The sequence below is a fragment of the Dasypus novemcinctus genome, chromosome 6, assembly GCF_030445035.2.
Source record: "Dasypus novemcinctus isolate mDasNov1 chromosome 6, mDasNov1.1.hap2, whole genome shotgun sequence".
NCBI lineage: Eukaryota > Metazoa > Chordata > Mammalia > Cingulata > Dasypodidae > Dasypus > Dasypus novemcinctus.
The window spans coordinates 95,251,654-95,323,742 of NC_080678.1; the positions used below are offsets into that span (position 1 = coordinate 95,251,654).

General features: G+C 39.9%; 1 pseudogene; it reads left to right on the forward strand.

Moving 5' to 3' along the window:
• Positions 1 to 940: 940 nt before the first annotated feature.
• LOC101418288 (serine/threonine-protein kinase STK11 pseudogene) lies at positions 941 to 20,150 on the forward strand (annotated as a pseudogene).
• Positions 20,151 to 72,089: the final 51,939 nt, after the last annotated feature.

The window sequence follows — 72,089 nt, forward strand, 5'->3', positions numbered from 1 at the left end:
GAATCCACCTTGGTCTTGGTGTATAATTTGTTTAATGTGTTGTTGAATATGATTAGCAAGTATTTTGTTAAGTATTTTTGCATCTAGGTTCATTAGAGAAATTGGTCTGTAATTTTCCTTTCTTGTGGTGTCTTTGTTTGGCTTTGGTACTAGGGTAATGTTGGCGTCATAGAAGGAGTTCAGCAATGTTCCATCTGTTTTGATTTTTTGGAATAGTTTCAGCAGGATTGGTGTTAGTTCTTTCCGGAATGTTTTGTAGAATTCACCTGTGAAGCCGTCTGGCCCTGGGCTCTTCTTAGTTGGGAGATTTTTAATGACTGATTCTATCTCTTTGCTTGTGATTGGTTTGTTAAGATCATCAATTTCTTCTTTCATCTGTTGGGAGCAGTCAAAATAAAGTACACGCCAAACTCAGCAGAGCCAGCAGCATGGCTGCCAGAGAGGAGCCAACTTTCTCGTTTGAGTAAACTATAATTAGTTCACCACAACATGGTGGTTCCCACATCATGGCAGAACTCAAATCTGCCCTGTCACTTCCTTGTTCTTCTCCTTCCCTGCTCCTTTGTTCTCCAGTTTCCTGCCACTACCCAGACTGATAAGATAGTGCACAGGTGCAAGACGGTGAAACTGAAGTCCGCCTTCTACCTCAGCAACAGAAGTAGCCAATCCCTAGCTTCCACCTCCACCCACCACCCTTCCCCTTCCCAAGAGTATATATGCTTTGTTCCCTCAATAAAATTCGCAGCTTGATCAGAACCCTGTCTTGCTGTCATCCTTCGTGTCTCTTGTCCCACCATTCTTTCTCGGCAGGTTTCGAGCCCTCGTTGCCGTCTCGTGGTCTGGGGCAGACTGGCGCCCAACGTGGGGCTCGATGATTCCCTTTAATCGAGAAAAGAACGCTGCTTCACCAAGGAGGGGAGCGCTCCCTGCATATCGGCCGATGAAAGGCCACATCTCAGCGGCGGAAAGGACGACCTCAGCATCAACCCGTGAATTCTTCAGTCATTGGCAGTGGCCAAACGGGTAAGTGAAATACTTCATTTCACTTCATTTCTTTATAATCATGGGACAAGCAGAATCTTCACATTGTTTATTTGCCAGGTAAAAGAGGCACTCAAGACACGAGGAGTTAAGGTTAAAAAGAAAAGTTTAACTGAGTTTTTCAAGTTTATTATCAAAACCTGTCCATGGTTTCCCGAGGAGGGCACAATAAATGCAAAGTGTTGGAGTATAGTAGGTGACTGTTTAACTGACTATTATAAAACTTTTGAACCTGAAAGGGTCCCCGTCACCGCCTTTAGCTACTGGCGGCTAGTACAAGATGTACTAGGAATCACCTCCAACCTCCTGATAAAAAGAATTTAGTTACAGAAGGGGAGACTGCTTTAAAATTAAGTTCTCGACCCCCTTTGGGTTGCAGTAAAAGATCCAAGCATCACTCGCAACCCCATCCTTCACACCCGGGCTCACCCCTCAGCTTAATTTCCCTTGATGATGTTGATATTGAGGGCCCCCACCCTGCCACACCTTCCGCCCCCTCTCCTGAGGATGGAAATGGTGAACACAACCCAAAGACTCTTGATAAGAACATGGAATGCAACCTTGAGCCGCTCCCACTCCCGCCCTTTATACCCCCCCAAATGGAATCTCTTCCAATCTAAATCCTCCGTTTTTATATCCTTTGGCTTTAATGCCTTCTCTTACAAACCTCAAGCAACCTCCCGCTCTTTCAGGTTCTTCTGAAATTAGCGAGCTTCGCGCTGATATGCGCAGTATTCAGGAACTCACTCAAACTCTTATAAGCATCTCACTTCCCGACACCAAAGGCAAAAACCCTCAGCTCACCTTCCCCATTCTGGCCAGAATAACCCTTTTCAAAGTTTGTAGGCAAATTGTGCATGGCTGCAGAAAAACTGGTGATACCAACACAGAAACAGACTTTGTAAAGCAAATTGCCTTTGTAAATGCAAATGTGGCTTATCAGGGCACAGTTAGATCTTATAGAAAGTAGGAGAACTTGTCTGGTTACTTCAGGCTTTGTTCTGAAATTGGCCCCACCTATCAACAAGGCCAGCCACAAGCCCCAAAATCCAAACAAGCTTATAAGGCAATCAACTCTGTTCCAGCAAACGCCCACCCCTTTCACAATTCCTGGGGCTCTCTACTATCTACATGACAATGTAGCTCTGGGCTAGAGAAGACTAATATAGTTAATCCACTGGTATGAGAGAAAAACGTGGCAACATTTGTGTTTTGTTTTATTTCCATGCTAATTCTGATTGGGCTTATTTAACCAAGATAATAAAATGAGTACAAAATTTTTATCAAGGTCTAAAAGGAATTTTCAGTTTTAAATCAATAATTATCTCCAGAACTTAAAGTCTCAGTATAGTCTTACAGTAATTGTCCAAAAATGTGTGCTAATGGTCTGCCTAACTGCTGCTCAAGTTATTTTAACTGATTGCTGATAACTAATAAAAATGTTTCCAAGCACAAGCTTTCATATTACAGGCAACATGAATTCCAGAAGAAATCTTGAAAGGTACAATCTAAGATGTGCTATATAACAGAGGATTTAAAAGCAGCTATACCAAGAAAGTAAAGAATTATGAGTCGATTGTAAATAAATTGTATGTTTCTGTTAATGTGTTGTAATTGTTTTGTGTTTGTCTGTCTGTTCATTCAATGTCAATGTATATTGTGATACCTCCGGATGGTAAATATAAATTACTAGAAATTTTTAAAAGAGCTCTATTCAAATGGCCAAAAATTAAATAAGTGCTTATATTAATACTTAAGTTTATTATATTAATACATAAGTTTAAATGTTAATAAGATATCTACAATAATAAAAATTGGAAGTCTTGATTAACAAAATGAACTGTACGTCTTCATAAAAGGCTGTTCTTGCCTAGATTAAAATGAATAACTTATTTTTCTTCACAGGATAATATAAAGAATGTAAACCTTAAATGAATATTAAAAAGGTTAAAAGTTTGTGAAAATGCTAACTGAAATGTAATAAGTTTTGCAAAAAGGCATATTTTGTCCTAAAGTAGGATGGCTAATTTTTCATAAACTCTTGGAACTTAATTTGCATGTGGCGAGTTGTAGAAGGTATTGTGGTAACTTTAAGTAAGGGAATGTGTTCTGTGAAGGTAAAAGATGTCTTAAAATAATATGGTCTACTTATACGGAAGGTTCAATGCGGATCAGCAGAATATCCATGTCTACATAAAATACCATGACTTTAAAATGCTGTTTGACCTAAAGTAAGGGGGAAATGGAAAGGAGAAATGAGTTTATATGGCTACGAGTTTCTAAAAAAGAGTCTGGAGGCTGGCAGAAGGTTTGCCCTCATGCACAACTGAGCAGAGTCAGAGAGACAGATAAAGCAGATACAACCCCCAGATATTGGTTCCTTTGAGGGCTAAAGAGACCCATGGGAGTTATGGTCATGGCTGATGGGGTTAACTACCAGGGCAGATGGCCCCTCTTTGGAAATGGTGTTTATGAGTGATGAATCTGGACTCAGATGGGATCTCCCTTTATAAGACTTTCATGCTAATGTGCTGGAGGTGCAGTTAATGTTGGGGTTTAAGATATATTTAGGGGATTTGAATCTCTGGACTGACAATGTGATAGCCAGATCCTGAGCCTCAACAGACTCCAGCACCTACAATCTGATTTATTGGACTTACCACACTCAGCTAAGATGGAGGTGAAGAAGGACAACCACCACACCATGGAGCCTAGAGTGATTACAACTGAAAATGGGAGGATTGCATCCAGCATCCAGGTGGAATCTGAGCCTCCTCTTGACATAAAGGTGCAATGGACACAACCAATCCAGTGTCCACATAGAAGAGGTGGCATTGGATTGGGAAAAGTGGACATAATGGACAAAGGGTATGGGGAAAGGCAGGAAGAGATGAGAGGTGGAGGCATCTTCGGGACATGGAGCTGCCCTGGATGGTGCTTCAGAGGTAATCACCGGACATTGTAAATCCTCACAGGGCCTACATGATGGAATAGAGGAGAGTATGGGCCATGATGTGAACCAATGTATATGAGGTGCAGAGGTGCCCAAAGATGTACTTACCAAATCCAATGGATGTGTCATGATGATGGGAACGAGTGTTGTTGGGGGGGGGGGAGAGGGGGGGTGGGGGGGTGGGGTTGAATGGGACCTCACATATATATTTTTAATGTAATATTATTACAAAGTCAATAAAAAATAAAAAAATTAAAAAAAAAATAATATGGTCTATATGGTTATGGATAATTATAAGAAGTTTAATGAAGCATTGTTTAAATTAAGGTATTTAAATGGCTAATGCCAAAAAGTCATTATTAAATATATATAAAACTGAAATGATGATGATAAATAATAAAAGGTAATTTTATAACAGGAAAACTTGTTGGTGGCTAGTCTTCCCTGCAAACGGGCTTCTAGGGGACTGTTTCTGGTATTACATGCTACTAAGTATTTAAAGTGAAGAAAAGTTCATTATTTTAACAAGCTCATTTAGTGTTGATGGCAGTGATATGTTGTAAGACGTTTGCCTGGTAACTTAGTATGTGGGATATATGGAATGTGTTTTTATTACTAAGGAAACAGGAGATGATTTCATCCTGAAATAAAATGATTGATTATTGAGAAAGAGTAAAATGTGGGACAAATGAATACTGAAAGTGTAGAAGGTTTGTGGAAAGAAAATATTATTGTTAAAGTTAAGTAAGATTTGATGGGTCTGTCTATAAAGTTTGAAAAAGCCTTAGTATCAAGTAGTATGTATCAAAGTTAAAAATATTGTTCTTTTTCAAAGTCTCTGAAATCATTAGTCTGTTTTTGTGAAAGTTTATGGAAAGTTTATATCCTGAATAATTAGTATACAAAGAGTCTGTTTTATCAAAACAGCTTCTTATGCTTTAACCGCATCATTTCCTCAGTGTTCAAGGAAGAAAGGGTCTTATCTCTTTTAAAGGAAATAATGTTTAAACCTGCTTTCTAAAAATCAGATCCTGAAAAGCAGCCTTTTATTTCAAACTAATTATAAGAGATTTGTTCTTTTACCTTGAAAGAAAAATTAAAGTAATAATTAAGTTCATTTGATATGTTATAAGTTAAATAAAAGGTGTTTTAAAGTGTTATAAAATTAACAAGTTTTTTCTTTCCTTTAACCCTCTGTTAATTAAAGTTGTCTGAGTAAAAGTTTTCTATAAATGCTTAAGAGTGTATAAAGTTACCAATATTTCAGCATAATATTAAAGAAAAGTACAATGTGGTTGATTATGGTTTTAATTATTATAAAAGAGTATATGTCACAAAAACAACCTCTTATCATAGATTAAAGTAACAACACTAGTATGCAGCAATCCCAAATACTTCTAGTTTGTTGCAAAAAGTTAAAGTCCAGCTGTATTGCTATCACTTTGTTTTAAAACTTGCTAAGACTTTCTTTAGTGTCTTCTTAGACAAATAAAGCCAGCTGCATTCCTCTATCTGTAAAAAACCCAACAGTAAACTCTTGCAGTGCTTTTCAAGGCTGTGTGCATAGCCCAACCATCCTGTACAGTATTTACTGATAGTAATAGTAATGGAAAAGCAGCATACGTTACTTTTCAAAAAGAACAGGTTTAGCCAACTCCTTATTCATCTGCTCAATGCACAGAGCTTTAAGCCATCATTAAAGTTTTACAAATGTTTTAAGAGCCCTTGAACATTGTCTCTGACTCTAAATATGTAAGTCTTACTTACTGTCAAGCATATTAAAACAGCTCATATCTTTGCTACTGATGAGTTATCTCAACTTTGCGCTGACTTGCAACATCTCATTAGGTTAAAACCTATTTACATTATTCATATATCTCTCATGCCTCTTTGCCTAGTCCTATGACATCAAATAATGCTTGAGCTGATTTATTAGTAAGGTGTTTACAAAGTGCTTGCAATTGCCATGCTTTAACTCATATTAATGCTAAAGGCCTGTGAAATAAATATCAAAAGTTAACAAGACTACAGGCACAAGGAATTATCTGTACCTGTCCCACCTGTGGACCCTTAACTACAGTGTCTTTTCAGGCTGGGACTAATCCCAGAGGCCTGAGTCCTAATCAATTATGGCAAATGGATGTTACTCACATACCATCCCTTAGTAAACTACAATCTGTTCACATTTATATTGACACTTATTCTCATTTTACGTGGGCTACTCCTCAAAGTGGGGAACAGTTTCATCATGTTCACTCACACCTCTGGTCTGCTTTTGCTGTAATGGGATGCCCTCTGAAAATTAAAACTGATAATGGACCTTCTTACATTAGTAAATCCTTTGAATCTTTCTGTTTAAAATATGGTATTGAACATGATACCAGCATTCCTTATAATCCTACAGGTCAAGCCATAATTGAATGCAGCCATCATACCCTAAAAACTATGCTTTTAAAACAAAAAGGGGGAGATGATGGTATTATAACACCGAAAGATCAATTAGCTAAAGCTTTATTTACTTTACATTTTCTTAATGTTTATAATTCATTAACACCTGTGGAATGTCACTTTGGAAAATGTCAAACATCTACAGTAGACACAGGAAATGAAGATCAACCAATATTCTGGAAAGATATTTTAAGCAATGTATGGAAAAAAGGCAGGATTATAGTAAGGGGGTGAGGCTATGCTCTTATCATTTCAGAAAATGGAGAACAAATTTAGTTATCTGCAAAAAGGATTAAACTCCAGAATGAAGAGATGGAGTCTTCTACAACTTCTGATGATGGTGATCGTAAGTAATAAGGAAGCTGCCAGTAATTACACTTATTAGGCCTATGTACCTAACCCCCCATTACTTAGTGTTAACCTGGAAAAGTCCATTCTTTCATATATATCTGAATAAAACCCATATATTCCCTATACCAATTGATAATCGATTGCCAATTAAACCCTATTAAGAAAAAGAATCGATAATCTCATATTACCATTTGATTATCAATGCTTATGCATTGGTAATCATCTTTCCTGTATGTATGTTAAAAATCAGGCCATAGCTATCTTCAAAAATAATAATACTCAGTTCATTGTGACTTTATTTCCCTCTTACGATTTAATCATGACTAAAAATCCTACTTATGGTTGTCCGCAAAAAGACAGTAGGGATAAAGAAGGATGGCAAGAATGCCATATAAGAAGAGAATCTGTCATTTTTAATGATTCCTATGGAATAGTGTGGGAAAGTGCTCCTATGGGGAGTCCCATTGAATATAATAACAGATTTATTTGGCATAGTCTAAATAGTAAAGGACAACAAAAAATAATTTTTACTAAAAATAATAGTGTTTGGAGACAGAAAGGGAAATGGATCCCTTCTCCATGGTGTAATATTACATCTATACATAAACAAAAGAATTTGTGGAAAGTTTTTCTAGGAATAGCTTCTACTATAGAATGGATTGGGAATAATAGTAAGAATAGTCAATATCTGCATTTAAATCAAATTCATCCTCAGGCATATGTAAGAGATCCTTATATCAAATAGACTCTCTAGCTGAGGTAGTGTTACAGAAGAGGGTTAAAGCTGCTTACAGCAGAACGTGGAGGAATGTCTAGCTCTGCAGGAACAGTGCTGCTTTTATGCCAACAAATCTGGCATTGCTCAAAATAAAGGTAAAAGGCTTCAAGTGCAACATTCTTAATACCCCATAATAATACAAAATGGCTGTGTTCCTCCACTGGCCTGACCCCATGTCTTAGCATCCAAGCCCTCAACACCGCCCGTGAAACCTGCATGCTTGCTATTATACTCCCCTGCATTTATTTTCATAATGATAACCAATTCTTTGACTCCTGGCAGCACCACCTTCTACCAGCCTATGTACAAAAAAGAGAAATCATTACCGCCATCACAATCGCTTCACTTTTAGGTCTCGCTGGAGCTGGTACTGGAGTAGCAGCCCTAACTACACAACAAATTTCTTTCTCCTCTATCAGGCGAACCGTCGATGAAGATATAGCCCGCATCGAAACCTCCATTTCCCATCTAGAAAAGTCCCTAAATTCATTATCTGAGGTTGTCCTCCAAAACCGCAGAGGGCTAGAAGCTTAAGGAGGGAGGGATTTGTGCAGCATTAGAAGAGGAATGCTGCTTTTATGCTAATCATTCCAGCCTTATTAGAGATAACATGGCTCAGCTCAGAAATGGACTAGCAAAGTGTAAAAGAGAAAGGGAAGCCCAGGGAAATTTCTCCTGGGGATTCAATGGAATCCTTCCTTACATCCTCCCTATACTAGGACCATTAATAACTATACTTCTCATACTGTCTTTCGGACCTTGGGCCATAAAAAGAATTATCAAGTTAGTCAAGGACCAAATTGACTCCGCTCTTGGCAGGCCTATCCAGGTGCATTACCACTGGCTCCACCTCGCTGACCAGGTTGTGTCTATGGACCATCCAGACTGCCTCCCCTCCTGGATGAACTCTCACTGCCAATAAGCTGCTGAGTGCAAGGCACAGCACTGCAGGAGACAGTTAGAGGTAAGCACAACCTAACTGATCTCTGAGAAGTATGCCTCATTGTTACAGGGGTGTGCTCTGTTTGCTAAGGCCACTAGGCAGGGTGCTTCGACTGCACTCGGCCTGCATAGATGAGCGGGATGCATCGATAGCATTCTGACTGCTCAGGGAGCTGGGCTGGCTAGCCAATGATGGGCAAGTGAACCGACCTAACAGTCAACCTAAGACAGGGACATGGCCTTTTGCTGCCATGCCTCCCCATGTTGGCATGACTGGTCACGCGCGTGAGTGAGCTGAAATGGCTCACCGGGTGTGGTTCTGACCTAAGACAGGCACAGCCCCCCCTCATTCCATTTGCCTTTGCTGCACACTCAATAAAACCCCTTCCCGAAAAATCAGAGCCATCTACATCAGGGAAATGAGGCCTCTACTTCCCTCAGCTAGGCTACAAGAAATACTCTGCTAATAAAAGAAAAAGGGAGGAGATGTTGGGAGCAGTCAAAATAAAGTACACGCTGAACTCAGCAGAGCCAGCAGCATAGCTGCCAGAGAGGAGCCAACTTTCTCATTTGAGTAAACTATAATTAGTTCACCACAACATGGCGGGTCCCACATCATGGCAGAACTCAAATCTGCCCTGTCACTTCCTTGTTCTTCTCCCTCCCTGCTCCTTTGTTCTCCAGTTTCCCACCACTACCCAGACTGATAAGATAGTGCGCAGGCGCAAGACGGTGAAACTGAAGTCCGCCTTCTACCTCAGCAACAGAAGTAGCCAATCCCTAGCTTCCACCTCCACCCACCGCCCTTCCCCTTCCCAAAAGTATATATGTTTTGTTCCCTCAATAAAATTTGCAGCTTGATCAGAACCCTGTCTTGCTGTCATCCTTCGTGTCTCTTGTCCCACCATTCTTTCTCGGCAGGTTTCGAGCCCTCGTTGCCGTCCCACGGGCCGGGGCATTCATCAGTATGGGTTGCTTATGTGTTTCTAGGAATTTGTCCATTTCCTCTGAATTGTCATTTTTGTTGGAATATAGTTTTTCAAAGTATCCTCTTATGATAGTCTTTATTTCTTGGGGTCAGTGGTGATATCGCCTTTCTCATTTCTTATTTTGTGTATTTGCATCTTCTCTCTTTTTTTCTTTGTTGGTCTCGCTAAAGGTTTATCAATTTTGTTGATCTTCTCAAAAAACCAGCTCTTGGTCTTGTTTATCTTTTCAAGTGCTTTCTTATTTTCTATTTCATTTAGTTCTGCTCTTATCTTTGTTATTTCCTTCCTTCTTCTTCCTGTTGGGTCACTTTGTTGTTGTTTTTCTAATTCCTTCAAATGTGCAGTTAATTCTTCAATTTTTGCTCTTTCTTCTTTTTTGATATATGAATTTATGGCTATAAATTTCCCTCTCAGTACTGCTTTTGCTGCATCCCATAAATTTTGGTATGTTGTGTTATCGTTATCATTTGTTTCAAGGCAGTCATTGATTTCTTTTGAGATTTCCTCTTTGACCCACTGTTTTTCTAAGAGTGTGCTGTTTAATTTCCAAATCGTGATGTGAAACCTGGGCCTCTGTCCCTTGCAAATTTCCAGCTTGACTCCACTGTGGTCAGAGATATTGTTTTGTATGATTTCAATCTTTCTGAATTCATTCAGCCTTTCTTTGTGGCCTAGCATATGGTCTATCTTGGAGAATGATCCATGTGCGCTTGAGAAGAATGTATATCCTGCTGTGTTTGGGTGTAATGATCTATATATGTCTATTAGTTCCAGCTCCTCTAATATATTGTTCAAATGTTTTGTTTCTTTAGTGATTCTCTTTTGAGATGTTCTGTCCAAGGTAGATAGTGGTGTATTAAAATCCCCCACTATGATTGTAGATGCATCTATTGTTTCACTTAGTTTTTCCAGCATTTGTCTCACGTACTTAGAGGCACCCTTATTAGGAGCATAAATATTTATGATTGTTCGATCTTCTTGACAGATTATCCCTTTCACTAAAATGTAGTATCCTTCTTTGTCTCTCACAATTGTTTCACATTTAAAGTCTATTTTGTCTGATATTAATATAGCTACTTCTGCCTTTTTTTGGTTATTGTTTGCTTGTATGATTGTTTTCCAGCCATTCACTTTCAATCTCCATGCATCTCTGGGTCTAAGATGTGTCTCTTGTAGACAGCATACAGATGGGTTATATTTCCTTATCCAATGTCCCAGTCTGAATCTTTTGATAGGTGAGTTTAATCCATTGACATTCAGTGTTATTACTTTCAAGGAATTATTTGTGTTAGCCATATTTTTATTGGATTTGTGTTTGTCATATTTTGTTTGTATTTTTTTCCCCGTCTAGTTTGTCTTTTTTTTGTTGCTCTTATACTCTTCTCCAACTCTGCCTGTCCTGTTTTTTCCTTTCTTCCTGCAGAACTCCCTTTAGAACTTCTTGAAGGGGAGGTTTCTTGTTGGTATACTCTTTCAGTTTCTGTTTATCTGCAAATATTTTGAACTCTCCATCATGTTTGAATGTTAGTTTAGCTGGATATAGTATTCTTGGTTGGAAATTTTTTTCTTTTAGTACCTTGACTATATCATACCACTGCCTTCTTGCCTCCATGATTTCAGATGAGAAATCAGCACTTAATCTTATGGAGCTTCCCTTGTATGTGATGGTTTTCTTTTCTCTTGCTGCTTTTAGGATTTTCTCTTTGTGTTGAGCATTGGATAATTTGATGAGTATATGTCTTGGGGTGGTCCTGTTGGGGTTTATGACCAGTGGAGTGCGCTGTGCTTCTTGGATATGTACGTCTGTCTCTTTCAGTAGATTTGGGAAGTTTTCAGCCATTATTTCCTGCAACACTCCTTCTGACCCCTTTTCCTTCTCTTCTCCTTCTGGAATACCTATAATACGTATATTTGAGCATTTTGCATTGTCATTCAGGTCCCTAAATCCTAGCTGGATTTTTTCTATCTTTTTATCGACCCCTTCTACTATCTGTTTGATTTCTGATGTACTGTCTTCCACATCACTAATTCTCTGCTCTGCCTCTTCTAGTCTGTTGATATTTGCTGCAAGTGTATTTTTGATTTCTTGAACTGTGGTGTTCATTCCCATCATGTCTGTTATGTTTTTGCATATATCTGCAATTTCCCCTCCCAGTGTTGTCTTCATGTTGTTAACCTCTTTCATTACTTCATCAAATTTGTTGGTGATAAATGTTCTGAGATCTTTCATTGCTTGTGCGAAGTTCTGCTCCCCTTCCTGATTTTTAGTTTGTTGATTGGATTCAGCCATGTTTTCCTGATTACTGATTTGGTTTGTCAATTTTTGTTGCTTTCTGGTCATCCTTTTATCTTGACGGGTTTAATCAGTTCCTTAGCTTCTTTGTCTAGTCTTGGAGATTAATTAGCTGTTATTTTTGTGTAAGTGTTATATCTTCTTTTTGTCACTTTGTTCTTCTTATTCTAATTTCTTGTTGCTGGTTAAGCTCACTTTAAAGGAAAGTATTAGTTCCAGGGAAAGGCAATTGTGTAAGCAAGGAAAAAGTGTAGAGTAGTGTTGGTGATATATATTAACAAAGCAAGAATATGAGATCTGGGAGGATGGAGGTTAGATTCATGTAGATTGTGTAGAGTTATAGCTGTAGGTAGAGTACCTATTATGAGGTAGATGACTGAATATGGGAGGAATATGGTATGAACTACAAAGCTATTGTTTTCGTGAGAGAGGGAAAAAGAAAAGAAAGGTAATAGTTTCAAGAGTGGATACCAGACAGAAAACAAAACAAAGGTATTAGAAATTAAGAGTTAGACACTTTGTGGATCAAAGAATGGGAGGTGGGAGCTGGAATATAGGAGAGACAGTGGATGATAGTGGATATCAAGATGCAGGGGAAGGGGGATAGTGTAGGTAGCCTAAATCAGGTCACACAGAAATGAGGCAGTGGAGGATGGGAAAACCTAGCAAATGTGAGGTGTTCCCTGTAGCACCTATTGTATACTTGAATTAAAATAAAATAAGTGGAAAATGAGGGACAAGAGGGAGAGAGAAAACCAAAAAAGAAAAACTAATAATAATAAAGAAAAAAAGAAAGACGAGAAGAAAGGAAGAAAGAAAAAGAGGGTGGGTAAATGGTGGGGAACAGGTAGGGGGAAGAGAAATACAGGTATACACGAGCCACAATTGCAACACTATCTAAAACAACAACGAAGAAACCCCTAAATAACGGTGTAAAAAAAGGACTTTGGGGGACACGCTAGGAGAAAAGACTAGGGGATAATGCAATATTAGCAATCAGGACATCAAAAAGAGTAAAAAATAAGATAAAATGAAAATAAAAACAAAACAATATGAACCAATAAAGATAAAACGCAAATGTTAAGGTCCAGGGCACTCAAGGACCCCAGGTAGACCCCAGGGCATGATGGATTCAGGGATGGCAAGTCTGAGACACTGAAGACTCAAGAGGTGTGAGTCTGGGGTGTGGGCCACCAGAGTCCAGGGGACCCAGACCTGGCAACCTCAAATCTGGTCAACAGGAAGCTTAGGAGCCCTGCAGTGCAACACAGCCCTCAGGGATCCCCGTAGCTGGGTGCCAGCCCCATGGGGTCAGCCAGATCTGCAAACTCTATATTTAATGTCTGAACCCTGCAATTCACCTACTCCTCAGGGTTTCAGCCTTTGGACAGCTCCCTCCCTATGCTCCCATGCAACAGTCACTTGAGGGCGCCTCCACACCACAGCCAGTTCAATGACCCAGATCCCAAGCCCCGCCGGGTGGGCTGGGCTTCAGCTGGAAATGCCGAAAACAGACTCCAAAACCAGAAGTCCCAAACTTCGCAAAATATTCCCCAATCGGCTTCCAGACGTGTCCCCCTCCCTCACTGGACCCTGCAACAATCTCCCAATTGTGTCCCCTTATTGCCAAAAATCCAATTCCGTTGCAGATCGGCAGCCGGACCTGTGGGGATGGGGCTCCAGGCGGAAGCGCTACCACCCCTGTCCACAACCAAAACGTCCCCTGCTTCACAACAAAACACCATCTGTCTCCCCAAATCGATCTGCAAAGGAGTCCTGTCCCATCAACCCCTCACCAGTCCTCCCAGTACCCGCAAATTCCTCAGCACCGCAGAGCCTCCAAAAACAAGGAAAAAAAACCCTGGCCACCGCAGCTCCCTGAGCTGCAGCAGCGCCCAATACCGCGGGTCCGCCCACCCAAGGAGGGAACTTTCTGGGCCCAGCTGGGACCTCCGTTTATATATTATAGATGTATCCTCTCTGTTACCTTCCCACCAAATCGACATCCAGACACCTTCCAACCAGCAAAAATCCCCGAAACAACACGGTCCCAAAGAGCCTTCAACACTGCCCAGCTGCCCCCTGCAGAGACATTACCAGGCAAGCTCACTCAGCCACCATCTTGCCCCAACTCCTCTCAACTTTTTATTGTATGTTTTTATATACAACTCAAGTTAACCACTTTCAAGTTACAATTCAGTAGAATTAATTACATTTATAATATTGTGCTACAATCATCAATATTCACTATCCCAACTTTTTCATCACCTTAAAAAGAAACTGGGGAAATGGACTTGGCCCAGTGGTTAGGGCATCCGTCTACCACATGGGAGATCAGCGGTTCAAACCCCGGGCCTCCTTGACCCATGTGGAGCTGGCCCATGCGCAGTGCTGATGCGCGCAAGGAGTGCCGTGCCACGCAGGGGTGACCCCCATGTAGGGGAGCCCCACTGCACAAGGAGTGTGCCCCATAAGGAGAGCCGCCCAGCATGAAAGAAAGTGCAGCCTGCCCAGGAATGGTGCCACCCACACTTCCTGTGCCGCTGATGACAACAGAAGTGGACAAAGAAACAAGATGCAGCAAATAGACACAGAGAATAGATAACCAGGGGATGGGGGAAATTAAAAATAAATAAATAAATCTTTAAAAAAAAAGAAAGGAAAAGAAACTGCCCTCATTAAGCAATAATTCCTTCCCTCTCTCCTTGTCTATCCCTGCTCCCTTGTAATCTATAATATATTATTGGTATCTATGAAATTTGTTTATTCTATATATTTCATGTGAACAAGATCACACTATATCTTTTTGTGACTGGCTTAATTCACTTAACATGATTCCTCAAGATTCATTCATGTTGTAGCAACATGTATCATAACTTCAATCCTTCTTACAGCTGAATAATATTCAGTTGTGTGTATATATCACATTTTGTTTTTATGTTCATTTGTTAATGAACACTTGTGTTGCTTACTACCTTTGGGTTACTATGAATAATGCTGCTATGAACATTAGGGTACAAATATCTGAGTGCCTGCTTTCAATTCTTTTGAGTATACACCAAGAAGTGAGATTGCTGGGTCATATGGTAGTTCTATTTTCAATTTTCTAGCCTACCACCAAATGATTTCCACAGTGGCTACACCATTTTACCATGCCACCAGCCATGTATAAGTGTGAGTATTTCTCTGCATCCTTGCCAAAACTTATATTCTGATTAAAAGAAAATAATAGCCACCCTCTTGGGTGTGAAGTAATATCTCATTGTGATTTTGATTTGTATTTACCTGATGACAAATGATGTTAAATACTTTTTCATGTGCTTATTGGCTATATGCACATATTCTTTGGAGAAATGTCTTTTCAAGTTCTTTGCCTATTGTTTTGACTTTATTTTTAGAGAAGATTTAGATTTACATTTGCAGAAAAAATTACACCATGTAACCCAACACCACCACCACAACACACACACACACACACACAGGCAGTTACCCCTATTATTGACATCTTAGATTAGTGTGGTACATTTGCATATTTTTTGAGTTTTTTATCTTTTTGCTGTTGTATTTATATTCTTTGTGTATTCTGAATTATGAGATATATAGTTACTAATTATTTTCTCCAATTGTGTAGGTTATCTTTTCACTGTTTTGAAAGTTTCCTTTTATGTGCAAAAGTTTTTAATTTTGATGAAGTCCATTGTATTTATTTCTCCTTTTGTTGCTTGTACTTTTGGTGTCATACATAAGAAATCACTATCAAATTTAAGGGTATGAAGATTCCCTGCTAAGTTTTCTTCTAAAAGTTTTATATTTTTAGCTTTTATGTTGAGGACCTAATCAAGTTAGTTTTTATATATAGTGGGAAATAGGTTCCACCTTCATTCTTTTGCAAGTTTCCCCTACACCATTTGTTGAAGAAATTGTTCTTAATCTAATTAACGTAGTTGGCACCCTTTTCAAAAATCAATTGGCCATAAATAAACACATTTATTTTTGAATTTTCAATTGTATTTCAATGGTCTATATGTCTATCTTTATGCCAATACCACATGTTTTGAATACTGAGACTTTATGGTAAGTTTTGAGATCAGGAGGTATGAGAACTCCAATATTTTTCTTCTTTTGAAATATTGATTTGATTATTTGGAACCCTTCATGATTCCATATGAATTTGAAGATCAGCTTTTCCATTTCTACAAAAGAGGCTGCTGGGATTTTGAAGGGTATTTAATTAAATCTGTAGGATGCTTCGGGTAGAGTGTTGACATCTTAATAATATTAAGCCTTCCAATCCATGAACACAGGTTGCCTTGCTATTTACTTAGGTCTTCTTTCATTTTCTTACATCAGAGTTTTGTCATTACAGTGTACAAGTCCTTCACTTCCTTGGTTCAATTTACTTCTAGGTATGCTATCATTTTAGGAGCTATTGTAAATAGAACTGTTTTTTAAATTTCCTTTTCAGAATATTCTTTGCTGTTGTATAGAAAAACAGGTAATTTTTACATGTTAGTCATGTAGCCTACGACATTTCTGAACTTGTTTTTTAATTCAAGCAGTTTTCCTGTAGATTCTTTGGGATTTTCTTTATAAAGGATCACATCATCATGAATAGAGATTTTCCTTCTTTCTTTATAAAGGATCACATCATCATGAATAGAGATTTTCCTTCTTTCTTTCCAGTTTGGATGTCTTTTTTTTATTTTCTTGCCTAATTATTCTGGCAAGGACTCCCAGTACAATGTCAAATAGCAGAAATGAAAGTACACATCCTTGCACTTGACCTCAGGAGGAAGGCTTTCAATCTTTCACCATTGAGTATGTTAGCTGTGTGTTTTCCATATATTCCTTTTATCATGTTGAGGAAGTTACCTTCTATTTCTGTTTGTCTGAGTGTTTTTATCATGAAATGGTGTTGGATTTTGTCAAATGCCTTTCTTTATCAATTGAGAAGATCATGATCTTTTCCTCATTCCCATGCTAATGTAATCTATTACATCGATTGATTTTTATGTATTGAAATACATTTGCGTTCCTGGGATAAATCCTAGTTGGTCATAGTGTTTAATCCTTTTATATGATTCTTGATTAGGTTCTGGATTAAATCCTGAAAGCTGAAGAGCATATTAATGGATCTGCAGACTCAAGAAATGCAAGTCAAGCTAACAGTGGAGAAAGGTGAGGATCAGTTCCCCCTAGAATCACCCAAAGGCTCATGAACTGACAGATCCAGTATCTCAGGATTGGGCGTGAAAGAAGGTGGTTAAAATGAGAACCTAGCAAAAACTATTTTGAGAGTTAAATCCCTGATACCCTTTCCTCAACTCACCTCATTGTCTTCCCCTTCCCTACACCAGCAAAATTCCAGAGATCTATTAAGTGTGGCTCAAAGAGGAACTTGTGTATTGTTCAGTATTAAGTGCTGTACCTATATACCTGAAGAATACATCTCTTCTATTCTAGATCATATGCAGAGGGATATTGAACATGTTAAAAGTCCTAGTAAACTTAATTCATTTTCTAAGTGGTTAGTGAATGTGCCTAAAATATAAACGAGTGGCTCCCTTAAGTACTATCTTTATTTTGCTTAGCATATGCTTGTCTTGTTGCCTTTGTTGTCTTTGAGAGTTTATGTCTAGGGCAGTGCCTTTTGGCTGTCCTATGCATAACCACAGCCATGGGATCTGGGGTTAGCAGTTTATAGCAAACCCAGCAGGCCTACCACAATCTTTCCTTAGTGTTAACCAACAGAGTAGAGAAACTAGCTGTGACTTAGAAGTCCATAGACAGCAAATACACTCTCATGCCACTGTGAGGCTGTAAAATTGCAGAACCCTAAACATGCTAACAGTGGTACATGGAGAAACCTCCCTATTACTCAGGGAGGAATGCTGTTTCTATGTAACAGTCCTAGACAGCATTTGAAAATTACAAGATCATGTCCATTGACTTCAGGAGGATGTAGCCTCTGGAGGTGCCTGGTCTGTCTCATTCTCATGGTCCAGTATGTCATGGCTGCCCCCCACTTTTGGGTCACAATCCACCATCTTCTTTATCCTTTTAGTAGAACCATGTATCTTCAAATTTCTGTTTATTTCTTCTAGAATCAATGCCTTCCAGAACAAGGTATTAGTCACACAGAGATTTCATCCAGTTCCAACCATGGAGCCAGACCTGCCTTCCCTCAACCTTAATAGAATAGAGAGTTTCACACCCTGTCAGACAGGGACTAATCCCCTAACCAGCAGGAAGCAGCTACAGAAGAATGACCATTGCCCTTCAGCTCCCCATTAAGAATAAAGGTGTAAACTCTCTGAGGGGGCAGTTAAGGCAGCTTAGTATAGGGAAAAGGGAAGATGAGTCACAGCTGGAGCTGGCAGAGAACATGGTTGTGAAACCCCACCCAGAAACCTCCTGGGAGCAGGCTGCTATACTAAGAATAAAGCTGGGAAGACCCCACTGATATCCTGGCCGTGAAGTCCCATTTGGAACACTTTCTGGTGTAAAGGATATCCCCAAATAACTACAAACAGGCATCCTCATTTGTCCCAGAGGTCTCCAAGCAAAAGCCCTCACCATGGGTCCCCTGAGAGGTAACAGGTTGGGATCATAAGGCAATAAGAACAGCAAACAGCTGGGGCCTCATTATGGAAGGGGAGGAGAAAATGCCTTAAAAAGGCTTATCTTGGGGGCCCATGTGCACATCTTACCCTGTAGCATGCCCATACCTGTGTATTGGTTTTCTTTTTTGTTTCTTAATAAACTCTTTATTCCCTTGCCTACCTTATGGTATGTCCTTAAATTCTTTTATGTGAAATAGCCAAGAACCTAGAAGCCCAGAACCCAGAGCATTCCTCTAATGTTAGAGGATGAGCCCACACAGCTGGCAACCCCTCAGCTTCCCAAAGGTCCGTGGACATGGATGTAGTTGCCCAGGCAGTGGGGCCAGGTGGTAGAAGACATGCATGCTGCTGTGTGCCCCCAGACTGGTCCTCAGGACAGTTGTCTCTTCTCTGAGAAGGGCTCTCTCTCTGGCTCTGTGCTGACCCTCTGGACACAGGGAGTGGGTGTCATCAGGTCTCCCCTCCAGGTCATTTTTGCCATGGATTATCTGGTTTCTATGGCCATGGGTAACTTTGTTCACATTGGCTCAGCTTAGGTCATCTACCATCTGTACTGCTAGAATGCCAAGTTCATCAGTAAATGCCTCATGGGGGATCTGCTCTGCTTGGTGAGGGCTCATAAGACAAGGTGAAGGAGGTGATGGACTTTGAGACACTGTGCCAGAGGCAGTCAAGATCCTCAAGAAAAATAAACTGCACAGGATCTCCAAAGGTGAGGCCAACATGTGGAAGAAAATTAAACTCCTGAGGAGGTTACAGCACAAGTACTAGATCCAGCTGGTGGGCATGCTGTACAATGAAGAGAAGCAGTTGTTGTATGTGATGATTGATTATTGTGTCTGTGGCTTGCAGAAAATTCTGGTCAGTGTGTCTGAGGAAAGGTCCCCTGTATGCCAGGCCCATGGGTACTTCTGCCAGCTTATTGACAGTGCTTGAGTACCTGCACAGCCAGGACATCATGCACAATGATATCAAGCCTGGGAACCTACAGCTCATCACCAGCATGATGCTCAAGATTATCAGACCTGTGTGTGACCAGGCCCTGCCCTGGTTCACTGAGGATGCCACATGCCACATGAGCCAGAGCTCTCTGGCATTCCAGCTGCCTGAGATTACCAATAGTCTAGACACCTTCTCTGGCCTCAAAGTTAACATCTGATCAGCAGGGGTCATGCTCTACATCATGACAGGCCTGTACCCCTTCAAAGAGAACATCTACAAGCTGTTTGAGAACATCAGGAAGGGAGACTATATGCTTCTGGCCAAGTGTGGCCTACCTCTCCCTGACCTGCTCAAAAGGATGCCTGAGTATGAACCTGCCAACATATCTGGCAGCACATCAGTTTCCAGAAGAAGCACGTGCCATTCAGGGCAGTTGTGCTTATTCTGGTGAGCAGGGATTCTGAGGCCCCTAGCACAGCATGATAGTGGTACCATACCTGGAGGACCTGCATAGCTGAGCTGCTGAGGGAAATGATGATGACATCTTTGACATTGAGGATGACATCATCTACACAGGACTTCACAGTGCCTGAAGGTGTGGCTGGCCAGATCAGACAGAACTGGTGCCTACCCAAGGCCCTTAAATTCCTGCATGAACAACATGGAGTTGACACAGCTAAGCACCAAATCTAGGGCAGAGCACTAGGCCAGCACCACCACCCACCCTGCCAGCAATGCCTGCTCTGATGACAGCAAGATCTGCCAGCTGTTGGCCTGCAAACAGCAGTGAAGACACCCACCTGTAGCCTTCCTCTAGGGCCCCCTGTCTGGGGCCACACCCAAGGCCCTCCTCAGTCTTCCCACCCACTGCTGGCCCAGTGCATGCCTGGGATGGATACCACAACACCCTCTATGTTGACTGATCTACAGCAATCAGGTGCCTCCTGGAGGGTCAGGGCAGGGTAGCAGTGGGGACCAGGGCCCTGCCCTCTCCTCAGACACCTGCATATGCAGCACCTCTTGCCAATGGACATGAGTTCCTGTTGTTGACTTTGACAATCCTGTGCTAAGCCTCCAGTCTCAGGTGAGGGGAGGAGAGGGAGGGCCCAGACCTGAGAACATGCACAGCCTGAGCTCTGTGTGCAGGTCTGTCCAGGGTGCTGGCTTGGTGTGAAGTCATTGTGAAGCACTTTACATTTAGAATACTGGTGTCTCTGCTCTGCCCTCTTAGTGTTTTCCTGTTTTGTTTTGTTTACTCTGCTATATATTGGAGCTCCCCATGTCTAGTGATGTGTTCAACTGAATCACAGTCACAGACAAAACAGACCTCCCAAAGGCCAAGTGTTTGATTTGTTCCTTTACTGTTTTCTTTTCTTTTCTTTTTTCTTTTAATTTTCTTTTTTTTATCTAAAAAAACAAAACAGGTGGATTTGAAAAAAAAAGGATGTGTATTATGCTGTTGTTGAGTAGAGTGTTATGTTTATATTTGTTAGGTCTAATTTATTAGGTCTAGCTGACTAGTGTTCTATTTCCACATATGCTGCTGAACTGTTCTAGTGAATTTTTTATATCAATGTGTGCACTTTTTAGCTGAACAATTTCAATTTGATTCCTTCTTGAAAAATTTGTATATCTTTAATCATATTATTTTACTTGTCCATAATTTCCACTAGCTCTCTGAGCATATTTAGCACAGTAGATATAGTCCTTTGTCTAGTAAGTCCAGTATTTGGGCTTCCTCAGCACTGCTTTCTGTCAGTTTCCTTGTATCCTATGTATGGGGCATACTTTTCTGGCTCTCTATATAAATTGTGATGTCGTTAAAAATTGAGCAATATGAATATTTTAATGTGATAACTCTCAAAATAAGGTTCTTCTTCCTCCCAGGGATTTGCTGTTAATTATTGAGACCTGTAGTTATCAATTTGTTTGGTGACTTTTCCAAATTAGTCTTGCAAAGATTTTATTCCTTGTTATGTGTAGTCACTGGATGTCTGTTTCATTATCTCTTCTGTTGGCCAGTGGCATGGCAGAGATCTCCTTAAATACTAGGATTTAAAAAGAAAAAACAGGAACACTACTCTTCTAGTTTTTTCAGCTTATCTTTGAACTGGAGCACTCCTTCAACACTGGGCCATTCTGAATAGAACTCTGCGTTAGCCTTGGAATCCTGCTTGGATGAAGCCCACAGATTCTCTAGAAGTGCATGTACATAATTCTGGGCATTGATGTTGCATTCTATTTGCTGTCCATTGCCTCAGGTGGACATGTGCAGAATATATATGTATATGAATCTTTCAACTGAAACTGCTGATGCCTGGAAGGCTGTTCAAACCATAGTGGGTAGAAGCAAATTGAGGTCAGTTTTTGTGTTAGTCTCTAGGAGAATCATCAGATAGGTCAAAAGCACAAAAACAGTATTTTAATAATATGGTCTATACAAGATCATTTTACCAAGAAGCACTGGTTCCTTTTATTGGAGAATGACATTAAAACATTGATTGAGAAAAACAGACTAAGCATCACCATCCCAAAATCCTCAAGATTGGGGAATGAACAATGAATTAAAGTAGGCTTATTATTCTATTATAGACTTATTATTCTAGCTGTGGAAGAGTTTGTATCATTCATGTAAAGGCAGTGGCTGCCAGAGGTTTTGAGGGAAGAATAGGTGTAACATGGAGGCATTGTTGGGACATTGGAATTGTTCTGCATAATATTGCAATGATAGATACAGGCCATTATATATTTTGTCAAAACCTATAAAAATGTGCAGTGCAAAGTGTAAACTATAATGTAAACTATTTTCCATGGTTAGTAGCAATGCTTCAATATGTGATCATCAATTATATCAAATGTACCGTGCTAATGAAAGATGTTAATGTGGGAGAGTGTGGGAGGAGGAGGGCTATATGGGAATCACCTATATCTTTGATATAGCATTTATGTAATCTAAAGCTTTTTAAAAATTAAAAAAAAAACATTGAGGGATAAGTGTGCTTGTTTCTACTTTTAAACCCTTTCTTCTCAGTCCTCTCAGTTGATGATGCAAGGAAATGTATATGTGTATACTAACATGTACTTATATACAGTAATTAATATAAATATATATTTTTTATTTCAAAATTTCCAAAATTTCCAAATGCTCTATACATACCAAACAACATCTTCCCCTTTCTGACTTCCCTCTTTCACCTCATAAACTCTAATTAAATTTCTGCCTCTAATAATGTGTCATTTCTGGATATTTCATATAAGTGAAATCATACAGTATTTGTACTTATGAGTCTTGGTTTTTTCAATCACTGTAATGTTTTCAAGGTTCACCCATTGATGCAGCATGTCTAAGACTGCATTTTGTGAATCCAGTCATCTGTCAATGGTCAGTTGTTCTGATTCTACATTTTGGCTATTGTGAATAATGCTGCAATGATGCTGTGAATAATGCATTTGTGTATAAGTATCTGTTTGAGATCCTGTTTTCAATTTTGGCAGGCATGTACCCAGGAGAGGACTTGCTGAGTCATATAGTAATTGTATATTTCATTCTTTCTCTTTATTAGAAAAGTAGTGGGCTAACAAGACAGACATGCATAAAATACGGGATTCCAATCTACTACCCTATTATTAACACCTTGCACTGGTGTGGAACATTCATTAGAATTAATGATAGGACATTTTAAAATTGTACTATTAATTGTAGTCCACAGTTTAACATATGGTTCACTCTTTGTGTAGTGCAGTTTCATGGATCAAAAAAATTTATTCTGTTCCCAGACATATAATCTAATATTTCCTCTTTTAGTCATGGTCAGATATATATTTCAGAGCTCTTAGTTGAGTTCACAATGTTCATTACCAAAGCATTTCCATCATTCCAAATAAGAATACTGTACATTTTAAGCCTTGACTTACTATTCCCTATCTATATACCATTCCCTAGTAATCAAGGTTCTGGTTCTATAAGTTTGCTTATTCTAATTATTCCAAATCAGTGATATCACAAATTTTCCTTATATGTCTGGCTTATTTCATGCAACATGATTGTGATAGGCTAATGTGTCAACTTGGCAAGTTAACTGTGCCCAGTTCTTTGGTCAAGCAAGCACTGGGTTAATTATAATATAGGCATTTCATGGACTTCATTCATCAGTGAGTGGATTGTGTATATGGCTGATTACATCTACAATAGACTGTGAAGATTGCTATGAGTGAAGAGTGACATCTCATCTAGTCAGTTGAAGGCCTTAAAAGGAGAAGTGATTTCAGCATACAGGAGGAGTGAATTTCTACCTCTACTTCAGACAACTAGTGTCTCTTGGGGAACACATTGAGGTCCTACATTAGAACCCCTGGCTTGCAGCCTGCCCTATAAAATTTGGACTTGTGCATCCTCATATTTGTGTGAGACAATTTTATAAAATCTCATACTATTTACAGATATTTCCTGTCAGGTCGGTTTCCATAAAGAATCCTGACTAATATAACTTGGTGCTAGGAATGGTTCTGGAGAAACAGAATCTTAAAAATGGGATTTCTGAATTGGTACTGGGATTTTTGCAACTGGCTGTCTGCTCTTGTTAGATTCAAGGACAATAATGACTCTGTTTTCAATAATCAAGAGGCTACCAACAGTCCATAGTGTGAGTTTGCAATAGAGATATGCAAAATAGTACAACTGGTTATGACTACTTCTATGCGTATGAGAGGCAAGATTCTGGGTTAGAGTGTTTTTAACATATTAACAGAGTTTTGTGGAATTAAAAAGTATAATAATGCTTGCTGCTGGTTCCTGAACATGCTGGCTACAGTTATGAAAGAAAGGGATGTACTTAAGTCTTCAAATTTGGAGCTTAAGTATCATATCAATGATGTGGAATTTCCTATTTGTGCCCTTACCTGAGATGTCTGAAAGCCAGATGTAGAATCTCATTGTGCAAGTAGAAGAGTTACAATGGAAATTAAAATCTCAACCGTGCATGATGTCTGTTTTTGAAGTAAGGATATTGATTGGAAAGGAGTGGAATCCTGAGGGTTTGGGTGGGAACATATGGGTGGGTGATTATGACAGTGCAAACACTGCAACCCTAAATCCTGCTGAGACTTGGCCAGATAAACCTGTAATGGTTTGAGCTGAGGAGACAGACATCTGACATTCTCCCCGCTCTGAGGAGATGGTCACCCAACCTCAAATCAGCACTGAGGAGACAACCATCCAAATTCCAGCTTGCTACAGTCAGCTACCTGACTTTCTGTCTTTCACCAAGGAGTCCAGACCTCCTCCCTGATCTGAGGAGATATTTACCCAACTTCCATCTGACCCAAGGAGTCTGCCATCCAACCCTCACCTGAAGAGATTAATCCTGCCTTACCAGATGAAATTGCAATAGAATGCTCTGAGGTAATTGGCTTCCAAGAAACTTCTACTCCTTATTACCCACACCCTCAACTACTCTTTTCTTTCAGACCTGTAACTAAAGTCAGAATAAGCCCCAAAAAGGGGAGTACAAATCCTGACTCTTAAGGAAATATATTATACTCCAAAAGAACTGCATGTTTTCCAATTTATATAGACAGAAATCAGGTGAATATATGAATTTATTCATATGGGCCCAGTATGCAGAGATTCTAGATTCAATGTTGTGCAGACTAATACACTCTGTAGCTTGAGGGGTTAGAAAGGGCTCTAGGAGTTTGTTCAGAGGGCTGGCTGAAACATAGACCAAAAGATGGCCAACATTGCCTTTGGTTGAGATGGCAGAATTGTCCTGGCATACTGTAGATGAGGGGATCCAAAGTCTCAGAGTGACTGGAATGCTAGAATAAATTCACCATCTAAGACCTACCCACACACTGCAGGAATGTCAAGAGGATACACCTATCAGCAGGACTGTGAAGAATAAATTTGTGAGACTAAGTTCATTTTCCCTGAAGAGCTCAGGCATTGCTCTTCTCTGTAGGTCAGATATTACTATGAGAACGTCTATCACTTAACTTGAATCCTTAAACACAATGGGGATGATCAGATCCTGGGGTGGCAGTAGCCAATTGGCAACAATTAATTACCAAAAAAAAAGGTGGAATGGCTACCATTATGGACTTCAAAGTCAAAGCAGTAATTGAAATAGTCTGACAGAGACCTATGACATTGGCTAATAGATCATGGGGTTCTTAGAATGAAACAGATGGGGAGTCTACTAAATTCTTACTTCAATTGTATAGACAGATTTCAAGGTCAAATTAACAAATGTCTAACTTTAATTACCAAAAACCATAGCCATGGTCCCCCAATGAATTACCATACTTGAGACAGTTTACAGACCCAGGAACTCTTGAATAAGGAGAAGTCTGCATCCTCTTAGTGAAGGGCCCTCTTAAATTGTCAAAAATTTATACTGTTAATCTTCCTCCTAGCCTTCACCAAAGAGACCTACTGCCTTTTACCAGGGTAACTATGCACTGGAAAAAAATGAAATGATCAGACATTTTGGAGATTATTAGATACTGGCTCAGATTTGCCATTAGTTCCAGGAGATCCAAATATCACTGTGGTCCACCAGTCAGAGTAGGGGCTTATGAAGGTCAGGGGACTGATGGAATTTTAGCTCTTGGCCATCTCACAGTGGGTTGAGTAGATCCCTGATCCTATTCTGTGGTTATTGCCCCAGTTCTGGAAGGCATAATTTGTGCAAGCATACTCAGCATATGGCAGAATCTCCACATTGGTTCTGTGACTTGTAGTGTGAGGGCTACTATGGAGGAAAGGCCAAACTGAAGACACGGCAACTATCTCTACCTACAAAATAGTAATTAAAAGGGCATAACAGATTCTTAAAGAAATTTCAGAGGTTAGTGCCATCATCAAGGACATGGAGGGTGGTAAGTGTGGTGATTTTCACCACCTCCCTATTCAACTGCACAATTTTTTCCTACACAGAGAACAGACAGATCTTGGAAAATTACAGTGGATCATGGGAAAGTTAACCAGGTGGTGACTCCAATTGCATCTGTTGCAAGTGAGGTATCATAGTTTGAGAAAATCAACACCTCCCACTTGTGCCTGGTATGCAGCTATTGATCTGGCAAATGTTTTTTTCTTAATTGTTGTTAGCAAATACCAGCAGAAAGTTTGTTTTCAGGTGGCAAGACCAGAAATACACATTCACTATCCTACCTCAGGAGTATATCAACTCTTCTGCCCTATGTCATAATCTTGTCTGCAGGGAATTTGATCATCTCTCTTTCCCAAAAGACATCATGCTGGTGCATTATATTGATAATATCATGTTGACTGGATCTAGTGAGCAAGAAGTAGCAATTACTCCAAACTTATTGGTATGACATTTTTGTGAGAGAGGATGGGAGATAAATCCAACAAAAATACAGAGGCCTTCCACCTTGGGTGAAATTTCTATGTGTCCAATGGTGTAAGACATGCTGAGATATCCTTTCTAAAGTGAAGGATAGGATGTTGCATCTGCCCTCCCATTACTAAAAAGAGGCACAATGCTTAGTTGGCCTCTTTGGATATTGGAGGAAACATAGTTTTCATTTGAGTGGGCTACTTCAGCCCCATTTATCTAGTGACTAGAAAAGTTGCTAGTTTTGAGTAAGGACTGGAACAAGAGGAGACTGTGTGGCAATTTCATATTATTTATGTATTCCAGGAAGAGATATAGTTTGTAAACTGATTTATTCCTCTAGGTATGATACACTTTGATATATTAAATTCAAAGCCTTTATGTTTACTTGATTAAATCAAGACCAAGGGTTTGATTTAACAATGTCATTAGGGTGACTCAGGGTTGAGCCCCCACCACCTTGGTGGGCTATATAAATGGATACTCACTTGAGGAGAACACAAGTAGAAGAAACAGCAAAGGAGAGAAATAAGTTTTGATGCAGGAGCCCCAGGGAGAGCTGAACCATTCACCTGATAGTTTCCAACTGCAGAGACCACAGCCCTGAGCAGCCGAGAAGGTCCAGAAAAAGTGAGCCCTCCAGTTTGCAACTGAGTACAAAAGAAGCTGTGACTATGGAGCCTTAAGAGGAAAGAGGAAGGCTGAACCCTCACAGACATCACCCACCATTTTGCTTCAACATGTGGCAAATGACTTTGGGTGAGAAACCAGCCTTGAGTTGGACTCTTTAGGGCCTTGTAACTAGGATTTTATCCCAAATAAATACCTTTTATAAAAGCCTAAAATTTCTAGTACATTGCATCAGCGCCCCTTTGGATGACTAATACACTGTTTGTTTTTGTTTTTTTTAAATTCATTGTAAAAAAATATTACATTAAAAAAATACGAGGTCCCATTCAACCCCACTGCCCCCATCCCCCACTCTCCCCACAGCAACACTCTCTCCCATCATCATGACACATCCATTGCATTTGGTAAGTACATCTCTGGGCATCACTGCATCTCATGGTCAATGGTCCACATCATAGCCCATACTCTCCCACGTTCCATCCAGTGGGCCCTGGGGGGATCTACAATGTCCCGTAATTGTCCATGAAGCACCACCCAGGACAACTCCAAGTCCCGAAAACGCCTCCACATCTCATCTCTTCCTCCCATTCCCCACACCCAGCACCCACCATGGCCACCATTCCCACACCAATGCCACATTTTCTCTGTGGACCTTCGATTGGTTGTGTCCATTGCACATCTATGTCAAGAGGGGGCTTAGATTCCACCTGGATATTGGATGCAATCCTCCTGCTTTCAGTTGTAGACACTCTAGGCTCCATGGTGTGGTGGTTGACATTCTTCAACTCCATGTTAGCTGAGTGGGGTAAGTCCAATAAATCAGAGTGTAGGAATTGAAGTCTGTTGAGGCTCAGGGCATGGCTATCATATTGTCAGTCCAGAGATTCAAATCCCCTACATATATCTTAAACCCCAGCACCAACTACAATTCCAGTAAAGTATCATGAAAGTCTTGTGAAAAGAGAACCCATCTGAGTCCAGTTCCATCACGCAGAAACACCAGCTCCAAAGAAGGGCCATCTGATATGGCAGTGAACCCCATCTGCCATGACCATAGAACCCGTGGGTCTCTTTATCCCTCAAAAGAACCAATACCTGGGGTTGTATCTACTTTATCTGTCTCTTAGACTCTGCTCAGTTGTGCATAAGGGCAATCTATCTGACAACCTCCAGACTCTTTTTTAGAGACTTCTAGCCATATAAACTCATTTCTCCTTTCCATTTCCCCCTTACATTAGGGCAAACAGCATTTTGAAGTCATGTTATTATATGTAGACAGGGATATTCTGCTGATCCACATTGAACCTTTAATTCAAGGTCATTTTGTAGTTGCATCTTCGGCTGGTATTTGGTAGTGATCCCTCGGTGCCAGGGAGGCTCATCCCTGGGTGTCATGTCCCACGCTGGGGGGAATGCACTGCATCTACATGCTGAGTTAGGCTTCGAGACTGGCCACATTTGAGTAACATGAAGGCTGTCAGGAGGAAACTCCCAGGCACAATGCTTTCTAGGCCTTGTTCTTATTGCAGGCGTATAGGCTCACAAGCATAGTCATTAGTATCAGGGGCTCACTGTTGGACCCTCATTCCTTCCTGGTCCTTACCATTGCACCTGGGGGACTGCTGCTGCTCCCCTAGGGACCACGACAGAGCACCCCTGGCCAGAAACCCAGTACCCCCCCAGGTTTGTTTTTAATTGTTTCCACTATGAGTATATCCAAACATTACCATGCACCCTCGACATATGCCCTGTATAACTCCGTGTCCACCCTATATCACCTGTCAATAACATCCCATACCAGTATTCCTCCACTGCCATTGTTGAACCACTCTGTGATCCAAAACTTCCTGAAAAGTGAAGCCCAATATAATGTCAGGTTCCCTTACTAGTAAAACGGAATATAGTGATGAGTTTAAAGGTTAGATCTAGAATACGTATTGATTTGGAAAAATTCTACATCCTATCTTTTTCTTTTCTTTTTTCCTAATTATTGAGCTTCACAGTAATCATATATACATATAAGATCACATATCTTATCTTAAGATCACATATACATATAAGATCACATACATATAAGATCACAGTAATTCATATATACAATATACAGTACTCCCACACATCCACCTTAAAACCTTTTCCCTTCCACAGCGATTATCTTATAACTTATTCATATCATATTTACTGAAACTGATGTACAGACTCTGAGACAATAGCTTTCAAACAAGGTGACATCTGTGCTTACATTGTGGTCCATACTTTAAGATATACAGTTTTCTAAATTTTTAGTTATCCTATGTTTTACATTATGGTTTACATTATTAGTCTCTCATCCCCTATGTGGTTTTGGTGTAATATTACATGTTTTATATCCATCCTTGTGTACTCTCGTGAAACTCCTCTCTTACCCCCACATTTACCTTGGTTCCATCCATTCAACATCCATTTTCCCCTCCCCTTGGGGCCCACAGCGACAGCCAATCTCCATTTCCCAAGGAGCCATGTCCAGAGATACTTGCAAGAGTTTTCAGGGCCTGACTTGCTCAACTGCCCTAATGTCCTGGGAGCCACCCTTTCTCTCGAGAGATACAGTTCTCTCTATTTGATGGCATTAGTCTCCCCAGGATGTGGATCCACCCCCACTCTCACTACTTGGGTGTCTACCCAATGGTACAACCCACCCTGGCAAAATGAGCATTCAGACAATCCCCAGGAGTCTGTCCCGCATCAGACCATCCCCTCCGAGCATCCTAAACAGGTAACCCTCCTAATTATGTATATATATTTTTTATTATTCATTTTTTGGAAAATATTACATAAAAAAATATGAAGTCCCATTCAACCCCACCGCCCCCACCCCACACTCCCCCTACGGCAATACTCTCTCCCATCATCATGACACATCCATTGCATTTGGTAAGTACATCTTTGGGCATCGCTGCACCTCTTTGTTAATGGTCCACATCATAGCCCACACTCTCCCATGTTCCATCCAGTGGGCCCTGGGGGGATCTACAATGTCCTGTAATTGTCCATGAAGCACCACCCAGGACAACTCCAAGTCCCGAAAACGCCTCCACATCTCATCTCTTCCTCCCATTCCCCACACCCAGCACCCACCATGGCCACCATTCCCACACCAATGCCACATTTTCTCTGTGGACATTGGATTGGTTGTGTCCATTGCACATCTATGTCAAGAGGGGGCTTAGATTCCACCTGGATATTGGATGCAATCCTCCTACTGTCAGTTGTAGGCACTCTAGACTCCATGGTGTGGTGGTTGACATTCTTCAACTCCATGTTAACTGAGTGGAGTAAGTCCAATAAATCAGAGTGTAGGAATTGAAGTCTGTTGAGGCTCAGGGCGTGGCTATCATATTGTCAGTCCAGAGATTCAAATCCCCTACATATATCTTAAACCCCAGCACCAACTACAATTCCAGTAAAGTATCATGAAAGTCTTGTGAAAAGAGAACCCATCTGAGTCCAGTTCCATCACGCAGAAACACTGGCTTCAAAGAAGGGCCAACTGACATGGGAGTGAACCCCATCTGCCATGACCTAGAACCAGTGGGTCTCTTTAGCCCTCAAATGAACCAATACCTGGGGTTGTATCTACTTTACCTGTCTCGGAGTCACTGCTCAGGTGTGCTAAGGGCAATCCTTCTGACAACCTCTAGACTCTTTTTTAGAGACTCATAGCCATAAAAACTCATTTCTCCTTTCCATTTCCCCCTTACATTAGGTCAAACAGCATTTTAAAGTCATGTTATATGTAGACAGGAATATTCTGCTGATCCACGTTGAACCTTTAATTCAAGGTCATTTTCTAGTTGCATCTTCAGCTGGTATTTGGTAGTGATCCCTCGGTGCCAGGGAGGCTCATCCCGGGTGTCATGTCCCACGCTGGGGGGAATGCACTGCATCTACATGCTGAGTTAGGCTTCGAGACTGGCCACATTTGAGTAACATGAAGGCTGTCAGGAAGAAGCTCCCAGGCACAATGCTGCTCTAGGCCTTGTTCTTATTGCAGGCGTATAGGCTCACAAGCATAGTCATTAGTATCAGGAGCCCACTGTTGGACCCTCATTCCTTCCTGGTTCTTACCGTTGCACCTGGGGGACTGCCGCTGCTCCCCTAGGGACCACGACAGAGCACCCCTGGCCAGGAACCCAGTACCCCCCCAGCTGTTGTTTTTAATTGTTTCCACTATGAGTATATCCAAACATTACCATGTACCCTGGACATATGCCCTGTATAACTCCGTGTCAACCATATATAGCCTGTCAGTAACATCCTATACCAGTATTCCTCTGCCACCATTGTTGAACCACTCTGTGATCCAAAACTTCCTGTAAAGCGAAGCCCAATATAATGTCAGGTTCCCTTACTAGTAAAATGGAATATAGCGATGAGTTTAAAGGTTAGATCTAGAGTACGTATTGATTTGGAAAAATTCTACATCCTATCTTTTTCTTTTCTTTTTTCCTAATTATTGAGCTTCTCTTCACAAGAGCCCTAGATCACAGTAATTCATATATACAATATACAGTACTCCCACACATCCACCATAAAACCCTTTCCCTTCCACAGTGATAATCTTTTAACTTATTCATATCATATTTACTGAAACTGATGTACAGACTCCGAAACAATAGCTTTCAAACAAGGTGACATCTGTGCTTACAATGTGGTCCATACTTTAGGATATACAGTTATCTAAATTTTTTAGTTATCCTATGTTTTACATTATAGTTTACATTATTAGTCTGTCATCCCTTATATGATTTTGGTGTAATATTACGTTTTATATTCATCCTCGTGTACTCTGGCGAAACTCCTCTCTTGCCCCCACATTTACCTTGGTTCCATCCATTCAACATCCATTTTCCCCTGCCTTTGGGGCCCACAGTGACAGCCAATCTTCATTTCCTGAGGAGCCACATCCAGAGATACTAGCAACAGTGTTCAGGGCCCGACTTGCTCAACTGCCCTAATGTCCTGGGAGCTACCCTTTCTCTCAAGAGATAGAGTTCCCTCTATTTGATAGCATTAGTCCTCCCCAGGATGTGGGTCCACCCCAACACTCACTTCTTGGGTCTCTACCCAATGGTACAACCCACCCTGGCAAAATGAGCATTCAGACATTCCCAGGAGTCCGTCCCGCATCAGACCATCCCCTCTGAGCATCCTAAACAGGTAAGTCTCCTAATTATATTTTGATACGATTTTCTCAGCATTTTATTCTCAACCAACACCTCACACTCTCCTATGTTCATATGTTGCCCCTCCCTCCCCCCAATTTTTTGGGCACTATTACCCATCTGCCCATCCATAGCCCCCCTCAAACCCGCAAATCCCCACCCAAAGGCAACCCCTTGCCCCCATTTTATCTCTTCTTTGTGCTCATACTTACCTCCAGCTCATCATAGATTCCACCCCTGCAGACGTTGACTCACATCCTTCTTCCACCCCCCAATTTCCTGTAAGCCTATCTTCCAGTCTCAAGCTCTCTGAGGCAGGTTGCTTATTTCATATCATTGAGGTCATGTAGTATTTGTCCTTCAATACCTGGGTTGCTTCACTCAACAGAAGGTTCTCAAGATTCATCCATGTTATCACATGTGTTTGTAGTTTATTTGTTCTTAAAGCTGAGTAGTATTCCATTGTATGTATATACCACATTTTATTGATCCTCTCATCTGTTGATGGACATTTGGGTTGATTTCAACTTTTGGCGATAGTGAACAATGCTGCTATGAACATTGGTGTACATATATCGGTTTGTGTCCCTGCCTTCTGTTCTGCTGGGTATATACCCAGCACTGGTATTGCTGGGTCATATGGCAAATCTATGGTTAGTTTTTTGAGAAACCGCCAAACTGTCCTCCAGAATGGTTGGATCCTTCTACATTCCCACCAGCAGTGGATGACTGTTCCCATTTCTTCACATCATCTCCAGCATTTGTATTCTTCTGCTTTTTTCATAGCTGCCAATCTTATGAGAGTAAGATGGTATCTCACTGTAGTTTTGATTTGCATTTCCCTGATAGCTAGAGATTTGGAGCATTTTTTCACATGCTTTTTAGTCATTTGTATTTCTTCTTTGGAGAAGTGTCTGTTTAAATCTTTTCCCCATTTTTTAAATGGGTTTTTTAATCTTTTTATTTTCAAGATATAGGAGTTCTTTATATATGCAAGTTATAAGTCTCTTATCAGATATATGGTTGCCAAATATTTTCTCCCATTGTGTGGGTTCCCTTTTTACTTTCTTAACAAACTCCTTTGAGGTGCAGAAGGCTTTAATTTTGAGAAAGTCCCATTTATCTATTAGTTCTTTTGCTGCTTGTGCTTTTGGTGTGATATTCATGAAGCCATTTCCTATTACAAGGTCCTGTAGATGTTTCCCTACACTGCTTTCCAAGGTTTTTATGGTCTTGGCTCTTATATTTAGGTCTTTGATCCATCTTGAGTTGATCTTTGTATAAGGTGTGAGATGGTAATCCTCTTTCATTCTTCTACATATGGATATCCAGTTCTCCAGACACCATTTGTTGAACAGGTCATTCTCTCCCAGTTGAGAGGGTTTGGTGGCTTTCTTGAATATTATATGGCTATGTACATGAGGGTCTATATCAGAACTTTCAATTTGATTCCATTGGTGTGTGTCTCTCCTTATGCCAATACCATGCTGTTTTCACTACTGTAGCTTTGTAGTATGTTCTGAAGTCAGAAGTGTGATTCCCCCAATTTTGTTTTTCTTTTTCAATATGTCTTTGGCTATTCGGGACCTCTTTCCTTTCCAAATAAATTTCATAGTTAGTTTTTCTAGTTCCTTAAAGAAGGCTGTGCTGATTTTTATTGGGATTGCATTGAATATGTAGATCAGTTTTGGTAGGATAGACATCTTAATAATATTTAGTCTTCCTATCCATGAACAAGGAATATTCTTCCATTTATTTAGGTCTTCTTTGATTTTCTTGAACAGTCTTTTATAGTTCTCAGTGTATAAATTTTTTACATCTTTAGTTAAATTTATTCCTAAATATTTGATTTTTTATTTACTATTGTGAATGGTATTTGTTTCTTGATTTCCTCCTGATCTTGCTCTTATTGGTGTACAGAAATGCTACTGATTTTTGCACATTGATCTTATAACCTGCGATTTTACTAAACTCATTTATGAGTTCTACAAGCTCTGTTGTAGACCTCTCAGGGTTTTCTATGTATAGGATCATGACATCTGTAAATAATGATATTTTGACTTCTTCCTTTCCAATTTGAATGCCTTTTATATCTGGTTCTTGCCTCAGTGCTCAAGCAAGTACTTCTAAGACAATGTTAAATAGAAGGGGAGCAGTGGGCATCCTTGTCTTGTTCCTGAGTTTAGAGGGAAGGATTTTAGGATTTCTCCATTGTAAACAATGTTGGCTGTAGGTTTTTCATATATACTCTTTATCATGTTCAAAAAATTTCCCTGTATTCTGATCTTTCAGAGTGTTTTCATCAAGAAAGGGTGCTGTATTTTGTCAAATGCTTTTTCTGTATCTATAGATATAATCATGTGATTTTTTTCCTTCAATCTGTTTATATGGTGTATTACATTGATTGATTTTCTTATGTTGAACCATCCTTGCATACCTGGAATAAATCCCACTTGGTCGTGGTGTATAATTCATTTAATGTGTTGTTGAATATGATTAGCAAGTATTTTGTTAAGTATTTTTGCATCTAGGTTCATTAGAGAAATTGGTCTGTAATTTTCCTTTCTTGTGGTGTCTTTGGTTTTGGTACTAGGGTAATGTTGGCATCATAGAATGAGTTAGGCAATGTTCCTTCTCCTTCGATTTTTTGGAATAGTTTCAGCAGGATTCGTGTTAGTTCTTTCTGGAATGTTTTGTAGAATTCACCTGTGAAGCCATCTGGCTCTGGGCTCTTCTTTGTTGGGAGGTTTTTAATGACTGATTGTATCTCTTTACTTGTGATTGTTTGTTAAGACCATCAATGTCTTCTTTCGTCAATATGGGCTGCTTATGTGTTTCTAAGAATTTGTCCATTTCCTCTGAATTGTCATTTTTGTTGGATTATAGTTTTTCAACGTATCCTCTTATGATAGTCTTTATTTCTCTGGGGTCAGTGGTGTTATCGCCTTTCTCATTTCTTATTTTGTGTATTTGCATCTTCTCTCTTTTTTTCTTTGTTAGTCTCACTAAAGGTTTGTCAATTTTGTTGATCTTCTCAAAAAACCAGCTCTTGTTCTTATCTTTTCAAATGCTTTCTTATTTTCTATTTCATTTAGTTTTGCTTTTATCTTTGTCGTTTCTTTCCTTCTTCTTCCTGCTGGGTTACTTTGTTGTTGTTTTTTCTATTTCCTCCAAATGTGCAGTTAGTTCTACAATTTTTGCTCTTTCTTCTTTTTTGATGTATGAATTTATGGCTATAAATTTCCCTCTCAGTTCTGTTTTTGTTGCATCCCATAAATTTTGGTATGATGTGTTATTATCATTTGTTTCAAGGTAGTCATTGATTTCTTTTGAGATTTCCTCTTTGACCCACTGTTTTTTCTAAGAGTGTGCTGTTTAATTTCCAAATCGTGGTGTGAAATCTGGGCCTCTGTCCCTTGCAAATTTTCAGCGTCACTCCACTGTGGTCAGAGATATTATTTTGTATGATTTTGATCTTTCTGAATTCATTAATCCTTTCTTTGTGGCCTAGCATATGGTCTATCTTGGAGAATGATCCATGTGCGCTTGAGAAAAATGTATATCCTGCTGTGTTTGGGTGTAATGATGTATATATGTCTATTAGATCTAGCTCCTCTAATATACTGTTCAAATGTTTTGTTTCTTTAGTGATTCTCCTTTGAGATGTTTTGTCCAGAGTTGATAGTGGTGTATTAAAATCCCCCACTATGATTGTAGATGCATCTATTGTTTCACTTAGTTTTTCCAGCATTTGCCTCACGTATTTAGAGGCACCCTTGTTAGGAGCATAAATATTTATAATTTTTCAATCTTCTTGACAGATTGTCCCTTTCACTAATAGGTAGTGTCCTTCTTTGTCTCTCACAATTGTTTTGCATTTAAAGTCTATTTTGTCTGATATTAATATAGCTACTCCTGCCTTTTTTTTGGGTTATTGTTTGCTTGTATGATTGTTTTCCAGCCATTGACTTTCAACCTCCATGACTCTCTGGGTCTAAGATGTTTCTCTTGTAGACAACATATAGATGGGTCATATTTCCTTATCCAGTTTCCCAGTCTGAATCTTTTGATAGGTGAGTTTAATCCTTTGACATTCAGTGTTATGATTTTCAAGGAATTATTCCTGCTAGCCTATTTTGATTGGACTTGTGTTTTTCATATTTTGTTTGCTTTTTTTTTCCCTTCTCTTTTTGTCTTTTTTGTTGCTCTTACACTCTCCTCCAACTCTGCCTGTCCTGTTTTTTCCTTTCTTCCTGCAGAACTCCCTTTAGAATTTCTTGAAGGGGAGGTTTCTTGTTGGCATACTCTTTCAGTTTCTGTTTATCTGTGAATATTTTGAATTCTCCATCATTTTTGAATGCTAGTTTAGCTGGAGAGAGTATTCTTGGTTGGAAATTTTTTTCCTTTAGTACCTTGACTATATCATACCACTGCCTTCTTGCCTCCATCGTTTCAGATGAGAAATCAGCACTTAATCTTATGGAGCTTCCCTTGTATGTGATGGTTTTCTTTTCTCTTGCTGCTTTTGGAATTTTCTCTTTGTCTTGAGCATTGGATAATTTGACAAGTATATGTCTTGGGGTGGGCCTGTTGGGGTTTATGATGAGTGGGGTGCGCTGTGCTTCTTGGATATGTCCATCTGTCTCTTTCAGTAGATTTGGGAAATTTTCAGCCATTATTTCCTGCAACACTCCTTCTGAACCCTTTCTCTTCTCTTCTCCTTCTGGAAAGCCTATAATACATATGTTTGAGCATTTTGCATTATCATTCAGGTTCCTAAGTCCTATCTGGATTTTTTTCTATCTTTTTATCGACCAATTCTACTATCTGTTTGATTTCCGATGTACTGTCTTACAGATCACTAATTCTCTGCTCTGCCTCTTCTAGTTTGCTGATATTTGCTGCAAGTGTATTTTTGATTTCTTGAACTGTGGTGTTCATTCCCATCATATCTGTTATCTTTTTGCGTATGTCTGCAATTTCCCCTCCAGTGTTGTCTTCATGTTGTTAACCTCTTCCTTTACTTCATTAAATTTGTTGGTGATAAATGTTCTGAGATCTTTCATTACTTGTGGGAAGTTCTGCTTCCCTTCCTGATTTTTAGTTTCTTGATTGGATTCAGCCATGTTTTCCTGATTACTGGTTTGGTTTGTAGATTTTTGTTGCTGTCTTGTCATCATTTTATCTTGATGGGTTTAATCAGTTCCTTAGCTTCTTTGTCTAGTCTTGGAGATTAATTAGCTGCTGTGTTTGCATAAGTGTTATCTCTTCTCTTTGTCACTTTGTTCTTCTTCTTCTAATTTCTTATTGTTGGTTGAGTTCACTTTAAAGGAAATCATTAGGGCCTGGGAAAGGCAATTGTATGAGCAAGGAAAAAGTGTAAAGTAGTACTGGTGATAAATGTTAACAGAGCAATAATATGAGATCTTGGAGGATGGATATTAGATTCATGTAAGTTGTGTAGAGTTATAGCAGTAGGTAGAGTACCTATAATGAAGTAGTCGACTGAATATGGGAGGAATATGGTATGAATTAAAAAGCTATTGTTTTTGTGAGAGAGTGAAAGAGGAAAGAAAGGCAATAGTTTCAAGAGTGGATAACAGACAGAAAACAAAATGAAGGTATTAGAAATTAAGAGTTAGACACTTTGTGGATCAAAGAAATGGAGGTGGAATATAGGAGAGACAGTAGATGATGGAGGATATCAAGATGTATGGGAAAGGGGATAGTGTAGGTAGCCAAAATCTATTCACACAGAAATGAGGCAGTGGAGTATGAGGAAACTCAGCAAATGTGAGGTGTTCCCTGCAGCACCTTCCCACCAAATTGATGTCCAGACACCTCCTGTCCTGCAAAAATCCTGAAACAGCCTGGTCCTGAAGAACCTCCAATCTTGCCCAGCCACTTCTTTGCAGGAGATATTATCAGGTAAGCTCACTCAGCCACCATCTTGCCCCGCCTCCTAATACACTCTGTAACAGGTCCAGGCTGCTGTGGAAGATGCTCTGCACAATGCAGACTGTTAGGATTTTGGAAAAAAGCCCTGCCATTCTCTGAACATAAATATTCTCCTTTTGAGAAATAAAATTTGGCCTGCTACTGGGCCTATAGAAACAGTTCATAGTTACATGCATTGATATATGCTTAATATACAGGTAAGCTTTCTTTTATGAGGCACTGCCTATGTACTCAAGAGATTCTTGGTCTTCTATTTAAGAAAGTAGCAGAACTTCCCAGAAAGGGGGGGTTAATATTTTCTTATTTATTATGTGGGTCTCCATCCACTGGGATAGCATCCTGTTAGTGAGGGTTCTCTAGGGAAACAGAATCAACAAGAGCTATCTGTCAATTTGTGTATGTGATTTTATGAGTCTCTCACATGAATGTGGGGATGCACAAGTCCAGGTTCCATAGGCAGGTTGCAACCAGGGACTCCAATGAAAGTCCAATGAAGGTTCTTGAGTTCTGGGAGATGTTGGCTGTCCACAGACGAACTGCGAAATTCTCACTCAATGCTGGAATCACTTCTCCTTTTAAGGCACTCAACTGATTGGATAAAGCAGCACTCATCGCTGTTGGCAATCTCCCTGATTGATGTAATTGTAATCAGCTATCTATGATTTACCACTGGAGTAAAGTCAATGGTGACTAAAGTCCATAAATGCCCTTGTATTACAGCTAGCCCAGTGCTTGCTTGACCAAACAGCTGGGCACAATTATGTGGCCAAGTTGACACATTAGTCTAACCATCACAGTTCACCCCTTGTCAACTTGGCAACCATACACATTACCTTAAACCACACTTAGTCTCTAGGTAAAAATAATAACAAACATGCATATATATATATATATACACATATACATATATATTTCCACTTAAAAATGGTCAATTTCCTGCATACAACCAGAAATGCATTAATTCCATACAGAGTAGGATGCAAGTTCTTGGGTAATATTCACTCTTAAACGTGACATCCTCAAATATTATGACATGAAACTGATACAACTTGTTATATAAGGGAAAAGTTTGGGGAAGAAGACAAAGAAACTCGTTTTGTGTACCTATTCAATCATCACCATAATAAAAGAAGGAAGAAAGATTCTTGACCATTACAGTCTTTATTTCTATAATTGGTCACATGGTTGAAATTCATATTTATCACTACTACCTTCTTCCACTACACATTCCATGTTTCCATTTCCCTCAGCAAGCACTTCAGCTGGCTGTGGTTCTTTGCCTGATGGAGTGACCCAAACTTTCATTCTTGAACTTTCTGGGCCATTATTAGTCCTGCTTGGATTGGGTTGTTTCATTTTCCCATTGACTTTAATCATAGGACATGGTATTACTAGGAGATGCCCTAGAGGATCTCCTGTATTCCAGGCAAACACTATTTTACCCCCATTATGTAGATGCAATCCTTTCCCCCTTTATCAAGGGGGATCACCTTTATCAAGGTCAATCACCCCAGGCAGTAGAGTAATTCCCTTCTTTGTTGATTCAGAAGTAAGAGGAGCCCAAAGTGGCCAGGTGGCAGTTTTCACTTCCAGTTCAATGGAATCATTGTTGTGTTCCCTGGTGACAGCACTCCTCCTTTGGGGACTAAAACCTGTAGACCAGCAGAATTTGAGGTTGCAGGGACAGAGAACAAAAATTTCCCTAATGTCACTAGGGGAGCGGTGCCACTCCCATTCCCACCACTTGATTCATGGACCCAAGGATCCTGGTTATGGGAGAAATAGCACCATAGAGTGGATGCTGATTTGGAGCATGCACAGCCTCCTGGAAAACATTGCCCCAGCCCTTCAAAGTATTGCCTTCTAGTTGGCAACGTAGTTGAGACTTCAAAAGGGCATTCCACCATTCTATCAATCCAGCTGCTTCAGGGTGAGGGGAAACATGGTAAGACCAGTGAATTCCACGGACATTTGCCCATTCCTGCACAACATTTGCTGTGAAATGTGTGGAGTGCCATGGCAGAAGATAAGTCATTCAGTAAGTCCATGGATGGTAGTTTTGGAAGAAGCATTGTGTGCAGGAAATGCAAACCCATATCCAGAGTATGTGTGTATTCCAGTTAAAACAAATTGCTGCCCCTTCCATGGTGGAAGTGGTCCAATGTAGTCAACTTGCCACCAGGTAGTAAGCTGGTAACCTTGAGGAATGTTGCCATAGCAGGGACTGAGGGTAGGTCTCTGCTGCTGGCAGATTGTGCACTCAGCAAGGGCTGTAACCAAGTCAGCCCTGGTAAGGGAAAGTCTGTATTGCTGAACCATGGATAACCTCCATTCCTACCCCCATGGCCACTTTGTTCATGAGCCCATTGGGCAATGACAGGAATGGCTGGGGAAAGAGGCTGAGCATTAGCCACAGAGTGGGTCATCTTTTCCACTTGATTATTAAAATCTTCCTCTACTGAAGTCACCCTCTGGTGAGTATTCATGTGGGAAACAAACATTTTCATGTTTTTTGTCCACTCAAAATGTTCAATCCATATACCTCTTTCCCAGACCTCTTTGTCACCAATTTTCCAATCACATTGCTTCCAAGTCCCTAACCATCCAGCCAAACCATTGGCAACAGCTCATGAATAGTGTACAAATGCACCTCTAGCCATTTCTTCTTTCAAGCAGAATGAACAACCAGGTGCACTGCTCAAAGTTCTGTCCACTGGGAGGATTTGTCCTCACCACTGTCCTTCAGGGATGTCCCAGCAAGGGGTTGCAGTGCTGTGGCTGTCCACTTGTGGGTGATACCTGCATATCATGCAGAACCATCTGTAAACCATGCCCAAGTTTTCTCTTCCTCAGTCAATTGATTGTAAGGGACTCCCCAAAACGCCAAAACTGTGGGCTGGGAAAGAGAAGGTAACATGGCAGGAGTGGTGACCATGGTCATTTGGGCAACTTCCTCATGTAATTTAATTGTGCCTTCAGGAATCTCTTGAGCCCTATCTCATATACACCACTTTCACTTTATTATGGAGTGCCGTTGTGCATGTCCAACTTTATGGTTTGGTGGGTCAGATAATACCTAGCTCATGATAGACAACTCAGGTCTCATGGGACTTGATGGTCCATGGATCATATGGCCCAAGTGGTAGTGCAGCTTGCACAGCAGCATGGACCTGATGCAGAACCTCTTCTTATTCCAGTTCCCAATCAAATCTAGCAGCTTTTCTGGTCACCCAGTAAATGGGCCTGAGTAGCACACCCAAATGAGGAATGTGTTGTCTCCAAAATCCAAAGAGACAAGCTATGCATTGTGCCTCTTTTTCGGTCATCGGAAGGGCCAGATGCAATAGCTTATCCTTCACTTTAAAAGGGATATCTCAACATGTCCCACACCACTGGACACCTAGCAATTTCACTGAGTTGGAAGGACCTTGTATTTTAGTTGGATTATCTCCCATCCTCTCTCATGCAAATGTCTTACTAATAAGTCTAGAGTCTTTGCTACTTCTTGCTCACTAGGTCCTATCAACATGATATCATCAATATAATGGACCAGTGTGATGTCTTGTGGGAAGGAGAGACAAAGAAGATCCTTGCAAACAATATTATGACATAGGGCTGGAGAGTTGATATACCCATGAGGCAGGACTGTAAAAGTATACTGCTGGCCATGTCAGCTGAAAGCAAACTGTTTCTGGTGGTCCTTACTAATAGCAGTTGAGAAAAAAGCTTTCATCAAACCAACAGCTGCATACCAGGTACCAGGGGATGTGTTGATTTGCTCAAGCAATGATACAACATCTGGGACAGCAGCTGTAATTGGAGTCACCACTTGGTTAAGTGTATGATGATCTCCTGTATTCCTCCAAAATTTGTCTGTTTTCTGTACAGGCCAAATTGAGAGTTGATTGGGGGATATCCTGCAAATCCTTGTTGGTGGGACTAATTTCTGCAGTCCCTCCAGGAATCTGGCATTGCTTTTGGTTTAGTATTTTGCTAGGCAGGGGCTGTTCTAGTGGCTTCCACTTGGCCTTTCCAACCATAGTAACCCTTACTCCACAAGACAGGGATCCAATGTGGGGATTCTGCCAGTTGCTCAGTATGTCTGTTCCAATTATGCATTCTGGAACTGGGGAAATAACCACAGAATGGGTCCAGGGACATGCTGGACCAACTGTGAGATGGACCTGTGCTAAAACTCCATGAATCATTTGACCTCTATAATCCCCTACTCTGATAGGTGCACCACAGTGATTATTTGGATCTCCTGGAATTAATGTCACTTCTGAGCCAGTGTCTAATAATCCCTAAAATGTATAATCATTTTCTTTTCCCCAGTGCACAGTTACTCTGGTAAAAGATCTCCTTAGGGAAAGGTGGGAGGAAGCTTAACATTATAAACTTTGAGTAGTTTAACAGGATCTTTCCACAAGGAGACCTGGCCTCTCCTTCATTCAAAGGGCTCTGGGTCTGTAAGCTTTCTTAAGTGTGGGATTTGATTAAGGGCCTGTGATTTTCTGCATCTGTAATTTGAGTTAGGGTTTTGTTCACTCAACCTAGAACTCTTCTGTTTATACAGATACAGAAGAAATTTAGTAGGCTGACCATCTATTTCACTGCTAGGTACCCCAAGATGGATTAACCAATGCCACAACTCTATGAAACTCAGTCTATTTTGAGTGCTTTTATGAATCTGTCTTTCCTTGTGGTAGCCACACCCACCTTGACTTTGGCAATTAACTGCTGATACTTGACTTTTACCAGACTGACACTGATCATTTCCATGATGTTTAAGTATTCTAATTCCATCACAGCCCTCCCTACAGTAATATCTGGACTACAGAGAAGAGCAAACACAGAGTTCTTCAGGGTAGATGGGGTTAGCCTTATCAATTTATTCCTCACAGTCCTGGTTAAAGGTGTATCCTTTGAACATTCCTGGGGTGGGTGGGCAGCTCTCAAATGTAAATCCATTCTACCATTCCAATCTCTCTACGCCTTTGAATTCCCTCTTCTGTATACGAGGGCAAGATGGGCATCTCAACCTCAGACATGCTAGGCCATCTTTTGGTCCATGCTTCAGTCAGCCACCTCAACAAACTGTTAGAGCCCTTTCTAACCCTTGAGCTACAGTATTTAACCCAGAATTTCTGTTAGTGGGCCCATATCAAAAAATTGAGCCTGATCCAACTTTATATTCCTTCCACCATTATCCCATACCCTTAGTATCCATTCCCACACATATTCCCCTGGTTTATGTCTATTTAAGTTGGAAAACTCATGCAGTTCTTTCTGAGTATACCTAACTTCCTCATGGGTCACACTTTGTATTTCCCTTTGGGTGCTTGTTGTGATTTTAGTCTAGTAATAGGTCTCAAAGACAAGAGAGGTGGTGGGGGTGGGTAAGGAGAAGAATTAGAAATGCCTTGCAAACTACTTGCCTCAGGGCATTCTCTTGAATTTTCTTCTGCTGAGATAGGATTAATTTCCTCAGATAGGGATTGGAAGGCAGTTTTCTCAGAGCAGACTGGAAGTTTAGCAATGCATGCTGGAGTTTGGCAGGTATGTGTCTCAGGGCTGGAAGGAGGTCTAGACTCCCTGGGGCAGCCTGGAGGCTGAGTAGGGCAGGCTTCAGTTTGGCTGGTATCCACCTCAGGGCTGGAAGTTGTTTTAGTGTTCCTGGGGCAGGTTTGAGCCTGGATGATACAAAGTTGACAAGATGTGGCTTGGACAGGGCAGTCCATGGCAGGCTTATCTGGTAAAGTCTCAGCAGACTTCAGGGTTCCAATGTCTCCACCAATATTATCATCATCCTATATGTCTCCATACCACTTCTCTGGATTCCAATCTTTTCCAAAAAATGCCTTCACTTTAACTGCCCGATCACTGCAGGGTTGAGAATTTAGTTTCCTTTGTAACTCCACTACTCATACAATGAGAATCTGATTTTGTTTCTCAGATATTTCGAGCCTGTGGCTACAGGAGACAAGGTTTTCTTTCAGAGCACACATAGAAACTTTCCCATCATTCATGTGATGTTTAAGTTTCAAATTTGAAGGCTTTACCTATTTCTTTCTTTTGTAACAGTATACAGAGTATATAGGAAGAGCCAGCCAACATCATTATACTATTTCATTCCACAAAACTCTATTAAGGTGTTGAAAACTCTCTCACCAAATCCTTGCTTGTTATAAGTGAGGAAGTAGGGGAATCCAGTGATGATATTTTGTGTACCTCAATTGCCAACTTGTGCCATGGACTGTTAGCAGCCTCTTCATTATTGGAAAGGGAGTCATTAATACCCTTGAGTCCAATTAGAGTAGACAGCCAGTTCAAAAACTCCCAGAACCACCTCAGACACCCCATGTTTAAGACTCTGTTCTTCAATAACCACTCCTGGTACCAAGCTGTACTAGTCGGGATTTTCTAGGGAAACAGAATCAACAAGAGATATCTCTCAATTGTATGAAAAGTTTATGAGTCTCTCATGTGACCATGGGGATGCACAAATCCAGGTTCCTCAGGCAGCCTGCAACCAAGGGCTCTGATGAAAAGTCCAGTGAAGGATCTTGACAAGTTCTGGGAGATGGTGTGTTACTGGATTTTATCTAGGTTCTTGGCTATGCTGTAGAAATGAATTTCAAGAGCACACTGGTTGAGTTAGGCCAGCAATTTATTCAGGTAGGGAGGGAAGAGAAATGGGAGAAAATAACAGAGCAGGGGTCCCAGGTAGAGAGGGAAGGGGTAAATGTGGATAAAGAGACTACAGACTACAGACTACAATTCTCCATTGTAGGGTACAAATGCCAGGTTTTACTTGCGTGGCCACATGGTAGAGGGAAAATGGCAAAAGCAATGCACAGAGGGCAGGAACAGGTCCAGAAGCAAGAAAGCAGAGCACACAAGCTCTCAGGTCTGTACCTGGCTTTTTAACTGTTAAGTATTCTGCCCTTCTGCTAATAGCAGGGAAGAGGTTCCAACTGTTTGCTGTTTTGATTGATTACCCCACCCATCAATTCACAGTGAGAGCCCAATGATAAAGTCCTTGGGGAATATCCAGGGCTTCTCCTGGTTTCTACAAGTCTTTGTTCTGGGTGACAGGATCTTGTGTGTGGGAGTCTTCCAGCAGCCATCTTGGGGGTTATGATGTCCACATGAACTCTGCCAGGTTCCAGATCCATCTATTGATTCCCTATCTTACTTGCTTGCTTCATTCCTCCCTCAGAGAGTTTACACCTTTAATCTTAAAGGGGTGCTGAAGGGAGATGATATTTCTTCTGTAGCTACTTCCTGCTGGCTAGGGCAGTAGGCCCTATCTGACAAGGTGTAAAATCCAAGGTGAAGCTGGATGAAGGTCTCATATGACTAACAAGATATTGATTCTGGAAGAAATAGACTTAATTAAAATTTTGAGATTATATGGTCCTACAAAGAGGACACTGGACACAGAAGTAGAAAAGGGGTCCTGCAAAGGCTACCTATTCCCAAAGTTGATGGGAAAGAATATTCTTCCTTTAGTAGAATGGGAAGAAGCATTGCCATTTTTAGTTAAGTTAAAGGAGAAGAAAACAGACAAGGTTTCTTAAAGGGAAGTCTGGTTTGTTCTCCCCCTAAAAATAGGCATTTGAGGTAGAGTTAACAGCTGAGAGTTAGAGGTAACAGCTCACTTTGACATAGACATTACTTAGCTCTATTTCTTGAAGAAGTTCAGCCTGTCCAATGACTGGCATTCATACATCCTGTCAGGTGCTTCTGGTGAACTGGCACTTTCTTGGGCAGCTGGCTTCATTCAGGATTAGTGCACCACGCTGGACATTCCTTTAACTTTAATAGCTGTGGGAGTGATCAGAACTAGAGTAAATTTCTTTACATTTTGGCTTTAATTGAGAAACTTCTGGTAATTTCTTTGACTGTTTTCACCAGGCTTTGTCTTTTGAAAATGAATTTGTCTAAGCTGGTTAAGGTGCTCCTTTCCCAGATGAGTGGCTTGGTGAAGTCCCTGAAGGACTTTCCACTGCACTGCTCTGCGACGGTTTGCTCGGTCGGTAGAGGTGGGGTCTGGCTGCGGATGAGGGGTCGGTCCAGCTTTGGACGAGGGGTCGGTCCCGCTTGGGACGAGGGGTCGGTCCCACTTGGGACGAGGGGTCGGTCTCACAGGGGTTGTGCGGTTCGGCTGACGGGGTCGCCCGGCAAAGCCGGTGATGAAGGGGTCACCCGGAGAAGCAGGCGACGAACTGGGGACAAGGGAGGCCAGGCCCTTGTCAGGGGCTCTCAGGACTGGAGGGCGCACTGCAGAAGAACTACCGCGGAGACAAGGTAAACACGCAAGTCCACTTTATTGAGGGAGAGGCAACAGTTTTATAGGGGCTGGGGAAGGCTGATTAGTCAAAGCCACGCCCTGTTCTGATTGGTTGCCGGCAAAAGGTCAGTGGGCGGTACTGGACAGGGGAGGGGTGGTGGTTAGGGATTGGCTGTCGCTGTTGCTGGGGGAAGGGGCAGGGTTTAGGGATTGGTGGCTGCTGTTGCTGGGGTGGAGGGCAGACTTGAGTTTCCCGCCCACGCCTGGCTGTTGCTGCTGTCGGGGGAGGGAAAAGGGCAGACTGGATTTCTCCACCCATGCCTGGCTGTTGCTGCTGTCGGGGGAGGGGAAAAGGGCAGACTGGAATTTTCCGCCCTACGCCTGCGCAGGGAGAAGGAAGAAGAAGGGTGCCGCCCCACAGGAATCTTGTGGTGCCATCCGGGAGGAGGGGCGGCCGCGGAAGCATGGCTGCCGAGAAGGGGAGACCCGAGGGCACTCTGCACCCATGCCGAGCTTCCTTCAGGGGTGGCGGTGGGCCCGACCAACCACCCTATTATGGGGGCAGCGGAATTAGGCCTACCACGGTCGCTCCCCTCACCAGGCCAGCAAACCACACTTCAGCCCGAGGGGTGACCGCACTGCTCCTCCTTAATAAGCCACCCATCAGGTTCCAGGGTGAATCCCAGTCTAGCTGCCCTGGTTGGCTCATCCTGAGTATACTGTGGAATTTCAAGTACTGATACAGGTGCTGGAATAAGGGGTAGGAGGGAGACTTGGGTTTGTGCTACCACTTTAGCAGCTGTGTCAATTTGAGCTTTTCCCTTTGCTATAGCAGTGTTTGTTTTCTGATGCCCTGGACAATGCCTAACTGCTGTTTCTTGAGGTAACATTACAGCTTCCAGTAAACCTAGGATTTCTTGCCTGTGTTTAATAGGCGACCTACTGTTAGTAAGCAAACCTCATTTGCTATATACTTCATGAGAGATCATGAAGGACAAGGAAAGCATATTTAGAGTTTGTGTAAATATTAGCCCACTTCCTGGTGGCTAGCTTTAAACTTCAGGCAATCAGCTCTGCCTTCTGGGCTGAAGTTCCAGGGGAAAGAGCTTTAGCCTCTAAGGTTTCAAAGTGAGAAACCACTGTATAGCCTGCCCTTTTAATTCCTTCTTCAATAAAGCTGCTTCCATCTGTAAGCCATTCAATGTCTGGGTTCACAAGAGGCTCATCTTTTAAATCTGGCCTGCCTGAGTAGTTTTGGTTGAGTCTCAAGGCAGAAGTGTAGAAGGGTTCTGACTTTAGGCCCTCTACCAGTAGTAGGGTGGCTGGATTGAGAGTCTGACACCCTTATCTGCGCCTTGGAGGTTTCTAGTAATTGAGCCTGGGATTAATTAACTGGTTACTGTAAGCCACTGGTGGCCCCTGGCCTCAAGCACATCCTTCACCTGGTGTGGGGTGAAGACTGTGAGAGGTTGCTCCCAAGCTAATTTGATGGCTTTTTCAATTAAAAGTGCTGTTGGCCCCACTCTTTTCAGGCAAGATGGCCACTCCTTTATCTTACAGACATGTTCATTAACTACTCAGAAAATGAAGTTGACCAGGACTTTTAACATGTTCAACATCTTTCTACATATGATCTAATAGAAATATCAACATAATCATCAAACATATATTTAAAATAAGATATAAGTACAGTACATAATACTAGTTAATGTACTACTCAATGCATAAATTTCTCTTTGAGCTGCAATTAATAGAGTCAAGTTTCAGGTTTGCAATACCAAACATGTTATCTCTCCATGGGAGCATACCATAATGCCAATTGTGTTTAGTTCCACTCACAGTATTCTGGTGATCATTGCTCCACTTGGTATGTTTCTCACACAGTGAGCAAGCTGCAGAACTGTTTACCTTAGAGAGAAGCTGGGAAGGTAGATTCCAGTATTCCACCAGCCTGGTGCATAGTGTCCTTTGGCACTATGAAATAGTGCCAGTCTGGAGGTGACACCCGTGTACATTTGGCTATATCGAGCCACCATTGGCTGCTGCAAGAGTTTGAAACTGCAGCATAGTCTCCATCAACTTCAGGAGCACAACCAGAAATATAGTAGATACCTTTACTGTTTTAGGGATCAATGACCAACCTAGCCAATAAGTCATATGGAGAGGCAACCTGCAGTGTATTCAAGGCCTTGTTTGAATGCACACAAGTTTGACAATGCTGGTGTATCTCTTAATCTTTATACACCTTTTAAACACATCCAATGAATGCGTAAGATATTAAATGAACTTAACTTTTGGTACTATGCTTTTTACTTCTATACTTTACCATGAAGATATTAGCAGGTATTTTACTTTAGCAGTAGAGGAAAAACTATTTTTTTCCATTTTTAAAATGAAAACTGAAGATTCCCAATGGAATCAAGGTAAATTTTCATTACCACCACTTGAATACATGCATTGAGGTGACTTCCAGACAGGTTTCACTGTTACAAAGTTACTTTTTGCCATTAATATCAATTTAAGTTTCTTGTTAATAATGGCTTCTTAGAACTAGCTATTTAAATGCTTCAGTTTAAAAGACACTTTTTAAAACTCTTTTTAATTAACCACAGCCACATAGACTGGTTACTTTACCTTAAGATAAGCTTATTAAATTATAGTTAGCAACTGTAAATGAATTTACTTTATTCATTTAAAAGAGGGAAGATCTACATTTTCTTCTTTAGCTTAATTTCATTAAACATGAATTTACAAGGAAAAACTGATTTTTAGTTCATTCTGCTTAGAAGAGTTTTAATCTGTTACACCTAGCCCCTCAGAGCTCTTGCAAAGAGAAGGCCCTGAGGGCTGGGTAGGTTAAAAAGCTTATGAAAATCTTTTCCCTTTCTCAATAGTTGCTATATTTAGATTTCTATATGACTTTATTTTGTTTCTTAGCCTAATTTGGGCTCTAGGAATATAAATCACATATATAACTGCATATTTAATTTTCATCAGTTTGATAGAGTTCTTTTAAGAATTATTTGTTAATTTGATATTATCATCCTGATGTGTGAAGATATACACTGAGCAAATAGGCAGTCATGAATAGTTTGATAAAGAAATACAACTTACTTAAAACTTTCATTCTTTTACAAAACAAGCTCTACTGTAAAACATTTGAAAGTTCTCCCTGAAGGCTTTTTCTCTAATTTGCACTATGACCTTGCAGTTTTGCACAAAAATTTTGTTCCTTAATAGCTTATAACTGAAATGTTCCCAATGTTTTAATACAATTTTCCTCTGCTACAGAATTTTATATTTTACTTTGATTTTAGCAGACTTTGGGTGAGCAAGACTAATTATATGTATAGTCACTGAGTCTATCAAAGCCTTAGGGAAACTAGTTTTTCTCATGAATTGCCACTCTTAGGAACCCTGACAATCAAGGAAAGAGGCCTTCTTCACTTCCAAGTCCTCAGAGATAAAAAGATCCTGGAAGCTGCTGGACTAGAAGAGTGGGCATTCAACCCTGAGGGTCAAGAATTCCACCAGGTCGCAATTTAGTCCACATTTGGAGCCATGAAAGAAATCAGGATTAAAAACACCAGTAGGACAGGAGACAGGGATATCTCAAGTTTGCTTTCCCCTGGACTATAGGGGCAGAAGTCATTATGAAATAACCATAAATAAAGGTAAGGGGAGAGGATAGGCTTGAAGTGACCATAAATAAAGGTAAGGTCAGTTTAGAATTTACATTTATAATAGTAGATTTAGGCTAAATCCACCCAAATATAATTTCAGTTATTATCCTTGTGCTGTTTTATAATATAAAGGCATCTACAAATAATCTTAACTCTGATTTACAGTTTCTAGTAAGTTTTTACCTTAAGGTGGATTGGGTACCTTTATTAACTATGCCACAAGAATTTTATTAGCAACAACTTTTTAAAGATTTTCTGCTTTTCTAGTAATTAAATAAATTCCACTGGTGTTTTTTTTTACATTACATCCACTGGAAAGACAGTATTGATCCTTAAAGACTAATTTTCCAGTTACTTTTTGTTGGAGAAAAATGGTGCTCATTGGGACATGGGGACTGATATGGCCACAGGTAGAAAATTTATTGATAAGCTCTCCCTATGGAGGGGGTCTGAAGAATAGACTTCTGCCCCCTCACCAGCATGGTGGTGGTCTGAAGAGAGACTTCAGCCCTCTCATGGAAGGTGCTGCTGTGAGTTTATCCAGTACATCAATAGGCAAGGAAATGTTACTTCATGGGGAGGGGTTAGGGTCCAGAGTACAGCCTTGTGTCAGTAAAGGGCTGATCTTTACTGAATTCTTCTTGTGTATGGCTTGGAGGTGGTGGGCTGGGAGGTAGGGTTTTCTTGGAATGCAGGAGGGTTTGATGGCCTGGAAGGCATGAGGGCCTTTATCTGCTTCATTTCCACAGTGATATGGCTCATTCTTGGGGGGAGATACACTGTCTTTAACACATAGGAAGCTTGCTCAATCAATCAGAATGGAGCCACAGACTTATGACCTGGTCATCATTGCAAACCTCTAACACCTTTCACTGTTATCCAGTTTGTAATAGATGGAACCCAAATCTGATTTCCAAGGCACAAGCAAACTGACAAAGTTAAAACACATATTTTAAAGTTTACCACAGGGAAGAGGACTTGGCCCAGTGGTTAGGGCATCCATCTACCACATGGGAGGTCTGCGGTTCAAACCCTGGGCCTCCTTGACCCATGTGGAGCTGGCCCATGTGCAGTGCTGATGCATGCAAGGAGTGCCATGCCAAGCAGGGGTGTTGCCTGCATAGGGGAGCCCCATGCACAAGGAGTGTGCCCTTTAAGGAGAGCTACCCAGCACAAAAGAAAGCACAGCCTTCCCAAGAATGGCACTGCCCACACAGAGACCTGACACAGTAAGACGAGGCAACAAAAAGAGACAGAGAGGAGGAGGAGGGGCAAGATGGCATCCAAATGAGGGCACCTCATAATCTCTCCTGCAAAGAAGCAGCTGAGTAGGGTTGGAGTCCTGCTGGACCAGGTGTTTTGGGTGTTTGCATGACAGGAGGTGTCTGGACGTCAATTTGGTGGGACAGTGACAGAGGAGATTCTTGCAAGAGGTAGAATTTTGGTTTTTTTGCACAGAGGTCAGAGGTTGTGGGTGGGACTCTTCCCCCTGGGGCTGGCAGCCCAGCTGCAGCAATTCCTGAAGGCTTTGTTGGCTGGGGTGTTCCCAAGCCATGAGCAGGCTGTTTCAGGGGCTTGCAGGGCAGGAGGTGTCTGGATGTTGAATTGGTGATACAGTGACAGAGGAGATTCTTGTGAGAGGTGGAATTTTGGGTTTCTGACATGGAAGTCAGAAGTTGTGGGTGGAACCCTTCCCCCTAGGGCTGGCAGCCCAGCCACAGCAATCCCTGGGATCTTTGTTGTGCTGTGACGCTCCCAAACCCTGAGTGGGCTGTTTCAGGGGCTAGCAGGGCAGATGTCTGGATGTCGATTTGGTGAGACAGTGACATAAGAGATTCTTGTGAGAGGTGGAATTTGGGGTTTCTGGCACAGGGGTCAGCAGCCACCATGGCCACTTTCTCCACACCAATGCCACATTTTCTTCAATTACTAATCATAATAGTTCATGAATAGAATATCAGTAAGTCCATTCTAATCCATACTCTATTCCAACATCCTGTGGACCTTGGAATGGTTGTGTCCACTCCACATCTATATCAAGAGGGGGCTTAGATTCCACATGGATGCTGGAGGCAATTCTCCTGCTTTCAGCTGTAAGCACTCTTTGCTCCCTGGTGTGGTGGTTGACATTCTTCAACTCCATGTTAGCTGAGAGGGGTTAGTCCAATAAACCAGTGTGTAGGAGCTGAAGTCTGTTGAGGCTCAGGGCCTGGCTGTCACACGGTGGCCTTTTAATTCATACTATATTCCTCCCCATATTCATTTGACTGTCTCATTATAGGTACTCTACTTACTGCTATAACTCTACACAACTTACATGAGTCTAATATCCATTCTCCTAGATTTCACATTGTTGCTGTTTTAGCATTTATTACCAATAAAACTTTATGCATTTTCTTTTCTTACTCATTTTGCTTTCCCTGGCCTTAATATTTTCCTTCAAAGTGAACTTAGCCAGCAACAAGAAAATAGAGTAAGAAGAACAACGTGACAAAGAGAAGACATAGGTGGGGAAGTAAGATGGTGGCTGACTGAGCTTGCCTTTCAGTCTCTCCTGGGAAGAGGCAGCTGGGCACTGCTGGAGGTTCTTCGAGAACAGGCTTTTTCGGGATTTTTGCAGGGCAGGAAGTGTCTGGACATTGATTTGGAGGGAAGGTAGTGGAGAGGATTGGTCTATAAGATATAATTTGGGTTCTATTGCCAGGAGGTGAGACCTGCACATGGGTTGCCCCCTCCTTGGGGGTGGGTGGAGCCACGGTATCACTGCTACTGCTGCATTTTTTGGTGGCTCTGCGGTGCTGGGGAATTCACGAGTCCTGGGCGGGCTGTTGGGCTGATGGGACGGGAAGCCTTTGCAGATAGATTTGGGGAGACAGATGGTGTTTTGTGGTGAAGCGGGGGAATTTTTGATTGCGGACACAAGTAATAGCACTTCTGCCTGTAGCCCCATCCCCACAAGCCCGGCTGCCGATCTGCAATGGAATTAGATTGTTGACAATAAAGGGACATAATTGGGAGATTGTTATAGGGTGTGGCAAGGGAGGGGGACACATCTGGTAGCTGATTGGGGAATATTTTGTGAAGCTTGGGAACACCAGTTTTGTTGGAGTTTCCAACTGGAGCCCCACGCACTGGCTGGAATTCTGATCTGCACCATTAAATTGGCCGTGGTGTAGAGGCACCCTCAGGTGGCCGTTGTGTAGAATCACAGGGTGAGATCTGTCCAAAAGCTGAATTGATGATATATCCTAATACAATAAACTGAGTAAGTGAATTGCAGGGTTCAGACATAATATAGAATTTGCGGATCTGACTTCCCCCATAGGGCTGGCACCCAGCTGCGGGGATCCCTGAGGGCTGTGTTACACTGCGGGGCTCCTAGGCTTCCTGTTGACCAGATTTGAGGTGGCCAGGTCTGAATCCCCTAAACTCTGGTGGCCCACACCCCAGAGACTCACACCTCTTGAGTCTTCAATATCTCAGACTTTCCACCCCTGAATCCATCACACCCTGAGGTCCATCTGAGGTCCTTGAATGCCCTAGCCTTAAACGTTTGCATTTTTTCCTAATTGTTTCATTTTGTTTTGTTTTTATTTTCATTTAATCTAATTTTTTACTTTTTAAAATGTCCTGATTGCTAATATTGCATTATCCCCTAGTCTTTTCTCCCAGTGTATCCCCCAAAGTCCTCTTTTTTATTCAGTTATTTAGGGGTTTTTTGTTGGTGTAGTTCCTGTTGTAATTGTGGTTCATGTATATCTATTTTTGTCTTTCCCCTACTTGTTCCTGACCCTTTGCCCACCCCCTTTTTCTTTTTCCTTTCTTCTCTTCTTTCTTTTCTTTTTTTCTCTTTTTCTGTGTTCTCTCTCCCTCTTGTCCCTCATATTCTACTTATTTTATTTTAACTCAATTATATAATAGGTGCTACAGGGAGCACCTCACAGTTGCTGGGTTTTCTCATCCTCCACTCCCTCATTTCTGTGTGAACCGATTTAGACTACCTACACTCTCCCCTTTCCCCTACATCTTGATATCCGCCATCATCTACTGTCTTTCCTATATTCCACCTCCCACCTCCCTTTCTTTGATCCACAAAGTGTCTCTTAATTTCTAATACCTTTGTTTTGCCTTCTGTTATCCACTCTTGAAACAATTACCTTTCTTTTCTCTTTCCCTCTCTCACGAAAACAATAGCTTTCTAGCTCATGCCATATTCCTCCCATATTCACTCATCTACCTCATAATAGGTACTCTATGTACTGTTATAACTCTACACAATTTACATGAATTTAACCTCCATCCTCCCAGATCTCATATTCTTGCTTTGTTAACATATATCACCAATACTACTTTACACTTTTCCCTTGCTTACACAATTGCCTTTCCCCGGCACTAATACTTTCCTTTAAAGTGAACTTAACCAGCAACAAGAAATTAGAATAAGAAGAACAAAGGGACAAAGAGAAGATATAACACTTATGCAAAAACAACAGCTAATTAATCTCCAAGACTAGACAAAGAAGCTAAGGAACTGATTAAACCCGTCAAGATAAAATGATGGCCAGACAGCAACAAAAATCTACAAACCAAACCAGTAATCAGGAAAACATGGCTGAATCCAATCAACAAACTAAAAATCAGGAAGGGGAGCAGAACTTCGCACAAGCAATGAAAGATCTCAGAAGATTTATCACCGAAATTTGATGAAGTAATGAAAGAGGTTAACAACATGAAGACAACACTTGGAGGGGAAATTGCAGACATATGCAAAAAGATAACAGATATGATGGGAATGAACACCACAGTTCAAGAAATCAAAAATACACTTGCAGCAAATATCAGCAGACTAGAAGAGGCAGAGCAGAGAATTAGTGATGTGGAAGACAGTACATCAGAAATCAAACAGAGTGTAGAAGGGATCGATAAAAAGATAGAAAAAATCCAGCTAGGACTTAGGGACCTGAATGACAATGCAAAATGCTCAAACATACGTATTATAGGCATTCCAGAAGGAGAAGAGAAGGGAAAGGGGTCAGAAGGAGTGTTGCAGGATATAATGGCTGAAAACTTCCCAAATCTACTGAAAGAGACAGTTGTACATATCCAGGAAGCACAGCGCACTCCAATAGTCATAAACCCCAACAGGCCCACCACAAGACATATACTTGTCAAATTATGCAATGCTCGAGACAAAGAGAAAATCCTAAAAGCAGCAAGAGAAAAGAAAACCATCACATACAAGAGAAGCTCCATAAGATTAAGTGCTGATTTCTCATCTGAAACCATGGAGGCAAGAAGGCAGTGCTATGATATAGTCAAGGTACTAAAGGAAAAAAATTTCCAACCAAGAATACTATATCCAGCTAAACTAACATTCAAACATGATGGAGAGTTCAAAATATTCGCTGATAAACAGAAACTGAAAGAGTATACCAACAAGAAACCTCCCCTTCAAGAAATTCTAAAGGGAGTTCTGCAGGAAGAAAGGAAAAAACAGGACAGACAGAGTTGGAGGAGAGTATAAGAGCAACAAAAAAAGACAAACTAGACGGGGGGAAAATACAAACAAAATATGACAAACACAAATCCAATAAAAATATGGCTAACACAAATAATTCCTTGAAAGTAATAACACTGAATGTCAACGGATTAAACTCACCTATCAAAAGATTCAGACTGGGACATTGGATAAGGAAATATGACCCATCCATATGCTGTCTACAAGAGACACATCTTAGACCCAGAGACACATGGACATTGAAAGTGAATGGCTGGAAAACAATCATACAAGCAAACAATAACCAAAAAAAGGCAGGAGTAGCTATATTAATATCAGACAAAATAGACTTTAAATGTGAAACAATTGTGAGAGACAAAGAAGGATACTACATTTTAGTGAAAGGGAAAATCTGTCAAGAAGATCGAACAATCATAAATATTTATGCTCCTAACAAGAGTGCCCCTAAATACGTGAGGCAAACACTGGGAAAACTAAGTGAAACAATAGATTCATCTACAAGTATAGTGGGGGATTTTAATACACCACTATCTACCTTGGACAGAACATCTCAAAAGAGAATCACTAAAGAAACAAAACATTTGAACAGTATACTAGAGGAGCTGGATCTAATAGACATATATAGATCATTACATCCAAACACAGCAGGATATACATTTTTCTCAAGCGCACATGGATCATTCTCCAAGATAGACCATATGCTAGGCCACAAAGAAAGGCTGAATGAATTCAGAAAGATTGAAATCATACAAAACAATATCTCTGAGCAGAGTGGAGTGACACTGAAAATTTGCAAGTGACAGAGGCCCAGATTTCACACCACGATTTGGAAATTAAACAGCACACTCTTAGAAAAACAGTGGGTCAAAGAGGAAATCTCAAAAGAAATCAATGACTACCTTGAAACAAATGATAATGATAAAACAACATACCATAATTTATGGGATGCAGCAAAAGCAGTACTGAGAGGGAAATTTATAGCCATAAATTCATATACCAAAAAAGAAGAAAGAGCAAAAATTGAAGAACTAACTGCATATTTGAAGGAATTAGAAAAACAACAACAAAGTAACCCAACAGGAAGAAGAAGGAAGGAAATAACAAGGATAATAGCAGAAGTAAATGAAATAGAAAATAAGAAAGCACTTGAAAATATAAACAAGACCAAGAGCTGGTTCTTCGAGAAGATCAACAAAATTGACAAACCTTTAGCAAGACTAACAAAGAAAAAAAGAGAGAAGATGCAAATACACAAAATAAGAAATGAGAAAGGTGATATCACCACTGACCCCACAGAAATAAAGACTATCATAAGAGGATACTTTGAAAAACTATGTTCCAACAAATATGACAATTCAGAGGCAATGGACAAATTCACAGAAACACAAAAGCAGCCAATATTGATGAAAGAAGAAATTGATGATCTCAACAAACCAATCACAAGTAAAGAGATAGAATCAGTCATTAAAAACCTCCTAAGAAGAGCCCAGGGCCAGATGGCTTCACAGGTGAATTCTACAAAACATTCCGGAAAGAACTAACACCAATCTTGCTGAAACGCTTCCAAAAATTCAAAACAGAAGGAACATTACCTAACTCATTCCATGATGCCAGCATTAGCCTAGTGCCAAAGACAAAGACACCACAAGAAAGGAAAATTACAGACCAATTTCTCTAATGAACCTAGATGCAAAAATCCTCAACAAAATACTTGCTAACCATATTCAACAACACATTAAATGAATTATACACCATGACCAAGTGGGATTCATTCTGGGTATGCAAGGATGGTTCAACATAAGAAAATCAATCAATGCAATACACCATATAAAGATTTTAAGAAAAAAAAATTTCAAGATTACAACTATAGTTGCAGAAAAAGCATTTGACAAAATACAGCACCCTTTCTTGATAAAAACACTGCAAAAGATTGGAATACAAGGAAATTTTCTGAACATCATGAAGAGCATATATGAAAACCACACAGCCAACATTGTTTACAATGGTGAAATCTGAAAATCTTTCCCTCTAAGATCAGGAACAAGACAAGGATGCCCACTATCATCTCTTCTATTTAACATTGTCTTAGAAGTACTTGCTTGAGCACTGAGACAAGAACCAGATACAAGGCATCCAATTGGAAAGGAAGAAGTCAAAATTTCATTATTTGCAGATCCCATGATCCTATACATAGAAAACCCTGAGAGGTCTGCAACAAAGCTTCTAGAACTCATAAATGAGTTTAGTAATTTCTCAGGTTATACGATCAATGCGCAAAAGTCAGTAGCATTTCTGTACACCAATAATGAGCAAACTCAGGAGGGAATCAAGAAACAAATACCATTTACAATAGTCAATAAAAAAAATCAAATACCTAGGAATGAATTTAACTAAAGATGTAAAAAACTTAAACACAGAAAACCACACAACACTGTTCAAGGAAATCAGAGAAGACCTAAATAAATGGAAGAATATTCCCTGTTCATGGATAGGAACTCTAAATATTATCAAGATGTCTATTCTACCAAAACTGATCTACACATTCATAGCAATTCCAATAAAAATTAACACAGCATCCTTTAATGAACTAGAAAAACTAGCTATGAAATTTATTTGGAAAGGGAAGAGGCCTCAAATAGCAAAGACATATTGAAAAAGAAAAATGAAATTGGAGGAATCATACTACCTGACTTTAAAACATACTACAAAGCTACAGTAGTGAAAACAGCATGGTATTGGCACAAGGAGAGACACCCAGACCAATGTAACTGAATTGAGAGTTCTGACATAGAATCTCATGTATATAATAATATAATATTTGATAAAGCCACCAAACCCTCTCAACTGGGAGAGAATGGCCTTTTCAAATAATGGTGTCTGGAGAACTGGATAACCATATGTAAAAGAATGAAAGAGGATTACCAACTCACACCTTATACAAAAATCAACTCAAGATGGATCAAAGACCTAAATATGAGAGCCAAGACCATAAAGACTTTGTATAGCAGTGTAGGGAAACATCTACAAGACCTTGTAATAGGAAATGGCTTCATGAACTTCACACCCAAAGCATGAGCAGCAAAAGAACAAATTGATAAATGAGACTTCCTCAAAATTAAAGCCTTTGCACTTCAGAGGAGTTTGTCAAGAAAGTGAAAAAGAGCCTACACAATGGGAGAATATGTTTGGTAACCATATATCTATTAGAAGACTTATAACCTGCATATATGAAGAACTCCTATATCTCCAAAATAAAAAGACAAACAACCAATGTAAAAAATGGGAAACAGATTTAAATGCTTCTCCAAAGAAGAAATACAAATGGCTAAAAAGCACATGAAAAAAAATGCTCCAAATCTCTAGCTATCAGGGAAATGTCAATCAAAACTGCAACGAGATACGATCTTACTCCCATAAGATTGGCAGTTATGAACAAAACAAAAGACTACAAATGCTGGAGAGGATGTGGAGGAATGGGAATATTCATCCACTGCTGCTGGGAATGCAGAAGGATCCAGTCATTCTGGAGGAGAGTTTGGCACTTTCTCAAAACACTAACTATAGATTTGCCATATGACCCAGCAATTCCACTGCTGGGTATATACCAGTAGAACTGAGAAGAAGGACACAAACCAATATATGCACACCAATGTTCATAGCAGCATTGTTTACTATTGCCAAAAGTTGGAATCAACCCAAATGCCCATCAACAGATGAATGGATAAATAAAATGTGGTATATACACGCAATGGAATACTACGTGGCTGTAAGAACAAATACACTACAAACACATGTGATAACATGGATGAATCTTGAGAACCTTATGTGGAGCGAAGTAACCCAGGCATTGAAGGACAAATACTACATGACCTTGAGGTCACTGATGATATGATATAAGTAAACCAAGGTGCCTCAGAGAGCTTGAGACTTGATGATAGGCTTAAAAGAAATTGGAGGATAGAGGAAGGATGTAAGCTGACACCTACATTGGTGAAACCTCAATAAGCTGGAGGTAAGTATTTGTACAAGGAAGGGATAAAATGGGGGATTAGGGTTACCTTTGGGTAGCACTTTGCAGGCTTGAGAGAGGTACGGATGGGAGGATGAGTAATATTGCCCAAGAAATTGGAGGAAGGGTGTGGGAACATATGAACATAGGAGATTGTCATGTATGTGGTTGAGAGTATAATGCTGAGAAAACTTTTAAAAAAATATAATAAAGAAGGTTACCTCTTTAAGATACTTAAAAGGGATAATCCTATGCAGGAGAAGCTCCTTGGTAGTGTGTGTGTGCTCATCGTGCCATACTGGGTTATATCATTGGATAGAGACCCATGTAGTGAGAGTGCAGATATACTCACATCCTGGGGAGGACTGACGTTCTCAAATAGAGGGAATTGTATCTCTCGAGAGAAATGGTGGCTCCCAATGCATTAGGGCAGTTGAGCATATCAAGCCCTCAACACTCTTGCAAGTATCTCTGAACATGGCCCTTCAAGCAATGAAGATTGACTGTCACTGTGGGCCCTGAGGGGAGGAGGAAAGAGGTATGGAATAGACAGAATCAATGTAACTGTGTGGGCAATAGAAGTGTTCCTCAAGATTATGCAAGGATGGATATAAGACATGTACACCAAAAATGTATAGGGGCTGATAGGTTAAAATGTAAATCATAATGTAAAACATAAGATAACTAAAAATTTAGAAAATTGTATAATCTAAAATATAAACCACAATGTAAACCCAAATTTTACCTTGTTTGAAAGGTATTGTCTCAATATCTGTACATCAGTTTCAGTAAATATAGTATGAACATGTAAAAAGATTATTGCTGTGGAAGGCAAAAGGGTTTTATATTGGACATGTGGGGGTACTGTATATTGTATATAAGAGTTACTGTGATAAAGCTTTTGTGAAGATAAGTGTAATAATAAGGAAAAAAAAGAAAAAGAAAGGATGTAGACACTGAGGAAAAGACGGAACAAGTTGCCTTGCCAATTTGCATACAGGGCAACACTTATTGTAGTGATGGAAGGCAAAACATCAAAAACCAAGCTTTTGAATTTTTAAATTTTTTGATACCCCAATTTATTTTTACCTTAATTTTCTAAATTAATATGTATTCTATATCTAACCTTTAAACTCATCACTATATTCCATTTTACTATTAATGGTACCTGGCAATATATTGGGCTTCATTTTTGAAGAAGTTTTGGATCACAGAGAGGTTCAACAATGGCTGGGGAGGAGTACTGGTGTGGGATGTTATTGACAGGGGACACATGGTTGGCAGGGAGTTCTCCAGGACATATATCCAGGGTACATAAAAATGTTTGGGTATTTTCATAGTGGTTACAATTAAAAACAACAACTGAGGGAGTGCTGAGTTCCTAGCCAGGGGAACTCTATCACAGTTCCTAAAGGAACAGCAACAATCCCCCAAGTGCAATGGCAAAGACCAAAAAAGAAGGAAAGTCCAGCAATGACCCTTTGATACTAATGACAATGCTTGTGAGCCTGTGCACCTGAAATAAGAACAAGGTCTAGAGCTGCAGGGTGCCTAAGGGTTATCTCCTGAGAGCCCCCGTGTTGCTCAAATGTGGCCATTCTCGAAGCCAAACTCAGCATGTAAATGTGTTGCCTTCCCCCCAGCATGGGACATGACTCCCGGGGATGAGCCTCCCTGGCACCAAGGGATTACTACCAACTACCAGTTGATGATGTAACTAGAAAATGACCTTGAATAAAAGGATCAACTCAGACCAGAAGAATATCTCAGTCTACATATAGTACCAGGAGTTAAAAATGCTTTTTGACCTTAAATAAAAGGGGGAAATGGAAAGGACAAATGAGTTTATATGGCTATGAGTCTCCTAAAAGAGCTGGGAGGTTATCAGAGGGGTTGCCCTTATGTGCACCTGAGCTGAGTCCCAGAGATAGATCAAGTTGATATAACTCCAGTTATTGGCTCTTCTGGCTATGGAGACTCACAGGTTCTAAGGTCATGGCAGATGGAGTTCAGTGCCATGTCAGTTGGCCCTACTTTGGAGTTTGTGTTTCTGTGTGATGGAGCTGGACTCAGATGTGATCTTTGTCCACAAGCCTCTCCTGTTACTTTTACCAGATCTGTAGTTGTTACTGGAGTTTAGTGTATACCCTGGGGTCCTGAATCTCTGGACTGACCATGTGATAGTCAGGCCCTGAGCCTTAACAGACTTGCAACTCCTACACTCTGGTTTATTGGACTTACCCCACTTAGCTAACATGGAGGTGAGGAAGGTGAAGCACCACACCAGGGAGCCAAGAGTGCCAGGAACTGAAAGCAGGACAATTGCATCCAGCATCCATGTGGAATCTAACCCCCTCTTGATATAGATGTGGAGTGGACCCAACCATTCTAAGGTCCACAGGGTGGAGGAATAGAGTATGGATTAGAGTGGATTTACTGATATTCTATTCATGAACTATTGTGATTAGTAATCAAAGAAAATCTGGCATTGATGTGGAGAATGTTGTCATGGTGGCTGTTGGGGGTAGGGAGTTGGAGGAAGAGATGTGATGTGGGGGAGTTTTTGGGAGTTGGAGTTGTCCTGGGTGGTGCTGCAGGGACAGTTACCAGACATTGTATGTCCTCCCATGGCCCACTGGTTGGACTGTGGGAGAGTGTGGGCTATGGTGTGGACCATTGACCATGAGGTGCAGTGGTGCTCAGAGATGTATTCTCCAAGTGCAATGAATGTCTCATGATGATTGAGGAGGTTGTTGTTATAGGGGGAGGAGTGAGGTGAGGGTGGTGGGGGTATATGGGGATCTCATATTTTTTTAATGTAACATTAAAAAATAAATAGACAAAAAAGAGAGAGTCTTACATGTCATTGACTACCAGCCAAGCTCTTTGTCTAGGGGAAGTCATTGAAGTGCTTTTGTCAACAACAGATTATTTGCATGTCACATAGATGCTAGGCTTTGCAATTTTCTTCAAAAGCACTGTCTGGCACAGGCAAAAATCATGAGCAACAGAACAAATATGATTAGTATTACTCCTAACACTGACAGGAAATGCTGTGATTTCCACTAGTTAACTTGATCAAACTTTGTAATTTGTGAAATCATGTCTGAAAAAATATCCTTATTATTTGCTACATGAATTTGATGATGAGACATTTCTAATATTTTTCTTTTTAATTCAATTTATTTCCAGAGAGATATTACTTTTATGGCCTAATAAATGATTCTTAATTTTTTTCATATTATATCTGATGAATTATAGGCAAGAGGAGTAATACAAATATTGCTTTCATTCCAATCACATTTCAACTTTCTTAACAAATTTAAATTATACACTTGATCTCCAATATACAAAACAGCAGATTCTAAATCATTTACCTGATTATTTAACTGTTCATCAATGTGTTCTTGGCTATGCCACAAATCAATAGCATTTTATGCCAATCATGTACATATTGTGTTTGTACTGTTTCATGTAAAGCTACCGTAGTAGTGGCAGCAGCTGTACTGATTCCAATTAGTCCCAAAATGCTTATAATAAGCAGTCCAATAAAGTGTCTTGTTACCTTCAGAAATTCTTGTGCCAAGTGAAGCAGCAACTGGCTTTCTGGGTAGGATTGCCAAATTCATGTCATTTTTACAGGTATCCAAATGCCTCTTCTTCTTGCCAAATTATTGTTTATTCATCCTGCAACACACTTTCTGGTAGATAAGTATACATGGCACCATTTTCATAAAACAATGAGTCATTCTTAATAGTTATCTTACCAGTTATGAAAACAAATGTATCTCTTACACAGGCCTTAAGATGATATGTTTAATTAAGGGTCAAATACTGTCCTGTCATATTTTTATCTCCCAACCATTCATAAGTAGGGGCAACTCCAAGAAATATTTTCCACAAATTCTTTTGTATATTATGATTATAAGTTTCATTAACCCAAGGGACCGGTATCCATTTTCCTTTGTATTTCCACACAATATATTTATTAGTAAATACAACTCATTCATTCATAGGCCATGAAAAGGGATGTTGCATATTACTGACTACCTGAATTTTTCTCTTAAGTCCATACCAAGCAACTCTGTTGTTGCTATTATTGGGAGTCCCCATAGGAGCACTATCCCAAACTATTCCATAGGAATCATTAAAAATGACAAATCATCTTCCTGTATGGCATTCTTGCCATCCTTCTTTCTCTCCCAGTTCTCAGGGTGGACAATTATAATTCTGTGACATGGTCAGAGAACAATTATATGAGGAAAATACTGTTATAAACAATTTGGTACCATTAGCTTTCATAGTAATCATAGTATGCTTTTGTGTTTGCATACACGGAGGACTTATTCCTATACATAATGGTCTATGGTCAAAAGGAAGGGTAAGATTATATATTTTCTTCCCTTCTTCATCAGAATTTTAAGGGTAGTCTGTCATCTATAGGCCCAGGAAATGCATGTTTTATTCAAAAATACAAGAAATGATGGATTCCTCCATGTTAGAGCATGTATTAGAGGTGGATTAGGAATGTAAGCCCAATAAATATGATTTTCATTTTCATGACTCAGAGTTACCATCATCGTGATCAGGAGAAGATGAATCATAGCTCTCTTCCTTCTCTTCTGTTCATGGTTTAATACATTGAGATGACAGGCAAGGTTTAATCCATTGAGATGGCAGGCAAATTTGTTCCCTGTCTTTTGAAATGACAAGAACATATCCTTTCCCCCCCCCCCCACTTTTACCATAGCAAGTTACCATGTATTATCTAAAAGCTTTTGATAATATATTGGTTGTTGAAGGTTTTTACCCTCCCAGAACCATCCAACTGCTGATGTATGAGTGTTAACCTGAATGTTAGGAATGTTCAGAGTGTAAAGGGCTTTGCTTCATATAACTGCTGGCTGAAAATCATTAATTAAACTAATCTCTGTTATGTCTATGGGGGATGTACCTTCATTTCCCCCTTTTTTATTTAAAAATTTATAGAAATAGGTTTTTAAAATACCATTAGTTTTTTCTACAAGCTTGTCCTTGGGGATTATAGGGGATTCCAGTACTATGTTGGATATTCCATGCTTTACAGAAATTAGAAAATTATTTACTAGTATATGCAGGGCCATTGTCAGTTTTAATCTTATTAGGCACACCCATAATAGCCATAGTAGCAAGATAATGATGAATAACATGTTTTTGCAGTTTCTTCCGTCATAGCAAAAGCCAAAGTAAATCCACTACGTTTTACAGTTACATGGATGTATGCTAATCTGCCAAAAGTCAATCAATCTCCATACTTTCAGAAAGAAAAACAGTCTCAATATGGTTAACAGTATAGCAAACATAGGCAGAATCAGCTATTATATTAATGGGTTCATGTACATCAGAAAGTAATTGGATAACAGCTGACACCTCTGCATTATGGGGTGAGGTTTGTTTAGTATCAATAATATTTTAGTGGGTCCATAATATCCAGCTTTTCCTTTTCCATTTCCATCTGTCAAATATATACTAGCATTTTTTTATTGGTTGGTCCCATACTATTACATTGATGACAAAAGTTGTGTTTTGAAAAAATGTTCAAAATTTATTTGGTGGTAAATGTGTATCAAGTATCCCAATAAAATTAGAAAGAGCAGCCTGCCATAATAAATTGTTTTCCATAATTCAGTAAATACTTTTGTTTAATATTATGCTGAAACAATGGTAAATTTCCAGGAATTTTATACACTGTTTAAGTATTCATATGAACTTTTTACTCATACAACTTTAATTAACAGAGGGTTAAAGAATCCCATTTGATTTTATCATACTTTTAACACTTTCCATTTGACTTATAATATATTAAAGGAAATTAGCTATTTTATTACTTCCCTTTTTGCAAGGTAAAATAACAAATCTTTTGCAAGAGTTTGAAATAAAAAGATACTTTCAAGGATTTGACCTTGAGAAAGCAGGTTTGAACATTGTGTTCCTTTGAAAATGATAAGACTTGCTTCTTCTTAGAAAACCAAGGAAATGATAAGGTTAAAGCACAAGAAGCTATTTTGATAAAACAGACTTTCTTTTTGTATTGATTATTCAGGAGAAAAACTCTTTATAAACTTTTATTAGAACAGACTAATGACTTTAAAGACTTTGAGAAAGAAGAAAGTTTTAACTTTGCATTAGCATACCATTTGATATTAAACCATTTAAAACTTTATAGACAGACCCATCAAATTTTATTTAACTTTAATCACAAAAATTCCTTTTTCACAAATCTTATACACTTTCTGTATTTATTCAGGTTTAGTCCCACATTTTACTTTTTCTTAATAACCAATCATTTTATTTTAAGACAAAATTATTTTCTGTTTTCTTAATAATAAAAGCACATTTTATACATCCCACATGCATGTTACCAGTTAAATTTCTTACAGCATATAATTACCATCAATTCTAAGCAAGCTTGTAAAAATAAGGAACTTTACTTTAAATTCTTTTTTTTAAAAAAAAAGTTGATGTAGTTAAGGCATTCACATAGAAAGAGGATTTCTTTTCTTTTTTAGATTTATTTATTTCTCTTCCCTTCCCCCCCGACTCCAGTTGTCTGTTCTGTGTGTCTATTTGCTGTGTGTTCTTTGTCCACTTCTGTTGTTGTCAGTAGCTTGGGAATCTGTGTTTCTTTTTGTTGCGTCATCTTGTTGTGTCAGCTCTCCGTGTATGTGGCACAATTCCTGGGTAGGCTGCACTTTCTTTCATGCTGGGCAGCTCTCCTTACAGGGTGCACTCCTTGTGCATGGGGCTACCCTACATGGGGGACTCCCCTGCATGGCATGGCACTCCTTGTGTGCATCAGCACTGCACATGGGCCAGCTCCACACAGGTCAAGGAGGCCTAGGGTTTGAACCATGGACCTCACATGTGATAGATGGACACCTTAACCACTGGGCCAAGTCCACCGCCCTGCTTTAAATTCTTAGTAGCATGCAATAAGAGAAACAGTCTTTTAGAAGCAAGTTGGCAGGGGAAGCTGGCCACTGACAAATTTTCCTGTTATAAAATTACCTTCTATTATTATTAATTCAGGTTTTGTTTAATAATGACTTTCTGGGGGGAAACGGACTTTGGCCCAGTGGTTAGGGCGTCCATCTACCATATGGGAGGTCCACGGTTCAAACCCCAGGCCTCCTTGACCCGTGTGGAGCTGGCCATGCACAGTGCTGATGCGTGCAAGGAGTGCCCTGCCACTCAAGGGTGTCCCCCGCGTGGGGGAGCCCCACGCGCAAGGAGTGCGCCCATGAGGAAAGCCGCCCAGTGTGAAAAGAAAGAGCAGCCTACCCAAGAATGGCACCGCCCACACTTCCCATGCTGCTGACGACAACAGAAGCGGACAAAGAAACAAGACGCAGCAAATAGACACCAAGAACAGACAACCAGGGGATGGGGGGAAATAAAATAAATAAATAAATCTTTAAAAAAAAATAATGACTTTTTGGAATTAACCATTTAAACAATTTAATTTAAACAATGCTTCCATAAACTGATTATTTATAACCATATAAGCTATAATTTTATTTTCCTAAGACAAATTTTACCTTTACAGAATATATTCCTTTACCCAAAGTTTCTACAATACCCTTTATAACTTACCACATGCATTCAAGTTCTGTCCTACATATGTTCTTTCTAATTTTATGAAAACCAGCTGTCTTATTTTAGGACAAAATACACTTTTTTGAACAATCATAAAATTTTAGTTAGCACTTCTACAAACTTTACCTTTTAAAATATATATTTAAGTTTTACCTCCTTTATTTTATTTTTGAAGAAAAATAAATTATTCATTTCAATTTAGGTAGAATTATTTTTTATGAAGACAGTAATTTCATTAATTAAAAGACTTACAATTTTTATCACTGTAGAGATCTCATTAACATTTAAACTTAAGTATTGATATAAGTGCTTATTTAATTTTTTGGCCATTTGAATATAGCTCTTTTAAAAATTTTTATTTATTTATATTACCATCCAGATGTATTAAAATATACACTGACATTAAACAAACAAACACAAAACAATTACAACCCATCAACAGAAACATACAGTTTTACAATTGACTCATAATTCTTACTTTCTTACTTTTTTTGGTATAGCTGTTTTCAAGTTCTCCATTATTTCACATCTTAGATTTTACTGTTTTTAAGATTTCTTCTGGAATCCATGTTGCCTGTAACATGCAAGCTTGTGCTTCAAAACACTTTTATTAGTTATCAGCAATCTATTAAGATAACTTGAGCCATAGAATTGCAGTTAAGCTTTTATTTAGCAGTTTTATACAGACAGTTAATACACATTTTTTTTGGATTATTACTCTATAAGACTACACTGAAACTTGAAGTTTAAGAGTAAGCTATTGATTCAAAACTTACAATTCCTTTTAAACCTTGATAAAAATTTTGACCTAATTTTATTATTTTGGTTAAATAGGCCCAATCAGAATTAGCACAGAAACAAAACAGAACACCAGTGTTGTAATGTTTTTCTCCTTTTACAGTGGTTTAATTCCATTAACCCCCCACTAGCCCCACAGTTACATTATCATGTAGAGAGCAGGGAGTTAACAGAGTTGCTGCCAGAATAATTTCCTTATCTTAGTTATCATTTTAACAGAGATTTTTCTTACTTAAAAGCCTGACTTCACTAACAAGGGCCTTACTTCGCATTTCTGCCTGTTTTAAATCTTTCAATAGTTTAAAAGGTATTGGTTCATGATGGAACTCAGCACCTCTCTGAGGATTATTAGCATTTGATGGAGTTGGTCATTATAACTGGAAAAGCTGATAAGAATTGCATGGCCTCCAGATCCCCTTGTTGAAATCCTTGCAATAAACAGTGCATCAAGGGTGTTTGAGGAGTGGGGTTGGGAACAACTATCTTATTAACATAGGGTAAAGTGTCTGCAATATCTGAAAAAATTCCAGGTGCTGAAGTCGAGACAGCCATAAGCAGTGGCTCATCAGGCATAGTAGGTTGAACTGGATATAAGCTAGGATAAGTGCCTGGATGAGATATGTGGAGATTGGACATTTCATTAGAGCAGACAATTATCTTCTTATCTGTAAAAGGATTAGTTCTAGGATGAGGCATAAAGTCAGGAGACTCTTCTCTGCCTTTTGGCTCAGAATTTAGTTCTTTCAAATGGCTCTCCATTTTCTGTTTGTCTATGGTTTTGTAAACATAGTCATTTCTTCTTTGTCATCTACCTCTGACTGTAAAGGATATAAGGCAGCAGCAATTTGCTGGCACAAAGCCCACACAGATAAAGGAATGGATTCCCCTCTTTAATATGCTCTTCATAAAGCTTTCATTACACATCTCCACTGTTTCAAATTTAAAACATTATGCCCCTGAGGCTGAAACCAATTACAATGCTTTTGTATTAAAGCAAACAATTCTAGTAACTGACAGGTTTTTACAGGCACCCCAGTAGTTTTCAACAAGGTTTTTTAAACACCTGTGAATATTCTTCCACACATCCCATTTGTTTACCCATTACTCTGATGATCCATGGAAATGTTACTTACCAAAAAGACTTGAGTCAAACTTCTTTGGATGTCATCCACAACCATCATAGGAGTCCTTTCCACAGTTTCTGATACTGTTTTGGAAGACACTTCTTTGGGCTCCATGTTGGGTGCCAAACATTGGAGATTTGGGCCTGAAGGATATTGGGAATGAAACAAAGAGAAAGAGAGAATGAAACAAAGAAAGAAAAAAAGTAAGAGCTGGAATCAGGGTGTCTGCATGTAGAGACTCCTCAGACAACTTTATTATCTCCAAGTGGCATTATATATACTCAAGCTATAATGAGCACAAGCGATAACATGCAGCTGCACATTAATAAATCTCACAAGCTAAAGAACTACATAATCTTATCTCAGACTACAAGTTCCTAATGCTCTTTCAAACTACAAAGTGTGTTTGCTCATATTTTTCCCTGCCCCAGACAGTTTAGTCCTGTTGACCTGAAAGGCTTAATTGCTGCATTCCTATGTTAAAAGTGTAGCCATGGAAACAGCACATCTCTTCCTGCAAGATCACTGTTCCTTTGTTTCCAACACACGACTGTAGTTTCAACCACCATCCTACAAATCCCCGGAGTTCACCTATTCCTTCCTTCAGTCCTTCCCCCCCCCCCCCCGCTTCCATGGGTAGCACAACCCAACACCCCCACACTTCTTACCTTTATATACCAACACTGTTTACCCCACTCACATCCTTCCACTATCACCCCCATCCACTGCCATACCACCCCCTTCCACATTATCATTAGTTCTGCCCTACTGATAGTCTTTCAGACTATCTCTGGGAGTCTGCTCAATATGCTTAAGTCATATCAGTGAGGTCATACAATATTTGTTCCTTAATGAATGGCTTACTTCACTCTACCTAAGGTCAAGATTCATCTATGTTGTTCCATGGGTCAATACTTCACTCCTCCTTACAGTTGAGTAATATTCCATTGTATGTATATACCACACTTGCTTATTTAATCTTTGTTGATGGAAACTTAAGTTGCTTCCAATTTTGGCAATAGTGAATAATGCCACTATGAACAATGGTGTGCATATATCTGTTCATGTCTCAGCTTTCAGTCATTCTGGGTATATACCCAGCAGTGTGGTTCCTTGATCATACAACAATTACATCCTTACTTTCCTGAAGAACTGCAAAACCATCCTCCACAATGGCTGTACCATTCTCCATTCCCACCGGTAGAGAATGAGGCTTTTCTGTCCTTCACACTATCTCCAACACTAATATTCTGAATACAGGTCCTTTATGTCCTTGGTTAAGTTTATTCCAATATACTTGATTGTTTTTGTCACATTATAAATGGATTTTTTTTCTGATTAATTCCTCGGACTGCACATCAGTAGTGTATAGAAACTATAGATTTTTGAATATTAATTTTGTATCCTGACACATTGCTGAACTCACCTATTAATTCCAGTAGTTTCATTGTGGATTTTTCATGATTTTCTAGATATAGGATCATGTCATCAGTGAATAATAAAAGGTTTACTTCATTCTTTCCTATTTGGGTGACTTATTTCTTGTCTAGCCTAATTGCTCTAGCTAAAACTTCCAGTGTGATATTAAATAATAATGGTGGCAGTGGGCATCCTTGTCTTGTTCCTAATCTCAGCAGGAAAGCGCTCAGTCTTTCATCATTGAGTAAAATGCTAGTGTACATTTTCCATATATGGACTTCACCATATTGAAAAAATCTTCCTTCTATTCCTATCTTTTATAGTGTTTTTATGAAGAAAAGGTGCTGTGTTTTGTCAAATGCATTTTCTGTATCAACCAAGAGGATCATGTTATTTTTCTTCTTCAATTTATCAATGTAGTTTATTACACTAATTGATTTTCTTGTTTTGAACCACCCTGGCATACTAGATACCTGGGATAAGACCAACTTGATTGTGGTGTATAAATTTTTTAGTGTGTTTTGGATTCCGTTAGGAAGTATTTTGTTGAGGATTTTTGCATCTATATTCGTTATAGATACTGGTTTGAAATTTTTCATTTTTCATAGTATTTTTATCTGGTTTGGGGTATTAGGGTAATATTGACTTCATAGAATGAGTTTAGTAGCATCATTTTCTATTCAATTTTTTTGGAAGAGATTGAGGAAGATCAGTATTAGGCCACCTTTGAATGATTGGTAGAACTCACCTGTGAAGCCATCTGATCCTGGACTTTGCATGTTTGGGAGGTTTTTCATGATTATTTCCATTGCTTCACCTGTGATTAGTTTGGTCAGGTCTTCTATTTCTTCTAGGGCCATTTTAGGTGGTTCATGTCTTTCTAGGAATTTGTCCAGCTCCTCTACATTTTTTAGTTTTTTTTTTGCATACAGTTGTTCCTATTATCTTTTTATGATCTCTCTTATTTCTGTGTTGTTAGTGGTATTAGTGGTAATGTCTGCCCCCCCCCATTTCTGATTTTATTTATTTGCTTCTTCCCTCTTATTTTCTTTGTCAGTTTAGCTAAAGGCTTATAGACTTTGTTGATCTTTTCA